Here is a 64,471-nt window from a genome sequence, read left to right as displayed (position 1 = left end):
AATTAATCAACAATTTTACGCTCGTGTATGTAATTCATTTCATTTCTGCTTTCATCAATCGCTAATATAAACAAGTGTTTTTTTCTATTTTTAACTATCTTATATAACATTTCCTTGAATTTACTATTTAGAAATACATTGAACTGCCCGCAATTGTTGATTAATTATTAAAAGTAAATATAATATTAAGAGGAACTAGTAAAGCAATTCACGAATAGATAATTGAAACTTCCGTATCAGGCTTTTTCGGAAACTTAACTTTTATTTTTTAGAAATGGATTACAATGACACAATTATCAATAGCTTACATGATGTGGTGTGGTCCACATGCAGCATCAGAAATGGAAGATCCTCTGAAGAAGTGTCGCCCCTTATGCTAGCGAAACGTTAAGAAGCAACTCCAACCTACGACGGCTTTTAAACCCGAATCATTACAGCATCAGTTCACCTATTGGCAGCGAAAGCCTTTACCAACTGTACTTGGATCCTCACCTACAGGGGGCGGCACGAATAGCCCCTCCACGATGAGAGGGGGAAATGTTGCATTTGTTGTCGTACATTTACGATCAGTTTGGAGGTTCCGACAGGGTTCCGACCATTGACTGTCAAGCCTTCACCTCAATTTTTTCATGTATGTTTTTCATAATTGGACCAATTTAACTCTTTTCAAAGAAAGAAAAGTTGTTTTCGAAAAGGACCTGATACGGAAGTTTTATCACAAATTGATATTCTGTTGTTAGACAGATGACATAATTAAAACATTTTCTTTTAAAATCATTTTAAGGGTATTATAAATATGACAGATGCTAATGAAACTGATACAGAAGTTGAAGAAGAGGAAGAAGAGCAACAACTTACAATTTATAATGTACTACCAGTCGAAGAAGAAATAGAGGAAGAAGAAGAAGAAGAAGAAGACTTACTTAACAAAAACACCGATTCTTTCCGATGTTTGGTACAACTTATAGTATCTCACAGTTCCATATTCAGAGATCCTTATTATGTGTTTCCTCCTCTAAAAGACCCCGAATTAGACAAAGCCATTAACTACGTTCGTAGGTCTTTCGTTGACCATCCTTAAGAAATATTCCAAATTAACCTTTAATGTGTTTTTAGCACCTGATCCAATAGTTGATGATGTGGGTGCGGAAGAATATAAACGTATGTGTAAAGAATTTGGTATAGTGCCGATATCGCGAATTATAAGATCACTTCCTACGAACGTATTAGACCTAAAGGTAAAAGGTCCCTTAAATGTTATTATAATATTTAGTAATAAATAATGTTAATTAGTATTACGGGCTTACTCACAAACAAATAGTAGCGTTAATGGCTGGCATGCAAACAAATAAATACGTTCAAGAATTGACTCTTCAAGATAACTGGTTAAGTCCAGACAGTGTTCAGTATTTAACCAAAGCTTTAGAAATAAATGATACCATCATCTATTTGAATTTACGGGAATGTAGAATTGGCCCGGAAGGTAAATACGAAGAACGACTTTTCTTAAGTTTCATCAATTTATTTTGTAACAGTTAACATTTAAGGAGCCGCTTATCTCGCTGAAGGAATTCCTTATTGTCATTCTCTCAAATATTTGGACCTGGCATTCAATAGTTTAGGAGATGAGGGTCTAATTGCTCTTTCGGAAGCCCTTGTCGATACAAATTCAATAATTCAATTAGACTTAAGTCACAATATGCTCGGCGATGGAGCCGGCGAAATTTTCGAAAATATTTTTAAATTCAATTTATCTATTATGGACTTAAATTTGGCATGGAACAATTTCTATACAGGAGCTTGTGAGAAAGTGCTTATTTACCCACTGTAAATTANAATGGACTGCTGGAAAATAAAATTCTGCAATCTTTAAATTTGGCATGGAACGCGATAAGTTCAGTGGATTGCACTAAACATCTTGCTAAATACGTGAAAAAGTCGCAGTCGTTGCAATTTCTTGATTTAAATAGTAACAGGTTATTATACTTACAAGCAATTTATTAAAATAAAAATAATAACACATAAACACAAGCGTAGATTGACAGGACCACCATTAAAGAAAATACGAATAGCTCTTAGAAGAAGTAAATCCTTGTTAGCCGCAAAATTAGGAAACAATCCAATAAATCCCGATGATGCAGTAACTCTTGGAAAAGCCCTGGCCGACGGAAAAAGTATTAAGTTTCTCGATTTGGAAAACGTGTTTGTCGAAAAATCATTTATACCGGTAAGAATCTTAGTTTGTTTGTATGTAGATAACATAACAACGAGTAAGTATTGTACCGTTTATCGAAAAAGCGAATTTATTTTTATAAGTACACAATTTATTAGATTTGGAATAAGATTAAACTTCAAGATAAATTAATAAATTTCGCAGGAATATACAGTAATTACGTAATTCGTGGTCCAGATGAAATGAAACTTATGTTTCAAAGAGCAATATTCTTATGTTTGAAACCGAAAAAGAAAAAGAAACAAAGAAATTTTGGGTTAGTATTAATTACTTCTTTTTGAGTATAAATATAAATCCTTCTTTAAGTTAATAATAACTTGCATGAACATTTAAAAGGCATGTTGTCCTTTCCCTACCTGATAAAGTTGATATGCCTCGACAAGATTTCGATGTGTTTGCAAAAAAACAAAAAATTAAAATGGTTGACAAGGATTTGATGAACGGAATACTACAAAGATTTGCAGGAAAAAACAAATCGATAAATGCAGTGGCCTTGAAAGAATGTTTTATGAAATATTATCCTGATACAGTTCTCCCACCTCCTAAAAAAAAAGGCAAAAAGAAAAAGGATAAAAAGAAAGGTAAGCACATGATATATAGCGATATTTTCATTAAATCAAATATCTGAGCAACCGTGTCGTATAAAACATTTTACGCGATTAATGATGGATCAAGGTAACATATGATTTGTAAGTGACATATTATTTTTTGAAAACAACTTGGAAAATTATCGAACAAAAAAATTATTCGTGTTTTTTTCGATATAAACGAGCAAATAGGCAGAAATAAAAAGGGTTTATTTATTGAAAACAAGGTGCTGTAAAATCACAACCAGAAAGCGAATTTGAGTCAGAAGAGGAAGAAGAAGATATGGCAGAAACAAACCAAGAAAACCCCGAACAAGTGAAAGGACAAGCTGAAACAGAAGCAGGAGCCGGCATTCAAGCGGCCGAACAAGCTGAAAGTAAACGACAGAGTCTTTCTGCCGAAGGAGAACATGCGCAAACAGAAGCTCCTGCCAGTAACGAAGCTGCAAGTGAAAATGTAGAAGCTGCTCCTGCCGCTGAGAACGAATCCCCTGAAAATCAAGTCAGGTCGTCAAGACCTTCGGAAAGTGCACAGGGCGGTGGAAATCCTCAAACATAAACCAATTAATTATTAAATCGATTTTATCTGCTTAACACAACTTTGTCGGTTATTAAAACAATTTTATAAACATATTTACAAATCATCTGAATATTCACCAATTAATGAAAGAAAAACTTATTTTTTTTATTCTGAATGTAATAAATAAACTTATAATAAAAATTTTTTAGACAGGTATGTATATTTCGTTTCCAAATTTGAATCACCCTATGTAACGGAAATATAAATCGTTATTTCGGATTATGAAACATTTAAATTCCCAATAATACTTATGTATTTAGCACGATTGCTGTGTAATTTGTAATGACCGAGAGAGATGTGGTCATTAGAAGTTTTTTCGTCAGGTTAAAATGCAGAGAAAATAGAAAAAAGCCCGGAAACAGTTTCGCGTTTTTTCTATAAAAAAGAGTTCTATAATTTGTGTAATACTAACGGAAGAAACCAACTTTTGTGTCAATAAATAAATAAATAATTTATTGCAAAAACGCAAACAATCGCAGGTTGTTTAAGGTTGTATCAACATAACAGCTTTTTTTTAAATTACAATCAGTATGTACTTCTTGCCATAAAATATCTATTATCAGGGATTAGTAATGACTTCTCTTCTAATTTAACCTATTGTGTAATATGTAAAGGGACTTGCTAGATACCCATACTTCTGTCTATTATTAACTTGTGAAACAGACTGACGTATATCTATTAAATATCTTTCACATCACTTCACATAATCTTTTGTCTCATCATAAGGTTGTTAGTCCTGAGACTGGTTGGATACGCATCTCCACTCTTTCCTATCCTGAGCTAATCTTCATATTTACCTAAAACTAACACGACCCACATCCTTAACTACCTATTTACGAATAGTAATCTAATCTAGTTCTACCTACATTTTTAAGTATAGTTAACATCGTGTCCCATTTAACATTGTCAAAACCTTCTTTCTAAGTCGTAAGACGTATCCTACCTTCCCTCTTCCAAAATTTTCCATTTAAGATTGATCTTCGTTTTTGTTCCCGTAAACCTAGAATGTCCTCTCGCGTTCCTCTATTTCTTCTAAACCCAAATTAATCTTCCCCTAATAGTTCTTCTGCTCCTTTTCCATCCTCCTCTGTACAATTCTAGTTAAGGTTTTTGACGCATGGGAAGTTAAGCTAATCGATCTAAATGTCTCGCCCTTATCTGTGCCTCTCTCTTTAGGTATCGTTACTACCACGTTCCGTTTATAATCCTCCGAGACTTTCCCCATTTCGTAATTAAATAAAATTTCCGCCTATATTCCATTTATACCTGGTGCGTTATTATTTTTTAAGTTTTTTAATGCAACATCGAACTCTTCTCATTATGGGATAATCTAGTTCATCTATCTCCACACTATCTTTCTTCTCTAATACATCTCCTAACTCATGGTCTACGTATAGGTTCTCTTAAGTATTCTTTCCACCTATCTGCCTTTTCCTCATTTTCTTTCAGAATTACCCGTACCTCGTTTCTTATATAATTACTACTGTATCCTACATCTCTAAAATTCCGTTTTATTATATTATACGCCTCATCGGTTTTACCTACTTCAAACTTTTCTTGAGTGTTGATATACCAAGTGTATTTATGAATTTCTTTGTGTGGAAAGAACGTGTTACATATTCTCAGCTCATATTCACTACATAGATTTATGAGTCTTTCCCCGTTGTTATTAATAGTCTCTTCACCATGCATGCCAATAATTTTATTGTCTCCTTGTTTTCCTACTCGTCCGTTCAGATCTCCGGCTATTATAATTTCGTGACGGTGTGGGATATTGTCTAAAATATTTCTTACGTTTGTTTCAAAATTTTCCTTTCTTTTTAGTCTCAGTGAGGACTGCTATGTCTGTTTTCCGCTGGGTTAATTCCTTCATAATCTCTCTTTGTTTATTTCTTATACCCTGTATGTTCCATATTCCAATATTTAAAGTCCATTTTCGTTGCTGTTTTCGTCTATAGTTTCCGTCCGATATCCGAGGCTTATTGCTGGGTGTTTTAGCAGTGGATATTTTTTACATGGGTCAGGGAGCTAGCCTGACGCCACAATCCTCCTCCTTTTTCCGGGCTTGGGACCGGCAGTGGCTGTGGCAGTGTTGAACCAAACAACAGACTGCGTCCTAATTCAACATAGTCCTAAAAATTAGCTACAATTCTCTTACGATAGTACTCAGGAGAAATAATCACACGTTCACCATCCAATTGTTCAGAAGAGAGACAGCAGTATCCATTCATCGACTTAAACCAGTATACATCATGACAGACTGACAAAAACCGTAACCTACTCCCCTGCCTGTACCTACTAGCAACGACATCCCACAGTCGATAAGAACAACCCGTTCAGTTGGTCGAGTACTTTCCGAAATTTTTTAGAATGGGATAATCGATATTGTCAATCGTTAGGGTGGGGATTCTGTAGAAACACTTAGTAGAATTATCTTCGCTGTCGATCGATCAAATATAAGTCATTATTGCACGAGAACCAAAATACTAAATATGCAAATCACATATAAACCCTAGTCACATTTTTACTTACCTTCAGTTTCGCAAATAGACTTGATTGCCTCTTTTTAGTTAGCTAAGCACAGACACATAGCTTTTGACTAGACCAGTATTGTAGTATGTAGTGTATTCTGTAAATTTAAAGTAAATTTTCTCAGTTTCTAGTCTTTTGCAGAGGACAAATGATATTTGAGTACCTGCTGATCTTCACCGTAGCAGCATATTCAAAACCATTTGCCACTTCCTTTTAACCTGTGAATTTTAATTTCCAAGGTTTCTTTTTATAAATTTCTTTTTTCTTTGAATTTAAATCCAATCCTAATATTTCGGAAGCATTACATTAACTTGAACTGCTACCCTAAGCCTACAAACAAAATCAAGGAAGAGCAACGATTTTCTATCGTGCTTCCTTAGGCACCACCCATCATACAAATTTTATGATTTTTAACCCCCCTCCTTGTCACAGGTGGTCACATTTGTGAATCCCGCCCCATACTGTGATGTCACATATTTTTCTATTTGATATTTAGAAATAATTAAATTAAAATGATTTTCATTAAAAATAATCTTCAATAAAATCAGCAAGTCAAATATTTTAGATAATTGACAAAACAAAACACTCGCCTACGACTTAAACCGACATAAATCTTATTAATGTAGATCGAGTTAGTAGTTTTTGTAAGATTTTTGTTTACAAATAAATTTCGCATTTAACGTGTAAGGTAATTTATTTTTGACATCTTACCTACAACACAGCTAAAGCTAGGGCGAACGCAGAAAATATTTTCGGGGGTGGGAGTTCAAAAAAATATTACATTCAGTACTTATAGTTACTACAACGTTTGCTACATAAAAGAAATCAAAAAATTTTACTGCGGCTACAATGTAAGATTCATCATCATCATAAGGTCATCAGTCCTAAGACTGGTTGGACACGTACCTCCATTCTTTCCTATCCTGAGCTAAACTTCGCATTTCCCTAAAACTAGAACAGCCCACATCCTTAACTATTTGCGAAGCGTAATCTAATCTAGGTCTACCTCTACCCTTCCTAACTCCTGTTTCTGCCTCTAATATGTCTCTGACTAGACCTTCATGCCTGAGAAAGTGTCCTACCAACCTATCTCGCCTATTTTTTATTGTCTTCCATAGAGTCTTCTGTTCTCCTATTCTTTCCAATACCTCCTCATTTCTAACCTTTTCTACCCACGATATCCTCATCATCCGCCTATAACACCATATTTCGAAAGCTTCTAACCTTTTCTTTTCCGCCGCTCCCACTGTCCATGTTTCGCACCCGTACAATGCCGTGCTCCAAACATACACCTTTAACAACCTTTTTCGAATTTCTAAATTAACGGTTCGCGAGCATAGAAGTGACTTCTTTTTATTAAAGCCGACACGACCCTGCGCTATCCTCTGCTTTATATCCCTACTATTCCATCCTCACTTAAGTTTGTAAATAGATAAATACAGACTGATATGAAATGCCTACAGATAAAGTAAGGTAATTGAGGGAAAGAACCAGCTATTAATGAAATGGAAAAAATATTGAACTTAGCAAAATTAAATAACCTTTACAAATATTTTATTTTGCGTCACTTATTTACCACTAGCAGTTTTGCCGGCGTAGTCAGGTCAAAAACTGAAATCTAAAAGTTATTCATAAATGTACAGCAATCTGTTGTATTACTCCTAGTCCCTTCGACTTTCTGGGCCCAGCGTGAAAATGACCTTGTCGCAGGTAACAAATCTAAACACCGAAAAAGTGTCTCAAGTATTTTAATTATTTTGTTAATATTTTTATTTGTTTGTATTTCGTGCTTCTGTTCATTTTTGTATATATTAATTGTTATTTGTTTGTGTTAGTGTTTTATTAGTTAGTATTTTTATTAATATTGTAATGTTCGTGGGTTTAACAAAATTAACTTCTAAGACTGATAACGACAAAAACTATTTATTTACACTAATTATTAAAGAACTTAAAAACACTATTAAATTATTACTAAACTTAGGTTATGAATTATTCTATTTATTTACACTACTGTTGATATATCACTATTCACCGTGCTATTTATTTCACTGCTATCACTGTCAATTTATTTCTGGATTCACTTCTGCAACGGTGAATTTATTTCTTCCTCTCGCCGATCGCCTCTTCCTTTAAATACTCTTTTGTTTACTTTCTGGAACCTTCTGGAAACATTCGGATAGTTTATTTTTTCTTTGAACTCTTTAATTGCTTTCCTAGAACGCAGGTACAACACACACATTTACAAATACGGCACACATGAAGAAAGGCGCCCGCGACTAGTCGGCGAATCGATAAGCCGACATTCCACCTACCCAGGTAAGGGAGAGGGAGACTAAATATAGAGACCTGAATATTGTTGGCTCTTTATAATCATTTCGAGATCTAGTCAGAATTGGCTTAGCTCAGTCATGTATTCCAGATCTAGTTAGAATTGGCCTAGCTTGGCCACCCTTTTCAGATTTAGTCAAAATTGACTTAGCTCAGTCATCGTTTCCAGATTTGATCAGAATTGGCTTAGCCCGGTAATCATTCGAAGATCTAGGCAGAATTGGCTTAGCTCGGTCATCATTTCGAGATCTAGTCAGAATTGGTTTAACTCGGTAATTGTTTCGAGATCTAATTAGAATTGGCTTAGCTCCGATAACGCTGAGGTGTTCAGTTCACCTTTCTTTGTTTTGGACTGGTTATCACTGCCTGGTGCTGATTGGAGTCCTGTAGAGAAAGCCGCGCCGTATATTGGAACCCCTGGATTGATCTGTTGGTGCTCTCCGTGGTCTCCCGAAGCCATTTCAAACGTCGCCGTCTTTCAATAAGGTTGTTTAATTTACTTTATTTTTAGGTTTGCAGATTATAGTAATTTAGGTTGTTTTAATTCTGCATAAATTTATGTAAATTTTTGTAACTATTCTTTTTAGTCATCATCTGACTATACTTCAGATTGAGTTGCACTCAATCTTGGTTTAAACAAGTTGATAGCTTGAGAAGTGTTAACAGTTGTTTAGGACAGACTCCTATTAAATTTGGTATATTTACCAACAAAATTACGCTTGTTGATGCAATCAAAATGGCCTGAAAGTATAGCCAGCAAGAATTTGGTAGAAAAGCTCTCTCGTTTGCATTCTGATTAATCCAGGTGAACGTTTAGCTACCGTATAAATAACGGTGATATCTATTCTTACAGTTGAAGGTATCTGATCTGGGTTTTATTCCGCTTGTTAGCGTTGATGTTTTGAGCATCTCAAGGCTTTGTCTGTGTAACGACATCTATCCTCTATGGTCAAGACGAACATGGAAGAGTTACACAATTTGTGGTAAAATGGTCCTGCCAATTGCGGACTATCTAACGACACCCTATTTGATATTTCAATTTGTTAGTGATATACCTGATTACAAACCTAAATGCTGCTTGTCGGCCACTTTCTCAGCCCTTGTTTTGTGACATATTGTCATTTATTGGTATCTAATGTTTTAAGATATGATCGGATTTTGTTGGGGTTTCCTTAGTCCTTGCAACGAATGTTGGATCATTCTAGTTCCTCACAAAAAAAAATAAAATATATAAATAAAGCTATTATCTGAATTTCTGTTTTCTTTGTTAGCACATATTGCTTGTACGAACTCATAAAAAAATTTTAATAAGTTACCAATATCACAACGTAAGTATAAAAGGCCCTATCACTTGACGATTAATATTACTGTCATTTTCTCCGATTAAATAAATAAACATATTTGAAGGTTTATTGTGTTTTATTTTGTTTACCTGTCCGACACCAGATTTACGAAAAGTTGTTTGTGAATCTTTGGTAACGTCGGTTTTCAACTATTGTAGGTAATATTATTTACTACCCGTGTTTGGATCGTTTTTCAAAAAATATCAGTTATTCAAAACAACTGTATAAGATTTATTTTTAGAATAAGGAAGTTTGACCGTGCCTCTCATCTATATCTGCTTACCAAGTCAATGAAAATGCCTAGCCTTGTAAAATATACCTACCTTGTTTTTTCCATAAAACAATTCATTCAAATAGTCTCTCATATTTAAGGGAAAAATTAATTTTTATTCATAATAAAAATATTCGCAGCAATTTTATTCTGCCCATGCCACGACACTTTATCTCCCTGTTTAATGGATGTTTTTCTTCCAATGCGTGTGTGATGTAGGTACAATGATATTACAATTTCCTCCTCAAATATGTTAAATTTGTTAAAAGAAAGTTAATTTAAAAAATACGTTAAAAATTTATTACTTAATAAGTAACTGTTAGTTTTAACTATTTGTCTTTATTTCGTTTTTTTGTTGATGATGGTGACGTTTATTAGCTAAACTTCGCCATTTATCCTGTTTGTACTGTAAATGTATTTCCAGGACAGTTTAATTATTATTATTACTATAATACCATTGTAGATAGCTGTTTGTATTTATATTTAATTGTTATAATTTTCTCTACTTATCTTTGAAAGTGTACACATTTATCTTTTAAATGACACTACCAGGATAAACTCAATAAATTTATCTATACTATCACATAATAAAATTTAATTTTAATATAATTAACAGCATTGTGAATTTCGCTATTTAAACAATATGCTCTTTATCCTTTTTCTTATTGTATTAAATTTGAAATACTTAGGTAAAGTTAAGATAGCTTATGGGGCTAGTATCTGTTAGTCAACAAATATTAATATTACAATAAGTTCAACGTGACTTTTATTTAAATAGTTGAATAATTTATAATAATTGTTACACTCTACTTAATCAAACATTTACCAGTTGGTTATTTTAGTGAGCTTTATTATAATTGTAAGACAGTCATTAAAAAAAGTAATTCCGTAATTTTTTAATTGTCATTGTTGCGTATTGTTCTGTCAGTACACATTACACGCATCTATTAAAATTTATTATCTTATCGTCTACGTAGAAGGTCAATTAAAAAAAATCAAACATATAATAAATTTAAAAAGAAAATTGTAGATCTTACAATGGCACCACCAAGATAAATATGCTCGTGCGCACGTGTCTCCAATGGACGATTTTATAAATGTAAAGATGACATTTTAAATTTCATTCATCATGTTTTATTTATGAAGGCCACTAAAAGTATATTCAAAACGGAGCATACGGCTTACTGCAAGTTAAAAATTTCGAGCGTTGTTTTTGGTTTTTTTCCGAAACGTCAAAAGGCTGACCAGATCAACAAGTGATGTAAATGTTTCTATTTTAAAAAGTAGAAGAAAAAAACTAGAAATATATCACTTGAAAAATCCCTTAGCATGCAGTCAGGACTAAAGTAGTTTGCAGGAAATGAAATTAAAGAGAATGTGGTCAATTCTTCGGGAGCTACGTTCTGCAAAAAAGGTTGCGTCGTTCTTCAGAATATTACCATCGAACCGGCAATGCTGTGCTTTACTCTTCCCTGTATCGTGGCCAGTCAGAGAAAGAAAAACCATTTCTGTTAGACTTTTTCAATTTCAAACACTTTGTGGATACACTACAGATGGCTTTTAAGAAAAAAGGGAGAAACAAGAAAAGAAGAATGTTTGTTATAATGGTTCTTGTAATGGTTATTGTTGGACCAATGCATGGTAACGATACATAAAACTAGATGCCTAGAAACAATAACGTCATAGGAGAAATGGGACTAATGTATCTTTTCGTGAGGTACAGATTTCGCTAGAATGATATTGACTACAGTCTTTTCTCTACATTTACTTTTATTTTACACATGCTAGGTAAAATAGAAAATAGTTAACATTATTCATTTTCGGTGTTTGCACAGTTAGTTAATTTTCTCGTTTTATTTTAGGTACTGCTTTCAGTCTGGCATTTTTTACGAAATTCTTGAAAGTCGACGATACAGTTTTGGTTATAGTTTCTGTTATCAGCAAAATCTTGTAATGTTTTGTATTCGCTTTTGCTCCGAATTCGACCATATTTTACTTGGGAAAGCAAAAAAGTAACAACTTATCTAAAATATATTTGACACATAATAACTAACAGGTGCTGTAGTCGCAATTTTTATTGGGACATCTTTTATTGTAATGAGATCCGTAATGTCGAAATTAGTTTTGCCTGATTAATTGGGTAGGTAACTAATTAGTACTCAATTTAATTAAAACAATAATTTGATTTATAATATTTTATTTAGCATGTCATCATTATTATTATTATTTTTCAAATAATAATCGTTTTCCACAATTTAATTAAATGTATTGTAATGGCATTTTGCATTTACGTTCATATACAAAAATGTTTGATATTATATAAAATTGTGTGGTTTTATGAAACCACGGTGCAAGTGTAACTTTTCGGTTTGTAGCAGGCATTTAACTGTAAATTTTCGGAAAATTATTCGATTTAAAGTATTAAAATTAAAATCGCGTTCTTAATTTTATCTTAATGATTGGAAAATAGAAATTATAATGGAAAATCAAAAGTAGAGAAAATATTCAACTATAAATTTTAATTTCAATCTTTGTATGAGAGTACGGAATACATAATAAATACAATCATTCAGATAATAGACGCATGTTAAAAACTGAGAACAATATTTATTTAAATCATTGAATCATTTTGAACTTCCGTTATTCTATCAATAATTTCATCTTCGAATTGAGTTCCACAGTCTATAAATGTCATGCACTTGCAGGAATGAGTGAGAATATAAATGCCACATGGTTAGTTAATGCTAGCATGGGCGCCGCCTTATTGGCCTTGGCTGCTCTGCCGAACGCCGTTCAGTTTTACTCCTACTCCGCGGCAGGCTGTAATGCGACGAAAAAATTTGAGACGATATAATAAAAGTTTCACTTTAAAAAACAATCGCAGGTAATATTAATACGAGTATAAATTTAAAATAATAAAAATGCCAATTTATTAAACAAGGATAAACCATATCAAATTATATATGATATAAATACGTGCATACTGTTCAGGAAATATCATAAAATAGCCCGTATACGCGTCGTTGAATTTAAAAATATGAATATTTCTTTAGTGGTATAGATATTATTTCCTTTCTTTCTTTAGGAAAAATTCACTCATATGGAGTGTGTGAATCTCTAATGGCCTTAATATACGGGCCCGAGTACAATTTAACGTATAAAATTTTAGGGGGTGTCTTAACAGTCCCTGCCGTCGCAATCTTTTTGCAAGCTGAATTTTACGAATTGTAACTATTTTTTCTTGTGTTTATTTGTTGTTTTAGCTGACTTTATTTAGAACATAAACGAGTCGAAAAAGAAGCGATTAAAATAAAAGAACAAGAAGCTTTACTAACGAAAAATAATACGGTAGTAAATCCAGCAAATTAGCAATAGTTTGTTTATTTTTGTTTTCACTATTTTTATACATTTACAAAGCAATTATGTTTTTAATATGATATACTCATCATCATCATCATCATAGGGTCATTAGTGTGAAAACTGGTTAATCAAACATCGCCGTTCCTTATCCTTGCCCAAACTTGATAACTTTTCTAAAAACTAGAACATTTCATAATCCCTAACCATTTGCAAACAGTAATCTAATATAGGTCTACCTCTGTTCTTATTTACTCCTGTTTCTGGTTTTAGTATGTCTTTAACTAGCCCTTTATGTCTTATTCCTGACATCTTAACCTTCCTTTCCCTTATTGACTTCTTTAGCTCCCTCTATTCTCCTACTGTTTCTAATACCTCCTCATTTTTAACCTTTTCTCTCCACGGTATTTTCATCATCCTTCTATAGTACTATATCTCAATCGATTCCACTGCACTCTCTGTTTACGTTTCTCACCCGTACATTGCTGTACCCAAACACTTTTAACAATTTTTTTTTATTTTCCAAATTAACTGCTCGCGAGCACACAACGGTTTTCTTTTTGTAAAAAAGGACTCAACCTTTCGATATTTTTTCTTCAGTGCCTCTACCATGCTCCAAGGTTTCTATCACAGTAGTTAGGCAACCTTCGCTTTATTGCAAAACCCCAATTTTCATCCTTTTCGTTGTTCAATTTTACTCTTTCCATACCTACTCTGACGTAGCTATCAGATGTAGATTGTCCGCCATACTTTACTCTCCACCATGAGCTCTCTTTGCTGCCACTGCCATTGTTGTGTCGCAATTATTATTATTATTTTCTGAAGAAAAAAGTAGGGATGGAGTCCTATAGCGACAGGAGAAAGCAAATTATAGCACAGAAAGCGGGAAATTCCGAAGAAATTCCAAATCACGGACGACAGCAGCAGCTAGTTAACGGCACCTGTCCTAGAGTGCTAGATGTTAGTAGTGGAGCACCACCTAATGATGGCAAAGGGCCGAAGGCTAAAGTATCTACAGATGAAGTATCGCAAAAATGGTTAACATGAGATTATTGTCAGGAACGAAGATTGCCTATCTAGTAAACTACCAACAGGATAGAAATTATCTTCTAATGTACTTCTTATGACACTTTCGCTCGTTAGATATTCGCTATTAGTAGTTAGATCTTCGTTCCCCTCATGTTGCAGGTGGGTGTTTTTTGTATTGTTATCGTCATTTTTGTTATTGCCTTTAGACTTGGAACCCCTGAAATTTGTTAGTTTAAATGGAACATCCTGTATTTTATATTACACTTTTGAATTTCTCTAATAATTCTACATAAGTTTTGATAAGCATTAATTATGCCAAAATTCAACCATTTTTATAGAGCATGTACTACCTATCGACTTTTTTAAAGTTTTTTACAAATTTCCCCTTTAAAATCCACAACACTGATATTCCGTTTCAAGATATTTTGGTAAGTTAGCCATGAAGATAACACCTGAATAAAAAAAAGAAAATAGTGCTTTGACGCTGTCAGTCTGCAAGATTCGTGTATGGTATTTCTACTTTCAATGAATTTTTCTAAAGATGAATTAGTAGTGATGACTTACTGTTCTTCATATTTTTTTTTCAATTATTATTTCCATGGCTAATTATCAAAATTTTTTAAAAAGTAAGTGTTAAAGATTTTAAAGGGTGCATTTGTAATAGGAAAATGGTCGATAAGTATTACAGATAGGCATAAAACATGCTTTATAAAAAAGAAAGCTTATTTAAGCAAAAAATATGGGGTATTCCATTCAAGAAAAATGAGATATAGCGTCTTACGCTTTTGTATACTGTATTGTAAATACCCTGTGTAGCGTAATGATAAAATGACACAACTAGTGAATGTTGGTGGTGCGGATTTACAAATGGTTACAGACTCCCCCTCTAATCTTTGGGGTCGTCTCAGAGCAACGGTTAGCTGATAGTCTCCTTTGGGCGGCCTCTCTTTCTCCTCGGAAACTGTGAGACTACAGGAACTTCACATTCGCCTTCTGAAGTGTGGTACACCCCAACGATCTTGGTGGGCGCCTCCTTGAAAGCTACCTCGAAGGTGGTGAGTCCGCGTTGATTTAGGATAACATAGAGACCATCCCTACGAGGGGCCAATTTAGAGCAATGGCTAACTGGGCTTTCAGGTTCCATCGTTCCACCGGATTGGCGGCTGGATGGTATAACGGCGTTAGGTCTTGGACTATTCCCAGAAAGTAAGCTAGCTGCTGCATAACTCCGCTAATGAACTAATGAACACTAATCATCCTTTGCGAGATACTATAGCGTAAGATTATCTCGTTTAAAAGGATGGTGGCGTAGGCTTCGGCGGTGTCAGCAACTAAAGGGAATACTTCTGTCCATCGACTTGCGATGTCCTCTACAATTAAGATCCATCGATTCTCGCGGCGAGATTTTGGTAACAGGCCAAAGAGGTCTACGGCGATGAAACGTTGTTTCAGCACTGGTGTCTGGAGTAGTCTGGCGAGTTTGAGATTCGAAGTCTTGTATATCTGACACTGGATGCAGTCCTTAAGGTGGTTGACAATATCCCTCCTCGTCCCGATCCAAAAATATCGGGAAGCAATACGGTGCCAGTTCCACTCCACACCACAATATCCAGCGGTGGGGACATCGTGATATTGCTTCAGAATTTCCAATAGAAAACACCCTAGGGCCCCGCGGACGAGGTATCGACTTATTTCGGTATCATCACTACGACAGAACGCATTAGGTATCTTCTTTTGTCGGGATCTTGCATCTGCTCGTTCCTGATGGTCGACGGAGTGCGTGCTGGAAAATTTACACTGACTGTGCTCACAGGGATATTCTCCTCATCCTCACACGGAGGTCTTAATAACCCGTCGGCGATGACGTTCGCCTTCCCTGGTCCGTACTTGATGGTTAGATTGTGAGGTTGTAGTTGAACGCCCACCAGGCTAATCTTCCGAAATGGGTCCTCAGGCTCATCATTCATTTCAATGGTTGGTGATCGGTCACAATTACTACTGATGACTCTTTAGTATATCCGTGATGGCGTAGTTCTTTTCCGCGGGCGCTAGTAAGCGCCTTGCGTATTCGATTGGACGCTCTTCAGGTCCCTCGCCCTGCAACGAGGCTGCTCCAAGGGCGTAGAGGCTGGTGTCACTGCGCAGTGTGAACGGCTGGGAAAGATTAACCTACCGTAATATCGGAGACGTTGTCAGGCGTGTTTTGAGAGTCGTGGAAGCGGTCTGTTGCTCATCTCTCCAGTTTCATATGGCGTCCTTCTTGCTTAATCGAGAAAGGAGCCAGGAAATCTCCGCGAAACCCTTTATGAAGCGACGATACCAGGAGCAGATCTGCAGAAAACTTTGGAGCTGCTATAGGTTTCCCGGAGGCGGCCGGCTTCGGATGGCTGAAACCGTTTTTGGGTCAGTTTGGATGCCCTGGGGTGTAAGAATATGTCCCATGTATTTGATTTCAGGACAGCCAAACCGGCATTTTGGTCTATTCAACCGAAGGTTGAATCTTCGCATTCTGTGAAAAACTCGCGTCAAGTCCTCCAGATGACGACGGTACATAGGGGACAATACGTTCAGGTCGTCCAAGTAAACTAGGAGTTGTATGCTTCCCAACCCACTACTAAACATATTCATCAAGTGCAAGAACGTGGCGGGGGCGTTCTTCAATCCGAAAAGCATCCGTTTAAAGGAAACGATTAAAGTCCCAAAAGGCGTGACGAAGGCGGTTTTTGGTTGATCATCGGGGGCGACGGCGATCTGCCAGTACCCAGCTTTTAGATCCATTGAGGACATAAAAGCGTTCGTGTGGTGCGCTGCAAGAGGTCATCAATCCTCGGTAGCGGGAAGAAATCGGTTTGAGTGATTCGGTTTAGGCCCCGGTAATGAATACATACTCTGGCGTTCCCGTAGGGTTTCGGCACCATCACTACAGGTGCGGCCCAAGGTGATTCACTCTCTTCAATGATTCCAATCTTCAGCATAATCTCGATCTCGGTGCACAGGCGAGTGGCTTTGCCGGGAGTCAAACGGTAAGGTGGAACTGCGTATGGCGGGTGGTCACCGGTTCTGATATGATGAGTGATCTGACGCAGAAAGATCGGCCTGGTGCTGGAGTAGTTCATTTAAATCGGGGCGCTCATCCGGTTTTAATAGCGGTGCTTTGTCGTTCAGAGCGATTTCGACAGTGGATATTCGTAATATTTTTCGCGGTGAGGTGGGGAAGAGATGCCTGTTTACAGGCAAATAATCTTGGTAATCGTGGACATATACTTGGGCGTCTCATAGGATGAAGTTTATCCTACGCGAGTTGGGCGAGTCCCTGCTCATTGGGGAAGTATCCATGGTCACAAGATCCCAGGCTTCCTTTGATTCTCCCTTGTGTGGCGTCAACGGTAATGGGGTGATGACTTGCGGCACCTAAAATGGATCTATCCACTCCAGGGGGTCGTCCTCGCTTAGTGGAGACATCAATGGTGGGTACTGGTATTCCATCCTTATTCATCCTTATTCGAGCAAGCTCGATTTCTTCGATAACTTCCGGTACAGCACACTTCTGACTTTGGGCGGGAGCGAAAGTTTCGATGCGTCGACAGTCTAGTCCACTAGTCTAGATTTTCTCAGCAGAATGTATGTTGTGGAAGGGCCTAGTTTGGGCACGTTCTCCATTGTAGCCCCAGGTTCCTAGCGGTAATTTAAGTACCAATCCTCCGTCGGTCATGATATCCACGCCTAGCAACGTCTGGTTTAGCGCTCCGGGTAGGATGATAAAGGTTGTCCATCAGCGAATACAATCGAGGCGGAACAGCATCTAAAGATCGATCCAGTCGTAGGATCTCCCGCAACTGGTGGCTGGCAATGCTGACCATTGCCCTCGTGTCTAAAAAGGCTATGCAATGCGAACAGTGGGCCTGGCAAGTGATTGTAGCGGAGTCTGCGTTTCGGCAGCGTTTAGAGCGCAGAAGTCCAGTCTGGCAGCAGCTGGTTTGGATGGGTTGCAGTCGGGGCATTTACTACGAATGACCTCAGGTCGTATGCATCCATACCATGCAAATTCTCAGATAGGCGGTGTGTTGGTCGATTCCCGGGCTTCCTGAGCGACTTGTTTCTAGTATTCGGTAAGTTTGTGTTCGAACCAACGGCAGAATCGACAGCTTACGCTTCCTGGAGGTTTCTTTTCTTCCGTGCCCTAGTGATTTCTCGGGTTGCTTTCCGATTTTGCGTGACGATCCTGGAAGGACGTTTCCAGAAGGCGAGCGTGTTTAAAAAGATCATCGAATCTTTGGAGGCTGTCACGGGGAATAGGGCTCGTTTTTGACAAACGAATAGGTCAGTGGGTATAGTTTTTTCCTAGGACGTCTGGAATATTTCAAAATATAACTGATTATCCGGTTTCTTTGATGCGAAGGCTCCTTCTAGTAATTTAACTGTTTTGTTCCACGTAGTGGCTTGCGATTTTGCTCCTTCATAAATGACACAACTACTAAGAATACATTAACTAAACTTTATTGATAATCAATATTTTTTTGGTGTTTTTAATTTTAACGTGGTAATCTATTGGTAAGCAGATAACAATGAAAACTTAATCTAAATCTCTAACTAAACGTGCAGCAAATAAACAGTCCAACTTGACCCAAGAGGGACAGGTATCAGTTATACAAACTAAATCAAAAGAACCGTTTTGGAAGGAATAATTTAACAGTCAAAAAAGGGTCTATCCCTAACTACTCAATGTTTTTAATCTTCACAATTTTTTTTTTAACGCACTGGTCAAGGGTTTCGATCTCGGAAAGCTTCTGGAAGGAGAGTTCTTTGTCTATTTTTCCTGCTCTAGTGTTTCATCAACTGGAAAGCTGCTAGAAGACCTGGAGGTAGAGTTCTCTCTCTGTCTATTCTGAGAGCGGGAAGCTCCTTTTATTCGCCCTCGTCTAGGTAGGGGTAGCTCAGCGCGGTACTGTCAGGGATAGTGGTATAGTGGGATAGTAGTTGTGACGCTCCTAATCGTTTTAATCTTTCTAATCCTTCCTGTGAGCTGAGGAGGCTTTCGGAAGTACAGAGGTCTTGAAGCGCCTCCATTTTCATAGACACGGATGCGTTACAGATCACTGCAGAAGCAGCCATGATCGGTGAGCACCTAGGTCAGATGAAGTGACGAAGCCGTCACTTCTGTTAACCAGATATCAATTTCTCTGATGGCACGATGGATCCAGTGACCTTTATCGGCCAAATTCTTCTGCCACAATTCAATGGATGTCCTTGTCCCTCTTCCGTGGTTGTACTCTTTGTTGTTATCGCCTTCTTCTGCTACCCGTTGTTTCCTGCGGTACGCTTCGAGTCTCTTAACTGCCAGGGTGTCCACAGGGAGTACCTACCACGACCGAGAGAGCTATATCTGACAGGTTACGATATGTGCGGGCCACTCTCAATGCGGTCTTTCTGTAGATTCACCCATAACTAAGGTTTAGGCTCAAATCGGAGTTCTACATAGGATTACGAAGCCTATCACTGAGGCGAGAAGGGATCGTCGCGATTGCTACGGTTCTGCAATATTCGACAAGATGCTCGGCAGTGCTCACGTTTACCTCCCTCTAGCCTGCATCCAAAAGATGTTCCTTGAACAAAGGCTGCGCATCTAGAGTTACCCTCAAGTATATGATAATGTCCCTCCATCAAGAAGTTTGCGTAGCGCTTCCGTCTTGTTGCTAGGTGATTTCTTAACCAATCGGCGGTTATATTTGTTGAGATATCGCACCTATTCCATACTTCCCTCAACGACGGCCAGTGTCACGTCGACCGCAAAAGTCACCATCGAAACTCCGCCTGGCAGCTGAAATCTTACCAGGCCATCGTAGACAATGTTCAAGAGCAGAGGTCTTAGAACCGAACCCTGCGGCACACCTCCCGTAATGTTATTAGGATGCATGCCGTCATCAGTGTCGTAATGCGGGATCCGGTCCATCAGGCAACTCGCGATGACTCTTTAAAGGTACAGCGACACCTTGAAGTTTTTGAGTGACATGATATTATCCCGTCTGACCGAATTGAAAGCATTTCGTGCGATATCCAGCATATATAGTAATCGATAAGACGATGACATTATTAACAATGAGACATTTAGTGTTGGTGCGTAAAGCCAAGGACGAGGGTTTTTTTATCAATAGTATTATTTGTAATAGTAAAAATTAGTTAAAAAAATTAATTCATTTTAATGTACTAAAATGTAAAGTTTTGCTTTTATTGCTTTAATATTAAAAAACGGACGTGTGATAAATTTGTATCATTTCCACTAACTTTAGTATTATAACGTTTTTAAGTTAGCTTGCTTCATGCTTTAAGGTAAAGGAGTCGTAACGGAAACAGTAACAGATAATAGTTTTTCATCAATTATTTCAAGAGATGACAGGATTTAGTGAGAAATTTACCATAATTTAGTCTTAATTCTGTAATTGACGTGGTATCATTAGCAATCACAATTTTATTTCTTCTTCGCGTGAGTGGCGTGAGTTTTTGCTGCGAAGACTTTCTCTCGATCCGGCGGATCTTTTGACAATGTTTTCTACTCCTTTTAAAATGTAGTTAATAATGGTTGTCTAGACAAACAAAAGGAACTTGCAAATATAACAAATTAACTAGTGTTGATGGAATACAGTTAATCGACTCGGCAAAAATTAATCCCAACGGCTTCGATTTCAAGTTATTACAAAATCATACTACTGATGATGGTAATATGGTAGGACTCGAGCAACACACTGTTGATTTTTAATCATTTTATTAATCATTTGTTGCAACAGACCTCTGCTTCCGCTTCCGTAATTACGGAAGTTCCGCATACATACTACATCCGTTTCTACTTGTGGTTCGGTATTTTTATAATGGAAGTTTATCGGAAATTAACAAAATCTTATTTCTCATCTTTTTGTAAATCAATATATAGGAACAAAAAAACAAGTCGTAAAAATTTATTGCTTTTATATGTTGGCTGAACTTGGCCGTTTTCAAAACACAAGGTTGCATATACAGGTACCTGTGACAGTTTTCAACAGCCCCTCTGCAACATTGTGAACGTATTATTATTAACCGTTTATGTTTATGGAGTATTAGCTTTATATTCGGCAAAATCTTGTTAATAATAATATTGTCCCTGTGCAAATAACTTTATTATAGTTTAGGGCCTAAATCTATTCCCTAGTATTTCATATGTTCATATTTTCCAAATTTTATTGTCTTATTAGTTTCCTATTTTAAACTAAAAGCGTCCCCTTTAGCAAATTCTAATAATTTCACTTCGAAAATACTGGTACAGTTACAGCGTTTATTTATTTTGTACAGTGTTTGATCAGTGGCGTAAATTTTAAGTTAAAAGTGCAATTTTGAAGCCAAAACGAAGTTAAGTTCGCCGCAATTCCAAAATCTCAGCTTTCGAGTTTCTTTATCGAACTTGGAGATGATTCGGCAGTTTCTTCTAAAGATTCTGACGAATCCGTTTCTCCACACAGTAGCCGAACCCTTCCCTGTTTGCTATAGGTCCATTTAACAGTTTCGTACTCCAATGCACGAGCCAATGCATCAGCTAGCGTCTTAGGTCTGTCAAGGCGTATTCGTTGTTGAGTGCCACTGTCCCGAAGTCCATCAGTTAATGCCTCCACTGCCAACCTTTCCATCAATTCTTCTGGAATATTAGGATAGGCCAGTCGGGACAGTCTCGCAATATCGGCCTCGAATTCTTGTAGGGATTCCGTTGGTTTCTGCTGACGGGTTTTCAGTTGGATGTGACACACTGCTGTTAAATGAGCCTCGCCGTAGCGCAACTCTAGCCGTTTTACCAACTGTTCATAATCCGCCAATTCTTCCGGAGAAAGGGTGTTCACAATGTCACATAAATTTCCACGAGCAACGGTCAATGACGTGGCTTTTTCTTCAGGCGCCCAGTTATTCGCCTTAGCAGCGGCCTTGAATTGCTTGTGGTATGTGGTCCATGAGGACTTTCCGTCAAACGTTGGTGGTTTTACTCGTGTTCTCAACTCTATACCGCTTCCTTCGCTGATTTGGCTGGCTTCGTTGAGTGTACTAGATGCGCCAACATCCCCTTCGATTGGTTTTGTCTTTCCATTAAAAATCAATTCTTCCAGCACTTTTATTTTCTCTTCTGTTTCTTGAATATTTTTATTAAATTTTTCTTCCCATTAATTCTCCAAACTTCTACTGTTTTCTTCCAATTCACGTTTCAGGCTTTTACTATTTTCTTCCAATTTTCTTCCAATTTATTTTCCAAACTTTTACCGTTTTCTTCCAATTCAAGTTTCAAACTTTTACTGTGTTCTTCCAATTCACGTTTCAAACTTTTACTATTTTCTTCCAATTTATTTTCCAAACTTTTAGTGTTTTCTTCCAATTTATTTTCCAAACTTTTACTGTTTTCTTCCAATTTATTTTCCAAACTTACTATTTTCTTCCAATTCATTTTCCAAACCTTTACTGTTTTCTTCCAATTTATTTTCCAAACTTTTACTATTTTCTTCCAATTCACGTTCCAGGATTTGCGACAATTCGTCTTCGAAAAGGAACGTTTCAGGATCATGGCTATCCTTCAACGGTTCCGCGAGCCGCCACTGAAGTTCCGATTTTTTACCGCTTGTCGCATCATCCCGTTCTTCCAATTCTCTTCTTAGCTCGGCTACTTTTAATTCGTACAACTTCTTTGCCATTGTAATGTCTTTTACTCAACCCCACACCTGACACCAGTTGTAATGTTCGTGGGTTTAACAAATTAACTTTTAAGAAGAAAACAATTTATTTACACTAATTATTATTGGACTTGAAAACACTATTAAATTATTACTAAACTTAGGTAATTATTCTATTTATTTACACTACTGTTACTATTCACTGTTCTATTTATTTCACTTCTATCACTGTAAATTTATTCCTTGATTCACTTCTGCGACGGTCAATTTATTTCTACTCCACTTCGGCGATCGTCTCTTCCTTTAAATACTCCCTTGCTTCCTTTTGGGAACATCTTCAAGCCGTCCGGAAAAGTTTCGTTTTCTTCGAACTGTTTAATTGCTTTCCCGGAACGCAGGTACGACACACACGTTTACAGATACGGCGCACATGAAGAAAGGCGCCCGCGGCTAGTCGGCGAATCGATAAACACGTTCGTGCTCGCTACAGTACTATAATTTCAATTATCAATTTATTTCTAAGGAGGTCCGGAGTCATTTCTTTGCATGATCCTTCGAGACCTAAAATAAAAGGCTCAAAACGAGATGGTAATCCTCCGACTAAGAAAGTAACAATTAGTTTATCATGAACTGGCACGCCAGCATTTACAATATGAGTCACGAGGTCCATGATACGGTTACTATATTCGTTCATTGATGCAAAATTCGCTGCTTTCGTTATATATAATTGACATATCACTCTACGAACGTATGCCTATTCGTTATTTGTAAACTCACTGTGGATTTTATCCCAAATCTGCTTCGCCGGATCGTTCTTTGTAAAGAGATTCTCTAATGACGGGGCTAGTGACCAAATAAGTTTTGCTCTCGCGCATCTAAATTTATCTGCATCCGTCGTGATGCTTCCACCATCCGGCACCTCGATTGCTCGTATTTGAGGGCGGCCGTTATGTATATTTCCCACTCAGTGAGATTTTCTAGGCCTCTTAATTTGCCTCCTTGCAGGCCTCCCGTTCCACTCAGTGCGAAAACTTAGAGAATGTGTCACATATAATGAAAAAATTCTGCTCATTTAATTGGTAAAAATCTATGTGAATTCCCAGAAATGGTACTGGCGTTTTTGGCCATGGCGATGTGCTTGTATGATGTTGAAAGTTTGGAGCAAGCCTCGCATTGCTTGCAGAATGTTTCTATGTCGGAATTCATTTGAGGCCACCATACAGTTGAACGCGCTAGTAGTTTTGTACGTACTATACCTAAATGTCCTTCATGTAACAATCTCATTATTTTTGCTTGTAGGGACAAAGGAACCACAACTCTGTTACTAAACATTAGACATTTGTCTTCTATAGATAACCGATCTTTCACTTTATGAAAGGGTTCTATTTCTTGGTCCTCGTTGGCTACCCAATTCTGTTTTTTAGTGGTAGTGAATTATATTGCTGATTCAATTTGTTTCCATGTGGTTGACATTGGGTGCCTTTATGTGAACTTGGTTTTTATTTCGTCCTGTATGGTGTTGATATGGAATATCTTCGGTAATAAAAGAGAATCAACCAATTTGTTCTCAGTTGATTGAGCAGATGAAGACACATGTTGCCTTGATTTCTGGGACCTTGATAGTACATCACAAAAATGAACTTTATTTTTGTTTCTGCATACCTTTGAAGTGCGCCCCATTTTATTACATGGTTGGCACTGCCAATTTTTTGCAATGCAGAAATTTGGGTTATGCAGGCGGCCACATCCATAACCAGCATTAGGTTGTTACTTACTTGTATTGGCATTTTGTTTTGATTGTAGTTGAGTTAGTTTGTGTTGACTGCCTATGTAGTGCTTGATTTGTTTGTTATCTACAGTATATTGACTGTGGTTGGATTGTCGATTAAGATGGTACTGCATGAAGGGACGGTTTCCTGGAGGGATTTGACCTCTTCTATTTGTAAAGCTGTTTCTGACTGGAAGAGCCCTGGCTAATAGACAAGATTGTATTTGGATGACCTCGTTTTGCAAAATAATCTGTTTTGTCATTTCCCAGTTAAGATTTGGAGTGCTGAAGAGTTTTCTCCTTGTATCATTACACTTGATGTCAACAAGTCTGTCCCTTAATGTATCATCAAGGTGAGCCCCATACTCACATGGAATTTCAAGTTTCGTCAATGCATCTGTGAAATCTGTGGCAGACTGATCGTCTCTTTGGACTCTCTGATTCAGGTTACACCTACACGTTGCTAATAAACTTCTAGGTTGTTCTACCTGTCTTTTTATAATTTTTATTAGCTGCGACAATGACTTTGCACGTGGTTTCAGTAGTAGACAGCTTGTGTGCAAGGTTTGATACGTTTTGTGACCTATATAGGTCAAAAATAGCACCCTATTCTGGTTGTGTAACGTCTACTTAGCCCTCCACATGTGGTATTTCAACTTCGATGCTATTGATGAAACAAAATTCATCAGAGTTCCAACCAACTAAAATGCGACGAAAATGGACGAAAATAGCTTAAAAACGTTGTTGATTGTTGATTGTTGCATCCATTTCCGGTGTCCACCATTTTGTATGACTAACTGTTGGTTCTTTGTTCCGATGCGACAAGTTTTTTTTTCTTTTGTTCTATCTTTACGAGTACTCCCTTACTTAAATTTAAGTTTAAAAAAAGATTGAAATATATATATATATATATATATACACGCACGATACTAATGTTTCTATACTTTAAAAGGCGCCGACATTCGATTTTCTTTTGTAAAGTGCACACGCGGTTCGTCAAAATCGTTGTTGCCAAACTATTATGTCTGACTAGCACCCAATCACACCAATCGTAACTAACGAATTAACACTTGTTGTTTATACACTTCATTTAAACAATATAGAATATTTACAAATATGGATGACTAACAGTAACATGGGTACAACTGACGACACGACACATCACAACGATAACAATATGAGACTACTTACCTCCTAGACTAGGTAAATAGATGTAAAACTCGAGATTTTTGGACGATAGTAGTGACATCTAAGTTTACCCCACATTAGTAGACGATACTTGGAATATATATATATATAAATGGTATTGGCAAAGAAAACTTCGAATTTCACTGCCATCTATACATAAAACTATGAAGGGTAACCTAAGGCGCGCATTTCAAAATTACACTGAATTTTATTTTTTTTTGTTTTAAATGGAAATTGAAGAAAAAAAAATAAAATTAACAAATTTAATAACAAAGTACAAATGCAGTAATAAATACAATTAGCACAATATACGAGTAAATAGCAAACATCAATTAATTAAAACATAGATAATAATACAGGTATATTTGTATGAACAAAGAAATTGTTCTTTACCTAATTTAGTACTGCTTCCTGCTTCTACAGGGGGTGCTAACGATTCAGAAACTGCAGAAATACTAGCTTCTGTATTGTCCATTGTGAGTGTACTTTCTATAACAAATAATTATATATGTTTTGGATATTTGAAACTGTTATCTGCATAACTACCTGCAGTTGAAACAATTCTTCTTTTCCCGTCATATGTTTTCACTGGATGCAGTACTTTTTCATCTTTTAATGGGGCAATTCCGTCTGCTTCTATTCCTCTATTAGAAGAAGTTCTACAAAACATTTTTTTTTAGAACTTAAGTTTCACAACAACAAATTACAATACCTGCCACTTTCGTTGGAACCGCTGTTACTTCAGGAAAATGGAAAGCGGCTTCTTCACCTTTAACTCCTGCAGGAACTGTATAATCTAGGTAGAACATTTCAAATTAATTTGACCCCGTAATAGTGTAGACTGTACATCACGGTTTTTCTGTGTTGGGCAGAAAACATCCTTTCTTTACTTATTGTAAAGCATGATTGAAGTACTTAATATATTACTTACTTTCAGGATAGGTAAAAGTACTTTTCACAAAAATTTTAAAATATTACAAGTTGTGAAACTACTCACTATCGCTCAATAACGCCACAACTACTGGGGAATTCCTCCGATAATCGCAACCGCCGTCGCATCATCTGTTGTCGTTTCAGTAAAATGTATGTCGCCTAGTATGTCGGTAATGTCGATTTTGGTAATTTAAAAAATTTAAAAACTTACGTGGGGTAAACTTAGGTGTCGCTCGCGCTCGACATTTCATACCCTGACTTACCTAGACTACATACTCGTACTCTTGCTCCTTATTAGTTCCCGATTACTACCTAACTGATTAGATAGCGCCACTTTCCACGACCAATACTCGTATGGTTGTAGATAGTACTTACAAATAACATAGATACAAAATGTATGCTTAACCGAATTTTTATAATCTAGCTTACTCTATGAATGTAACATATACGCTATGCTATGCATACATCGACGTTTATTAATGGACATGCCTTAGCGGTCAGAATTGTGGTACAACAAAAGAAAGAGATGGAACAAAGTTTCGGACAATATCCATCTCTCTTACGATAGTGCGTATGCGTGTCATGATAGAGATAGCACTAGTCTGAAACCATACGCCATCTCCCTCACTTTTCAAGACAAGAAATTATTACCACATACGGCTAAGGCACGTCCATTAATATATGTCTATGTATGCATATACATTATCTATGGAATATACCAGTAAATAACAGGATGTTGTACTGATTTTGAAAGCTTCCTTTAATTTTGTAGGTTAGAAATATTTTAAATTTTTCAGTTTCAATTTTTTTAGTTTATTCTAAATTCAGATTATTTGCATCTATAGGCGAAAGTATTATTTTAAAATAGAAGCAAATAGATATAAAGGGATTTTTGGTGTTATACTTACGGTTGTATGTATGTACATTAGATTAATTCTATTAAAAAATATTACTTTTTATGATGTACATGATAAGATATTTTTTATCGCAGTGTAGATATAAAATAAAAGTGATTCTAAATCCTTTTTTATGAAAGTTGAATCCAATTGTATCCAATAAAAACTTAAAATGCCATCGGAAATTATACTTATAACGGGTTTTGGTCCATTTAAAGATCACAAAGTAAATGCTAGTTGGGAAGCTGTAAAGGAATTGAGAACTATTGCAGAATTGAAACATTTGATTATTCATGAAATCGCAGTAGAATATAATCATGTTGATGTTGTAGTACCCATGTTATGGAAAAAGTATGACCCAAAGGTAAATCACAATTCGTTTCCTTTCACAATCTAAACATTAAGTTTTATCAGCTTGTGATACATGTAGGGGTATCAAGTATAGCCAATAAAATTACATTAGAAACTTGCGCATTTAGAAATGGTTATAATCGTTTGGACTGTAAAGGTAATACATTAAAGAATGGTGAATGTGCAAATGAAAAAGGCACTGATGTGATATTTACTGAGCTGAATACTCAAGAAATATGTAACGCAATAAATAACCAAGGAAAATTAAAATCTTGTGTATCAAAAAATGCAGGACGGTATGTAACTTTTCTCTCATTGTTGTATATAATTATATATATATTGTATTGTAACTAACACTGTTTCAGATATTTGTGTGAATACACTTTTTACAAGTCTCTTACTATAGATAAAGAAAGAACTTTGTTTGTGCACGTACCGCCACTGAATTCCCCTTATAATGAAAGGGAGCTAGCAGAGGGTCTTTTATTGATTCTTCAAAAAGCACTAGAACAACTTGAAACTAAAGATAATGAAGTGTAAATCTCAGCATTTTAACTAATCATTAATTAACACTGAATTTATTGTAGGTATTAAAAAATAATATTGTTAATAAAATGAAATTTTTGTATCTCTATTAAAACATTTATTTTTGTCTGACGTGGTATTTTATTACAAAACAAGCAAAATAATTATTCCAGTCTTCTTACAAGATTGTTTCTAACAATTAAAAAAAAATACTATCAACATACTTGAATCAAAAATAAATACAATGAAATTATATTTAAAAATATCTAAAAAGAAAATAAAACATCAGTTAGTAGATTTTACCCACGGCTTCGCTCGTGCTGATGTCCTAAATACGTGTAAATATGACTAATTTTTCTATCCTTCGGGAATAGTATTTTTTTCTGGATAAAAGGTACCCTATGATTATCGATTGAGTACTTAAGGCCTGAAATCGACCACATTGAACAAATTTTATTATCCCTCGGGAACAATATTTTTTTCTGGATAAAAGGTACCCTATGTCCTTTTTTGTACCCCTAACAATGTATCTACAAAATTTGACAGATTGTGTAGTTAAGGCGTGAAATATACCACATAAAGCTAATTTATTTTATCCCACGGGAACAATACTGTTTCTGGTTAAAAGACACTATGTGCTTTTCTGTACCCCTAACAGAGCTTCATAATGATCGGTTGAGTAGTGAAGGCATGAAAACCGACAAACAAACAAACTCACATTTGCTTTTATATTAGTTAGGAAGTACAAAAATATAAAAGTGAATAAACCATATTTTTCTATAATAAACCAAAACAAAACAAAAAGAAAGCCAAATTTATACCACCTACTTCTTACATATTTCAGCTCTTTCTAGTTTTCAAAATCTTTCTTAATAGGATCAGACTCCACATTCGACTATTATTTCCTCGCATTCATCTAAATCTTTACTTTTATTACATCTCTCCAGCAGATGCATCAAAGTTTCATCACCACTTTCACGTTTTTATATATCCTTTCCTATTACTATCCCACACTCCCATTAAATCACGAAATAAGGAGTTATGAAGTGACAAAGTGTGTGATATAATAGTGAACGAGTAATTAATTAATAATAATAATAGCGTTAATTAAAACGAAATTAAATAGTTAAACAAATTAGTTGGCAGTGAGACAGGAGCGACATTTGCTATCAAAAGTACGTTAAAAGAAGATTGAAGAATTTTAAAAAATTCCATCGGCTATATTCGTGTTCCATCCAAGCGTGACGGCTACATTCCCTACTCTTCTGACATATATACATATACAAGTGGATATAACCTAATAAGATTGAGTAGTTATAATTATTGTTGAAATACATATAATGAAATTATTTATTTAGTTATATAAAATGAAACAGTTACCCTTTGGGTAATATGATTGTGAGATAATTCTGACTTATACTGTGAGTACAATTTTACTGAAAAATTTTCTTGGCACTGTATTCTGAAATAATAAGAAAAAAATGGAGGAAATACTTGATGACTTCGAAAATTTCAAAATATCTGCCCTGTCGAAATGTAAAAAGGTAACTCCATATGTTAAAAATGTTACAATTGGCCCAAATAAAGTAATACAAAAAAATACAAAAACAATTACAAGTAAATGCCCGTTTTCAAAATTACCTGATATTTTACCTACTACATCCAATGTACCTCAAAATTTACATTTTATTAAAATTGCTAACGATCTGGAACTGCACAGAAGAGAGGACGTGCAGAGTGCTATCAATAAACGTTTACATACTTTTATGGAACACAATGAAAGACAAAAAATTAATACTGAAGCAGAATGGCAACTTCGTAAAAAGGACTTGTTAAATAAATTGGAACAAGAAGAAACTGGAATAATGAAAATTTTAGAAGAAAATGAGCAAGAAGATAATATAAAACATCAAGCCTTAATTAAATACTACCAGTCATTAGCAGAAAAGAGAAAACAAAATGAAGAAAAAATCAAAATAAATGAAGAGAAACAAAATAAAAGGGCAGATATAATAAATAAAGTAGTGAAAAATCAGATTGAATTTAGAGAAATATATCAAGAAATAACTGCAATGATTTGTAATAATAAAGCACCAAGTAACCTACGATGTAATTTTGAAGACATTCGACAATGTTTACAAACTTTACCAAACTTAATGAATGAAATAGTTGTGCGTTGTCAGAATGGAATTATCAGCGAAAATGATGCTGTAAAATCAGGAGAATGTATTTCACAAATTAAAAACCTGAAGAATATTATTTCAAGAAGAACTGAAGTAATTGAGAACAAAAAAAAAATAGAACTGAAAAAACAGACTGAAGAAAAAACTGCAGTGACTGATAAAAAACCCACGCCTAATACTATCTCTCTAGACAGTGATACACATAAGAAGAATATTGAAAGAGATTTTATTGCCCAAAAATTCATTAGTAAAACTTCGTTAAGGTATTATAATGAACTTGAAAGTTTTATTAAAAATTACCCCTCTTCATTTAGAAATCTCTTGGAAAATAACTCTTTAAAGCAATTTAGATTTGACTGTAAAAAAGCAGTAAATATTCCCGTGAATGCTATATCAGCAATAAATGCGCAACATTTATTGGACAAATATAACAGATTATGCAACTTACTCTTGGGAAACAAAGTTGTTGTTGGAGGAACAGAAGTAATTGCTTCTAAGCATCCAGAAGGGATTGCCTTTTGTATGGATCTCTTGGCTAAGAAATTTGTTCTGCAAGGGGATCTAATGATATCTAGTAATCCAGAAGCAGCTTTTTGCTATGCAACAATAATACTTTCATTATGGAACCAATTTCCAGAATTTGGAAAGTTATTTTTGTTACATCTTCACAAAGAATGTATTTATTTAATTCCATTTTATCCTCCACGACTTGCAGACCAAACTGACGAAGACTACTATAAAAGTCTTGGCTACAATTATATTGATGGAGTTGTAGAAAAACAGGACAAATTTTTAAAAAGAATGATGGGCATTATGAGATTATATGCTGCAATTGTCATTTCAAAACCAAAAAGTGATCAGAAAATTAGTCCTCACAATATAGCTTATGGTTGGAGATGGTTTTCTGCTTTTTTAAATTTGGAACCACAAATTGACATAACTGCTACCATGATCCACATCTTTCTCGAAGTAGCTGGATCTACATTGCAACAAGTGTATGGAAAGCAATTTTATAAATTAATGAATTTCCTTTCCAAAGTTTACATGCCAATGCTAAAAAAATATGACTCTGGAGGGCCTTTTACCAGGCTTGAGGTTCTATTGCATGATTATCAGAGGACAGGACAACTTGAAAAACCAAAAGGTTTATTGCCAACAAATTTTTGGTAGTTTATTAGTGTGATTGTACCTATAAGAATTTGTTTTTAAAGTATTTTGTCAATTAATTTGTAAAAAATTGTATATATCTGCAAATAATGTATTGCTTCCTCTATGTGACTAAAAAATGTAATATTTGCATTTTAATATATATACTTAAATAAAATTAAATATTTATTCATTTTAAATGTGCATCTTTTGATAGGAAAGTTATTTTAATATACATAAACATTATTTTAAGTAACTTAATAAATTTGGTTTATATCAGACTTAATAATCAATGTATTGCTTTTATCATTTTGTAGTTCTAGTACAATTTTTGGAACAATCCACTTATCATCAATTTTATTTGCCCAAAAATTGACTACACCTTTTTGTTTTGATCCCTTTACTGGCACCTGAAAATGAGCATCAGTTTGTGTTACATAATTATTGCCATCATCAATGTTTATATTTCCTGTCCTGATAGGCTCCCCTAAAAGTTCCACAGCAGCTGGGTTTTTTCTTACTACATTAAGTACTTCCTTTATGGTTTCTGTATTAGCTAAATTGTTGCTAATTTTCCATCTGGTAAGGAGCCCCATAGATACAGTAGCCACCCCTCCGATCGAAGCAATTTTCATCAGAGTTACGGTACTAATTTTCATATTACATTAACTTTTCGTTCGTTTTTGTTTAATTAATATGTACTAATTCAATTCTAGCATCTGATCTGTTATCTATGCATCTGATCGTCTTTACCACAAGAAAATTACCATAGATAATAGATATACGAAAGGTAAATGAAAATTACTGAACAATGAGCTGACATGAGCTGACAATTAACCCATGATTTAATCAAAGGCAATTCATGTTGCAAAGTCCCGCTCTATGGTTCTATAGTGAGTAAGTATATCTATGGTTTCTGTCTTAGACCCCTTTACCTTTACTGTAGTTTACCTTTACTCTACTTTACCTACCCTTTGTATATCTATTATCTACGGCCTTTAACATGCCTTTAACACTGGGCCATGAGTTAGAGGATATATTAGAAAACGAAGATAGTGTGATATGGAGATAGATGAACTAGGTTATCCCATAACGAGAGAAGAGTTCGATGTAGCACTAAAAAACTTAAAAAATATAATAATACAATAAAATATAAAATGGAATACAAGCGGAAATTTTATTTAATTTAGTCACATTTATGAAACGGGGAAAGTCCCGGAGGATTATAAACGGAACGTGGTAGTAACGATACCTAAAGATAAAAGCGCGGATAGGTGCGAGACATTTAGAACAATTAGCTTAACTTCTCATACGTCAAAAACCTTAACTAGAATTGTACAAAGAAAGATGGAAGAAAGGGCGGAAAAACTATTAAGGGAAGATTAATTAGGGTTTAGAAAAAACAGAGGAATGCGACAGGCCATTCTAGCTACCGGAAACAATAGAGAAAACAATAGAAAAGGGAAAGGGTGAGTACATAGGATTTGTAGATTTACAAAAAGCTTTTGACAGTGTTAAATGGGACAAGACGTTAAATATAATTAAAAATGTTGGGATGAGTTACAGAGATAAAAGAGTGATACTTAGTTTGTATAAAGAGCAACAGCCTGCTAGGACTGCAACGTAGAAAAGTAAATTTTAGGAAGGGAGTAGTAGTATGCACAATGCCACCGTTACTTTTTAATCTATACTTTGACGACGTGATCAACATCATTAAACCTAGTCACAACCTAGTACAACTGTAGGGGAAGATATACAGGGGCAAAATATTAGTATGCTTAGATTTGCAGATTATATAGGAGTATTAGCTGCTAGCAAAGAGGAGTTAGAGATAACTTTAATTAAAACGGAAGCGGTATTGACAAAGCAGTATTGTATGAAAATAAATAAAATTAAAATTAAAATACTGATATGGAAGGGAAGAAAACGTAGTGAAAGAGCGAATATAAAGATAGGAGACGAAAAATTAGAAGAAGTGGCCGATTTTAGGTATCTAGGAAGTGAGATAAGTCAGAACGGAAGGAGTACTAGGATATAAATATAAAGCAGAGGATAGCGCAGGCTCGAGTCGTCTTCGATAAAAAGAAGTTACTTCTATGCTCCCTGTATGTTTGGAGCGCGGCGCTGTACTGGTGCGATACATGGACAGTAGGCGTGGCGGAAAAGAAAAGGTTGAAATGTGGTGTTACCGGCAAATGATGAGGATACCGTGGATAGAGAAGGTTAGAAATGAATAGGTATTGTTATGAATAGGAGAAAAGAGGACTCTATAGGAGTTAATAAGAAATAGGCGGGATAGGTTGGTAGAACACCTCAGGCATGACGGTGTAGCCAGAGACATATTAGAGGCAGAAACAGGAGTTAAGAGGAGTAGAGGTAGAATTAAATTAGATTACTGTTCGCAAATAATTAAGGATGTGGGATGTTCTAGTTTTAGGGAATGAATGTCCAACCAGTCTTAGGACTGACGATGATGATGACGTTTTGATATCTATTGTTCTATCTCTGTTATATGTTATTACTACTTGCACAAATTTGCTGTGATTTGCCCGTTTGGCGTTTGCGCGTCTATTCCAGTTAGTATGGAGTAGTATAAATGTATAGAGTTCACTGCTTGTCTATATTTCACTGTTTTAACTATTATCTATGGCTTTAACCATGTTAACCTCTGAAAATACCGCTTTTTGATTTGCATTGTTTTTGTATTTAGTAATAACATTTTTAGAAGAAATATTCCAATATGTTATAATGTCTGGAAAAGAAGTAGTTACTCTGCAATTCGGGCATTATTCCAATTTTGTAGGAGCACATTTGTGGAATTTAAATGATCTAAGTTTTGACTACAGTTCAAATCAACCTTCTAAAATTAATCATGATGTGTTGTATCGAGAAGGTTTAACCAATGATGTATAGTAAAACGTTTTAACACAAAAAAAAATCAATTCAATTGCTACTTAATTAATTTTAAGGGACACACTACTTTTACACCTCGTGCATTACTTGTGGACTTAAAAGGAAGTTTAAAATATTTATCTAAAGATGGATCTCTCTACAGTGAAAGGCCGGCTCCAGAAAAGGTTGATATTCATTGGGATAAGAGCCGTATAGAAATTAAAAAAGATTTTGAACAGTCAGGATCTAAATTTATTCAAGAAATAGAAAAAGGGAATGGCAATAAAGTGTTAAATAAAAAACAAAATTTGGAGCAAACTGTTAATGTTTGGTCTGACTTTTTGTATACAAGATATCATCCAAGAACTGTGAATATCATAAATGAGTATAAACATGAGGATGTCAATAAGGAATTTGATGTATATCCTTTAGGTGTTAATTTATGGAATAATTCAGAATTTTCTGAAGAATTTTCTGATAAAATTAGAAATTATATTGAAGAATGTGATAATTTTCAAGTAAATATGTTTACATATAATTATGTATATAAATAAATCATGTTAATTAACATTTCAGGGTTTTCATGTCATATTAGATGCAGTTGATGCATTTTCTGGTTTATCTACTTCTTGTATAGAGCATGTTCGTGATGAATATGAAAAGAAATCCGTAATGGCAATTCCACTTATACCTTCCTATTATAAAGATTACAATATCACAAGCACAGATCAAAATTACAAGTCAATAACTAAGGACTCTGTTCGAGTTCTAAATATAGCTTTATGCTTTAATGATCTTGCAGAAAATGCTTCAATTTTTGTTCCTCTATGCACTGGATTGACAGGATGGAGACAGCCTGGAGAAAGCATACCTTTCAATAATTTGCATTATGATGTAAGGCCCCAATAATATATTAGTATTAGTTTTATTAATTCGTTTATTTACAGTCTAGACTTTGGTACCATTCAAGTGCAATTTTAGCATCAGCAATAGACACTTTTACTCTAAAACATCGTCTAAGATCTTACAATTTCTCTTTAAATGATCTTTGTGCAGATTTATCATCCTTTGGTCGTCGTGCTGTGGCATCCAGCTTATGTTTGCCGTTTTCTTTTAATAAGGATGCCACATTACTAGAGTGTTTGGACAATTGGGATGGCCCTTTGTCTAAAAGCATCACACCTAATTGCAAAATTGGTAACTTACTTAGGTGACTGACGGGAACAGTACTCAGTTATTTTTTTACTAAAATTTGAAATTTAACACTAAACTGCTATAACATGCCCTCTAAAACTAACGTCATATGTGAAAGATAACGTCGGGAAGGTTGTGTCCATCTTGAATGCAGTTTTCTAACTTTTCGCCGAAAATCGTTCATTACCCGGATTACCACCTTACCATCGATTGAATCCACTTCTCTGATTGCCTGTTTCGGTTCTGCCTTCCTGATAACATACTTTGAATCACTAACATCTTACATAGACACACGAGCAGTGTGTGGGGTGGCACTAATGGCCATTGTTGTTTGGTTCCTTATAATTCCTTTTCTCGAATTTCTGAACAACCGCACTCCCCCCCCCCCATTCTGAGCGAACATACTGTGTGCACTTCTGAATAAGCATTTGAAATATTATAGAAGTCGATTTATTTGAATGAAAAATAATCGATTGCAATTTCTGGAAATTTTGAGTGGTTGCGAAATCATTACCGTTGCTGTTTAAGCTGAGGCCGAGGGAGGAGTGGTTTCGAATTGTAAAGTACACACATTTTCTCTAGCCCCTCTCCCTATATTGACTCATCCACTCTTATCCTCATCCTGCTGCTACATATTGGAAAGAATATACGTGAACGTTTAGAATATACAGTATATGTATAAAAATTGGTTTCATTTGTTTTATTGCTACAATCATACTAATCATGAATTTAATGATCACAATATTAATTATAAAAATTAATAGACATTAAGGAAACATAAATAAATGTCTATGATGCCTAAACATAAATTTCAAGCGATTGATCGAGTGTACCAAGTGGAGTGATTGTTCGATTTATAATATTTCAGTAGAGTGACGATTTTTCGATTGCCGGAATCAATCGATTATGTTCATCTTTGTTGAGTGGCATCCAATGCCCAGGTCAATGACCGGTGGTTTTCTTTTCTACTTCTATAGGCTGACAATAACTACTACCCGCGCGACAAACGTCAGGTTCCCGTCGGTCACATTACATTCATAAATATGGCTTGCTTTTGCAAAACCTTTTTTTTGTGTAGGCTCAAATAGAATGATGCAATATTGGTTTCTAAGAGGCATTGCAGAAAATAGACTGAAGCATTCCCAAAATCAGCAAAACCTTCCTGCATTCAAGTGCAATACAGTACAAGAAATGTTAACTTATTATATGGCATGTACTACATATGCTTCAGCAAATAACGTCACAGTTGTAGATAAAGCTTTGACAGTGAAGACTCCTTATCCAGATATTTTTAATGCTCATGTTGGAATTGATGGAAATATAATCGCAGATATGAGGCCAGAAGATTCGGGTAAGCTTTTCAAATATAACTTGCCGTAACCCGCCCGCTTTTTTGGATGTAAGTCGACATTTACTAAATATAGTCATTAAGAAATTCTCATTGCTCAGCCAGGTTCGATAATTCTTGAGCTCATTCAAAATTTCTATACACTTTTGTGAATGATGAATGTTATTAATTTATATATGCTTTATTGAAACTAAAAGTTATATACACTATTTCTCCTCACCTACAATTTTTAATGTGAAACTTTTATTACATCACCTCAAAATTTTTCGACCATCTATCGCATTACAGCCGGCTGCGGAATAGGGGTAAAAGTGAAAAGCGCTCGGCAGGAGCAGCCAACGCAAATATGGCGGCGCCCACGGCTCGCATGAGTTAACCATGTAGCATTGTAGCATTTTTATTCTCACTCATTCGTGCAAGTACTCCGCGGTATTTGTGTGTTTTAATCGAGAGTTGGATATCTTGTCTACTATGGATTTCCCATAGTCATTTCCATTTTCCAATCATTAAAATAAGATTAAGAACGCGATTTTATAGGGTTGTTCGGAAAGTCATTTCGTTTTTTTTTGTGGAAATGAAAGACAGTTTTCGTATAATAAACAAATACTTTATTAAATTATATATTGACCGTTCTGGTCCAACACCTTTTGCCATCTTTCTGGTAGTAGCATAATTCCACGCTCATAAAATTTTTGGTCTTTGCTGGCAAAAAACTGATCGAGGAGGTTTTTGACCTCCTCATTTGAGGTGAAGGTTTTACCGTCTAAAAAATTTTGGAGTGACCGGAACAAATAATAATCCGATGGTGCCAGGTCTGGAGAATATGGTGGGTGTAGCATTGTATCCCATTCAAGCTGTAAAAGCTTTTGGCGAGTGACCAAACTTGTGTGAGGTCTCGCGTTGTCTTGGTGAAACACTACACCTTTCCTGTTGATTAGTTCTGACCTTTTCTGTTGAAGTGCATCATTCAGTTTGTCCAGCTGATGACAGTAGACTTCCGAATTAATCGTTGTGTTATCCGGTAAAAGCTCAAAAAAAACGATTCCTTTAAAATCCCACCAAACAGACAGCATCACCTTTTTTTGGTGAATATCGGCTTTGGAAATGGTTTGAGCCGGTTCATCTTTTTTGCTCCATGACCTCTTGCGTTTGACGTTGTTGTATACAACCCATTTTTCGTCCCCAGTGATGATGCGCTTCAAAAACGGATCATTTTCGTGACGTTTGAGAAGCGAACCGCAGACATCAATGCGGCGACACAGATTTCTCTCTGTGAGAACATGGGGAACCCATATATCGAGCTTCGAGGATAATCCCAGGCCTTTCAAGTAGTCATAAACTGTTGAATTTGATAAATTTAACCTCAATCCGATCTCACGTGTTGTTATTTGCCGGTTCACATCAACTAATGCCTTTATCGCGTCTTTATCAGCTTCATCCGGCCTTCCCGAACGTGGTGCATCTTCGAAATCAAAATTGCCGGATCGAAATTTAGCGAACCAGTTCTGGCACTGGCGTACTGTCAACACACCTTCTCCATACACATCAGTCAATTTCTTTCTGGCTTGAACAGCATTTTTACCCTTTCTGTAGTAAAACAGTAAGATATGTCGAAAATGCTGCTTATCGCTCTCCATATTTAAAAGGGCACCAACCAAAAACTACTGCGTAGAATTAATTGGAATTTTTCACACGCAAACCTTGCTATATGAGCTCTCAAAGCATATAAAATTATACGGCTTAAATGTGAAGTTGGGTGCAAAAGAATACAATTACATCCTCTGTCGGGAAAAAACGAAATGACTTTCCGAACAACCCTATAACTTTAATAATTTTCTGAAAATTTACAGTTAAATGCCTAAATCCGAAAAGTTTCACTTTCATAAAACCACACATTTTTTTTATGGAAGTAAGTTCATATTAAAAAAAATTGCCCGTTCTAAAATGAGGTTGAATATTTACGCTAAAATATTTCCAGCATGATCTGCAACCGCCTTCAAGATATTGACGCTTATCTCGTCAACGTCACCCGCTTTATCTTGTAAGACACATATAATTTTTTACTTTAGTGATGTCAGTGGAATACAAAAAAATACTAGTTAAGATTAGTAGATGGAGGGTGTTATAGTTATGTTTCTACCATTTTTTTAAACTTTTCTCCAATTTTGCAAAAAAAAAAATATTCATGGCATTTGTTACATCAATGGGATCTTCTATTTTAATACCATTTTTCTTTTTTTTATAATTTTATTTATGGGATTCCACAACTTTTTAGGATCTCTACTGTTGACACCCACAAATTCTGCATGGTAAATATTTTTAACCTTTTTAGGAGTATCATTTGTAGGATCTGTTTCCCATCATATAACATTTCTTCAGTTCTAAAAAATATCATTATACTGTAGTCGTTTAATGACTAGCGAAAATTGTTTTATAAGATCGTTGGACACATTTCTGCATCTCTGTTGAATTGACACTATCGCAGCATTCAATAAAGAGTGAGCCTTGGACTGATTTATTGATATGTTTACATTCTACTTATACAAAATCTACTTGCGTGATTCTTATGGGAATAGGTGAATCAGCAAATTACATTTGTATATGTAAATGTTTTTGACCTAATTGGTCGCACTGTGTCTCGATTTTACTATGCTAGCACAAATGAATCAGTTATAGGTTTTTAATTGTTACACTTGTTATATTGATTTACCGAGTGTTCCCACAAGACCCTTTCAGTGATGAACGATGTTGACTAATCTGTTTGAATGTAACTTGGAAAACGTACTCGACGACCGGAGCTGGTTGTTGTGTGTGCTTGGGTAGGTTGAGGATGTTGTTTATCTTCGAGTTGTAGGGATTGGTTTAAGTTAAGGTATTTCTAAAGTTCCCTGTCGGATTCTTACTCAGAAGAAGGGGCTTGGTAATCAACATGTGTTGGTATCTCAGAAATTCGTGAGTGTGTCGGCAATAATATTATCTTTCCCAGAAATATGCTGAATGTACGTTGAGAACTGCCTAATGAAATTGAGATGCCGTGACTGTCCGCTGGAGCATTTGTCAGGGTTCCGACGGAAAGAAAAGGTAAGGGGCCTGTGATCTGTAAAAATAATGAAGTCATGGACTTGCTTGATTGTGCGATAAATTGCGAGAAGTTCCCGGTTGAATGCGCTGTATTTAGCTTCAGCGTTAGGGAGTTTGGAGGTAAAAAATGCTAGGGGCTTCCAACTTCCATTGTAGAATTGTGACGTAGCGCCCAAGCGATGGTCGGAAGCGTCACAAAAAATTGCTAACGTAGCATCTGGTTGCGGATGATGCAGTAGAGTAGTCTGTGCCAGTTGCTTCTTGATTAAATTGAATGCCTCACCGGCTTTGGGATTCCACTGAAGTGGGGTATTTCCTTTAATTTTCGCCAGTAGAAGTTCATTCAAAGCAGAATGAGTGCTGTAGAAGTTAAGCCTACCCACAAATCGTCGTAATTGTTTTGCAGTACTTGGTTTGGGGAAGTTGACGATTGTTGTCACTCTGTCGAATAAAGGGCGTATTCCATTTGCCGAGACAGAGTAACCTAGAAAAGAGACTTCATTACCAAAATTTCATTTTACTTGATTAAGTAATATGCTGTAGGAATGCGGGCGAGTAAATAAAGTGTGTAAATGCTCTGCTTTGTGTTGTTCAGCATTTTCTGATGCGACCAGTATATCGTCGATGTAAGCGAAACAGAAGTTAAGGCCGTGTAATATTTCGTCAATAAAGCGTTGGATTGTTTGACTGGCGTTGCGTAATCCAAAATTCATATACGGAAATTCGAACAAACCAAACGGTGTTGTAATTGCTGTTTTCGGAATATCTTCTTCTGCAGCAGGAATCTGATTATAGACTCGAATTAGATCGATCGTAGAGAAAATTGTCTTGTTTGCCAATGCATATATGAAATCATCAATATTGCGTACAGGATATCTGTCCGGGATTATTCTCGTGTTGAAAGCCCGGTAATCTCCACATGGACGTCATTCATCATCTTTCTTTGAGACCATCTGTTGTGGCGATGCCCAGGGACTGGAGGCGGGACGTGCGATACCTAGCTATACCAACGTTTCAAATTCTCCCTTGTCTGCAAAGAAACGGTCCGGAGCTAAACGTTGAGGTTTACATACTACCGAGGATAGTATTGATGTAGTGCCTTGTTGAATGTTTAGAAAAGGTGATCTGACCGTTGGGTCGAATTAATGAGGGGATATGCTGAAGTACATCGTGGTATACGGAAGTAGTTGGTTTCGTATCTGTGACGAAAGCGACGGAGGGTTGGCTGCAGTTGGTTAGTTGACCAGAGGTGCTTAGATGGGTGAGTCGATCCAGGAGTCGTTTAGTGCTTAAATCTACCAGCAATTGATAGTGTGCAAGGAAATCAGCACCGATGATTGGTTTCGTGACGTCAGCTATAATGAAACGACATGGAAAACATCTTCGTAGGCCCAAATTGAGAGACAGAATAATAGTACCATAGATCGCTTGGGATGTGTTGGTGTGCCTTGCCCTTGACCATTTACCCTAATATTGTGGTTGAAACGTCGTCGGGGTAGAAAACTGCATGAATTTGAACGGGGTTGGTTCTTTAATTTTGTGTTGTCTCATGTTGTTCAGATCCTACTGAAAGGCATGTACCATCTTAGTTAAAATTTGAATAAGCTCCGAAGTGGAACTGGTCGTAGTATTAGCTGCGGCTATGTTTTGCGTTTGGATTGCTTCCATGATGAAATCAGCTGCCTCTGCTGTTTCATCCAGATCCTTATCGCGCATAGTTGCGATGATGGCTTGAATAATAAGTGGGAGACGACTTGACCAAATGGTTCTCAGTAAATTGTCCAACATAGTGAAATTGCGTGGATTTCCTATCCCCAAAATTTCCTAGCTCGAGAAATTGTTTCATTCATGTTTCTTAGGAGATGCCCAGCCGACGAATGAGTGCTGCTGCCCTGATGGTGGCATGTGGTTCAATCGCCGGGGGTTGACATTGATATCGGGCGCTTTCTCCGCATAACAAGGGTCCAGGTTGCCTAGCACATACCCAAGCTTCGTGGATTCGGATGTAATTCCGCAATGTAGTTCATTAGTGTAGTCGTCGATTGTTCCTTAGTTGGGGTCACCACTGTGGTAGTTTGCTGTTCATTAGTTTTTAGTCGGGGTTACCACTGTAGTCGTTTGATGACTAGCGAAAATTGTTAAATTGACACTATTGTAGCATCCAAAGAAAAGTGAGTCGTGTGTTGGACTGATTTGTTGAAATACGAAATATGTATGTAAATGTCTTTGACCTAGTTGGTCGCACTGTGTCGCGATTTTACCATGCTGACACAATTGAATCACTTATAGTTTTTTAACTGTTACACTTGTTATATTGATATACCGAGTGTTCCCACAATACCTATGGTAATCTAACTTTTTCTAGGATTACACGAATTTCTATTAGTATTTAGCCGCTTTAGCCTTTTGAACAAGGTTTTTAATTCGTTAATCAGGCATTGCGTGATTATTTTTGGGTTCTGCAACTTGTTAATATGGTTCCAAGTATATTTACTCATTAACTGATTTACTTTTCTAAAGTCGATGGCATATCAGATGCTTTTTTAATTTCAAGAAAACCAAAATTAAACTCCACTTTTTATTCTATGTTCAAACATCTTTCATAGTCATTTGCTACATGGTCTACATTATATTTGGTACCACATTTAGCATTGCTAAATGTACGATTAATACATTGTAATGAATCTTTTGTGTGTTTCCCTGTACACTTTACAAGTTTTTGTATCAAGATTATCGATAACTCTGCAGCTCTAATGTCCCACACGATTCTGTTTCAATTCTTACAGCAGTTATTTTCAGTACAACACAGTCACGTACATTTGTACATTACTTGGATACTCCACGGCTAGTTTTATGAACTGCATTTCTGAACGACTCTTCGAGTAGGGTTGCCAGAAAAGTTGATCCAAAAGTCTCACAATCTTGCGGAAAACTATCGGAGAAAACCGTCTAATACTTTTTAATTCAAATATTCTTTTTACATACCTATTTTTTATAGATTATTGGAAAATATTAACAATAAATAAAATACAGCAAGTGATAACCTTATTATATTTTTTTAAAATACATCAACAAAAAGATATAATAATTTTTTATTAGTATTATTACTGGAGTGATCAACAGCTATTGAATACAATACAAAATAATTTTTTTATTAGTTAATTTCAACAACACAGTAAATTAAACCAATCCGTCAACGAGCCAAAGAAACATTTGAACGTCGAGACGTCGATTGTTGACAAAGTAAAATATGTGCATATTTTCTTCACTAGAATTTGAAGGTTACACTAGCATTGCTAGATAATTTGGAGATGAAGTATGAGTAATAATGTCAATGTGATCTGAAGAAACTCATGCGTTTTCAATTTACTCTAATAATAAACGGTTTTTATCTCCTCAAACGCTAAATTAAAGTATGCATAAGTTTTTTGTACGTATTTTCGCTTTATTCTTGACCAATTTAAATAAGATTTTACATAATTGTGAAAATAGAAGGGAGCTGCAAGTTTAGACTTCGCCCCGGGTGACAGAAAGTCACGCTACGCCAATGAGTCTCACATTACTCGCTTTGATCTTATTACTTTTACAGGTTTTTTTTATTATTTGCAGTTGTTCAGTCAGTTCCTGTACTGGCAGGTTTACATTCTGGTTCAGAAATTGGGAACATGTTAGAAAGTCTTCATACGGAAGTAAGCAAAATTAGGTTTCCTCGTTTCCATCGATTCAGGGAAAGCGGTCTCGAAACGGATGCTTACAAAGAGTGCTTGCAAAAGCTCTTTGACCTTAGAGAATGTTACGAAGATAACTACAACTAGTAACAAGAAATCATCGAATATACAAAGTATTTTAAGGATTTTATTTTTCGCCACTATGCATCTCTTTGACTATTATTTGTTTATATTCCTTAATTAATTAATTTTATTCTATTACAAGTAAATGAGATAATAAACATTTTGCATTATAACTCTATTACTTCAGAAGCAGACCTATCTATTTTTTATTTGGTAATTTTGACTAGGTCGTCTGGATATACTATTCCTACGTCTTTTCTCATTTTATCCATTAGCTGTACCAATTTTATACTTTCTACATGGGTCATTTTTGGACATTCAATCATTCCTGAAATAATTATTTACAGCATACCTATATACTTTTATTTAAAATTTCATTCTACTGTTTTTATATTATAGAACAAACAAAATAGTTCAAAACCCCAACGTCAAAACACGACACTGTAGTTGTCCGAAGCACTTTTCGCAAACAAGGTTACCTTCTTCAGGCACTGAAGTGAACTAAACCTAAAAGAGAACTAATCCTAATTTGTACTAATAGTTGTTAAGGTCCATTGAACATGGCTCAATGACAACAAGGTTGGTGTTCAATGGACCATAACAACCACAAAAGTAATTAAACTAGCCTTAATAGCGGAGATCCAGGGATAGGACCGTTGTCATTGATAAGCAAAACTTGTTTATTTTTATAAATGTATAAACTCTCAAAACTATCTAGTAAACAATTATTTCTAACCTCCCTAACTAACTTAAGATTATTAATATTGATATTATGTTCTTCAGTAAGAATATACTGGGCAACACTAGATTTTCCTCTCTACCAAACCGTGCATGAGCTAAATTCTCCTTAAATCTAGTTTTGATTGAGCGTCTAGTTTGTCCAATATATTTTTTACTACAGTCATTACAGCTAATTTCATATATCCCCGACTTTTTTAAGAAAGGAGTTTTATCCTTAGGATTACCAAGGAGAGTTTGAATGGAGTTGCCATTTGAACTGTAAGCAATCCGTAAACAAAGTTTTCGAAAAATACCCTCGAGTCCTCGAGTAAATCTTGGCTCGCATAGTAACAAACTTGGTCTTATTAGTGTCTGTTTGAAAAGTCGTAGATCTTGAAACAAAATTCCTAATTAATTAATTTATCAATAATGTTATAATTGTAACCATTGACTTGTAATTTTCTTAATTGTACAGAGTTCCTTATGATATCTACTTTTACTAGGAGGGAAGCTAAGCAATCTATGTGCAAGGAAATTAAAACTAGCCGTTTTATGTTGAACACAATGATTAGAGTCGTAGGGTATATATGTAGAGGTATTAGTGGGTTTTCTGTAGATGTCCAATTCTAAAGAATTACCGTTTCTTATAACCAACGTATCTAAAAATGGTAACTTGCCATCTTTTTCAATTTCAACAGTAAATTTATTCAAAGAGAAACTTGAATTAAAAACATCAAGAAAGTCTTGAAGACTTCTGGAACTCAAATTGTTTACTGGATAGTTTTGAGAGTTTATACATTTATAACAAGTTTTGCTTAACAATGATAACGGTCCTACCCCTGGATCTCCGCTATTTAGCCTAGTTTAATTACTTTTGTGATTGTTAAGGTCTATTGAACACCAACCTTGTTGTCATTGAGCCATGTTCGCTGAACCTTAACAACTATTAGTATAAATTAGGATTAGTTCCCTTTTCGGTTTAGGTCACTTCAGTCCCTGAAGAAGTTGACCTTGTTACCGAAAAGTGCTTCGGACAACTACAGTGCCGTGTTTTGGCTTTGGGGTTTTGAGCTATTTTGTTTGTTCTCCAACAACCGCCAAAGTTTTTCCAATCTTCATATTTTGTTTTTATATTGTTTTAATTACCTGCTTTTAAACATTTCCAAACTTCTTGTATTTCATAAATATATCCCTTTGAGAATTTGCTCATAAACTGAATTGAAGGATCTACTTCAGGCAAGTCAAAATGTTTAGTACCCATTGGCGTTATTAGCTTTAAAGGACACCAAAACTGGGGAACCTTAAACAATATAGCTTATATAACATACTATTCCCTTTGGGTAACTGAAAAAGAAATTTTGTCATACCACTATTCTTCCTTTTTTGCCTACTATTTCAGCTTCATTAGGCAACAGCAGAGCAGAATGAGAGCTAATATTAGCAATTTTACCTCCTGGAAATGTGATAACAGCAGAGCAGGATTCATCAACACCATATTCATTTGAGTGTCCTACAGCGTTTACTTCTAGAGCATCCAATCCTCTAAACACGAATTGTACAAATTGTATGAGATAAACTCCCAAATCTAAAATAGTTCCTCCACCCAACCGTTTCTCTCTAGAATTTCATATTTTTTTATTATTAGGCCCGCTGATTATTTGTTTCATACCTTATTCTGTCAATGTGTTGTAATGGTTTGCCAAAAGTTGCTGATACATAAAGTATTTCTCCGAGTATTTGTTGATCTAAAAGTGTTCGTAGTTCCTTGTACAAAGGAAAACATCGAGACCAAATTCCTTCCATTAAGAAAAGATTTCTTTCCCTGGCAATTTCGATAAGTTTTCTCGTTTGCTTTTCATTCATTGTCATCGGTTTTTCACAGAGAACGTGCTTACCGTTTTCTAGCATCAATCGCGAAACTTCGAAATGTTGTATATTTAAATTTCCAATATGAACAATTTCTACAATTCAAAATCACTTTATCATTGCTATCACAATGTAATTTATTTTCATGTTTCAAATAATTTACCTACGTTCCTATCTTTAGCCAATTTTTCGTAAGTACCGTAACAAATAGGAATTTTATACTTTTTGGCGAAGGCTCGAGCTCTGGAGAAATCTTGAGCAGCTACAGCTACAATTGTATGCTCTTCGTTTGATAAAGAGTTTAAGCAATTTGTAAATTCGCTGCTACAGTTTCCCGTACTAATTATTCCCCATTTTAATTGCATTTTTATTACGAACTTTTCAAAACAGATGTAACCGTTTATAAAACACTAATAACAAATAAAAGGTTAATTATCTATTTATAAACCCTTTCTGTCANTAGTAAAAGATTATGTTAATAATTATACTTGTATGAAAGTTGCTATTCAAGTAAGTAATTAAACAATCAATTCAGATTAAAACAATCCTCACAGGAATTTGAATTTCGCGCTTAGTATAGAATAGACGCATTGTGTCCATGCGCAGATCTTAATTAATTTATTATTATAAAAAAATATATTAAAAATCGAATAATATGATAAAACTGATGGACGAATTGACTTAAAGATAAAGATTGAAAACATGATAAAAAATTGCTATTTGATCTTAAACGAGGTGCTAAAATGCGAGCATTTTCATTAAAATTAAAAAAAATTGTTAAAAAGAACAATAGAGGATCTAACGAAAGAATTATTGGACCTTAACTGACCTAATGGAGACCTATCGATTAGAGAATTGCTAAATTTGCACCCTGGGGTACCTACCGATCTGACCATTGCCGCCGTTGATATATGGTGGCAATACCCATATATATATATATAAATAAAACCATTCAGAAATGAACAGTGTGTGTGAAGGAAGGAATGAAATCTGGGTCCGTCTGCCTTGGTCTAAGTTTTTCTATAGTTTCCTTGGATCACTTAGGCAAATGCTGGGGTAGTAGTATTCCACAGATAATCTTTCATTCTCTTCTGTCTTCATTTCATCAGTCTCATCTTTCTCACCCTAACCACCCAGTCAACATGAAAAAATTATACATAGTGGTCTTACTATAAAACAGAATAAATCAAAGTAGGGGAAAGCTAAAAAACAAACACTAATTAAATTAGTTAAATCCAAATCCATGAGCAGAATTAATTGTTATTCAAATGTTCTAAAAAACCGAAATATCTATATAGCACTTCCGGTTATACCGGAAGATGACATCAACATCGTTAGTACTTTAAATGGAACTCTTATGATTTTAGTTAGACTTAAATGGTTTCTCTACTTCTATTTACCGTTTTCGAGATATTAATTTTTAAAGTAAATAGTAAATATAAATAATAATCAGAAAAGAAGAGATAAAAGTCCAGAAAGCTACCATAACCTAAAGAATGAATTAAATAGAAGAAAAATAATTACAAGGAAAGAAGGGAAAAAAATAAAAAGTAACCCTAACATTTTTGTCAACTGTGGTAACTTTAAGTAAGGAAACACTAATAGCTGGTAACAACAAATTTCACTAATAGGGGCAGAAAATCACCTTCAAGTGGACAGTGGAGTAGAATCAAATATCATACCTGTTTTACAATTACAAAAATTTAATAGGTATTCTTATAGTCTTACAGCACTTGTGTCGTATGGAAATCTTAAGTTCAAACCTTTTGGTAAAATAGATTTTCAATGTGAACAAAATGATAAAACATATACGATTAAATTCATCATCATCATCATAAGGTCGTCAGTCCAAGACTAGTTGGACACTACATCCCCTTTTCTATCTTGAACTCATATTTCTGCTTGTAATATATCTTTAACTAGCCCTTCTTGCCTAATACTCCCTTATTTCTAGTTAACCTTTTCTATCCACGATGTCATCATTCGCCTATAACCTTTTCTTTTCTGCCGCGCACGTTTCGCACCCGTACAGCTCCGTACTCCAGATATACACATTTAACAATATTTTTCATATTTCTAAATTAACCTTTCGTGAACAGAGAAGTGATTTCTTTTTGTTAAAGGCTATTCGACCTTGGATTATCCTCTGTTTTGTATATCTACTGTTCCCCTTTATACCAGTACTTTTGATTTAATTTTATTTATTTTCATACAATATAGTCAAGTGTCCATACTTGTTTTTTTTTACTTTTTGTCGTATTCTGGGCACTATAACTTTTTGGAACAGGCAAATTTTATGTAATTATAAAATAATCTGTACATGGTCCCATATACAATAAGAGAAAGGGTGAGAAAAATGGAATTAATAATTTATTTATTTACGAAAACGGAGGCACAAAAAGCGCAAATACAAAAGAGTGAATGACGTGTCGAAAGTGCAGCTTTAAAAAAACAAAAATTTGAATGGAAAAAGAATGAATTATTAAATAAATAAAACTATTATGTTTTTTAATGTTTTACTCTATTATAGTTTCACTCTACAAGTGTTTCTGCTTTTTAATTCTTTATCAAGAATACTAGCGGTAAATAATGACTTAAAAGGCCGAAACAATTGTAGACTGAAACTTTAATATAAAAAGTATAATCGTTTTATTTCTCTTATATTACAAAATGTTTCATGATGTACTAACCAGGATATTTGTGAAAATTAGAAGGAGAATTTATTAGAAAAGTGAATGAAAAAGCGAGATAAAACCAGAGAAAAGCTTAAAGTGGAAGTAAAATCGAAAAGTGAAGAGAAAACAAAACTTATTAAACAAGAAGTGGAGGATATGCTAAAAGAAATCGATAAAATAAATTAATATGGTATTAGTGGCAACATCGTGCGATCAAGTCTAAGCTGCATAAGTTTTCTATAAAAGAAAAAGGGAAGACACAAATCAAACAGAAAACCACCAATCAAGCAAGAAACCAGCAACGATACGAACTTTTGAGATACAAACGAATATACAAAAAAAGTGTCCAAAACGGAAACGGGAAATGAGAAATTTATAAAGCTGATAAGAAAAATAAGAGGCGATCTCGAAAGAACTACGAAAAGATTATAATCTTTTCTAATCTAGATAATTATCAAGAATTAAGAAATTAAATTAAAATAGTTAAAGATGAATTCAAACAAAAAAGAAAAAGTTGTAAATAGAAAAAACTTATTCATAAACAGAGTAGGAAAACTAGAAGAGAAAATAGAAAAGATAAAAAAAAATGAAAAAATAAAACTATAACAGGATGAGAAATAGAAGGAACCACCGCTGAATATTTAAAGGAAGAGATAAAGCGAATTATTTATAGTAAGCTTCACACTTAAAAAAATACGTGGTAAGACATAACAGACAGATTACATTCATTCATCAAAAAGTTCGAAGACTGGGAAAATAAAAACCAAATTCTACAGGCAAAAAACAAATTTTTCATGGTCGCAGTAAAAATGGGTGTTAATGGTAGATAAATAGGAAGTAAATTAGAAGAGAAAGTAAGAGAACTATAACAAGAATACAATGACAAAGAATGCGGGGTAAAAATAGTTTTTTGGAATGTCGCGGGTATCAGAAATATAGAGGATGAATGGGAAAAACTATACGAATATGACGTAATAAATTTATAAGAATCTTGGATAGATGAAAAAAATAAAAAATTGAAAATAAATCAACGGACTACAACTTTTTACATGTTGAGGTAAGAAGAGAAGGGAAAAGAGGAAAGCTAAAACGAGGAATGACCACCGCAATTAGGAGATATGTAAATGTGAAAGACGCGAGATAGTGGAAAAAATTCTGGAGGATAGGATGAAAGAATACATAACTAATAATGGGAGGAGATTTTAACTCAAGAACTGCAAATAAGGGTGGGAAAGAAAACGAAATGATCACGCAAGAGAATAGACTATCGAAAGATAAATTAGTAAACACGGGGAAACGTTGCTGAATTGGGTTTAGGATAATGTTTATTCTGAATGGAAATGTAAAAGGAGATAAAGAAGAAGAATTCACATACAGGTAATAGGAAGGAATATATAAAGAATGCAGATGGTACATAACAACGAGTCAGATTATCAAATACTATGCTGAACTAAAAATACAGACAAGGGAAGGAAATAAAAAAGGAGGAAAATATAAAGAGAAAGTTGGTCTGAAAAAGAAATTTTAAACGAACAACTGGAACGAATTATGAAATAAGGTAAATGCATCAGTAGGTAGAAATAAAATAAAAATTGACAAGAGTAACTACATAAAGAAATGGTGAGACAAAGAATCTTACGTAACAAAACTGGAGCTAATGAAAAAAAGAAGAAGAATATATAAAAAAAATGAGAATAGTATATTATAAATGCATGAAAAAATACAAAAAAGTAACAAAATAAAAGAAAGAGCAAGATATTAAAAAAGATTGAATAAAAGCAAGAAAGGATAGAGCGGGAAAATAGTTTTCGGAATTAATGGACAAAGAACAAAAAAAAGAAAGCACAAGTAAAAATATAAAGATGAACGAATGGATTGAGCACTTTGCTAAACAATTTGGAGAAGCAATGATAAAATAGCATTAGAAGAAGTAGAAGAAACAGTTAAAAAGCTAAAAAAGAAAATGACAGCAGAAGAAGATAAAATTAAGAATGAGCATGAATGTATGGAGAACTAGAAATAAATAAGCACACACAAAGAGTAGTAAATTAGATATGGAATACAGATGAAGAACTTCCGGAAGAATGGAAAACAGGAATAATAAAGCCAATTTACAAAAAAGGAGACAAAAATAAGGCAAAAAATTACAGAGGAATAACACTCATGAGCACATGTTATAAAAATCTACTCTGAAATACTTAGAAAAAGATTTAGAAGACAAAAAGGTACTAGGAGAAAACAAAGGTACTATTAACGCAATATGCGTAATCAAAACAGCGTGTGAAGAAGAAATAAAGAAAGAAATAGGTAAAATATTCTTCTTTTTCGCAGACACGAAATGGTCGTTTGATAAATTCAAGAGAGGCATAGTATGAAAATCTTAGAATAATTAGAAATAGACAACAAATTAAGAGAAAGGATAAGAGAAACGTACGACGAAACTTACATTAAGATTGAAGTTAACGAGGATAAATCCAAAAGAAATAGCAATGAAACAGGGAATAATACAAGGATGCCCACTAAGCACTGCACTTTTTAATGTATCATTTACAGACTTATTATTAACAAATTAAGCACAATACAACAAGAGGGAATAATAATTGGTAGAAGAAAAATCTGGTTAATTTCATGCTATTATTATATTAGCGAAGAACGAATAAGGGCTGAAAGAAATGATGCAAAAATTCAATAAATATATAATAGGGAGAAGATAAGTCAAATATTTTAAGGGGAAAATTTAGGAGGAATATAGAAGAAGTTATAATTCCAGTGGGTAGAAAAAATAAAAGAAGTTGCAGAGTTCAACTAGCTAGTACTCTTACTGCAAAAAATAATGGAATAGATGGACATTCTAGACACATAAAAAACTGAGGAAGAAAGCAATAGGAATAATGAGAAAGGTATGGATAATAGTAGAAAGAAGACTTGAAGAGAGTTGGAATATAAGAGAGACATTGGTAGAGAGCGGCGCGGAAATATGGGAGGAGGGTGGAAAGAAAAAAAAGAAATCAAAAGCATTCAAGACAGTTACTAAAATGCTTTCTAAAATTATATAGAAATACACCGAAATATGTACTAAAAAAAGAAACAGAAACAAAAACACTAATGCTGTCCTGATTCAGGTCTAAAAGTCATCCTTAGTTGGCTGGAGTTGGTTCCTAACATTTCGCTAACACAAGTGGCAAACTTCTTCAGAGGTTCTTCCATATCTGATGCTGGATGTGAACTGGCAACTTTTTTTTTTATTTTTTTTCAGTTTGTCCCCGACGAGGGGAAATCTTCAAAAGACACCCCCCGAAAGGGATTGTGTCGGATTCGCCGAAGCGCTTACTGACTAAAATCCCTCCTCAGCAGAAGGTTAACCCGGAGGTTTTACATCCCAAAGAAGGTTCTGTGGAAAAGGTTGGGAACGGGAAGGCTATTAGGTATAGGAAAGGAATAATTTGGGGGGTAAGGTGAATGGAATAGAAAGCGGTGACCCACTTCGGACAAGTTGGATGGGCACTCACGCTAAAAAGCTAAACTGGAAATTAGCAGGAGAGAAGCAGCTCAGAGTTGAAGAAGGTGGCAGGGCCTTCTGAAACGGCCGTTTGCTTTAGAGATGAAGTACGAAAGTGTAGAGATGAACGGGTTTGGGTTACCTGAAACTGAGGTCAGAAGGTTTGCTGCGAATCTGATTCTAGCCTTGGGAAGTGAAGATAAACCAGTTTCATCCAGAATTTGGGCGTTTCTGACGAACTAGGGCTGGTCGGGTGCGAAACAAAGAATCCGCATGTAAGTGCCTTGAAGGAGTTGAAGGCTATTGGGATGGACGAACCCCCAGATGGAAATGGCGTAGGAGCAGATGCTTCTGATGTTTGCGTTAAAAGCATGAGTTTTGATTTGATGAGAGATTGAGGACTTACGGGAGATGAAGGCATCCAGGACTTGGATATGAATTTCTGTCAAAGGTAAGTGACGGGAAAGTTGCATTTGATGGGATTGTTGTTAACGGTAATGGAGGGAGGTTTTCGGGTCTTAAAGGAGAAGAAAATTGTTTCCGACTTGACTTCGTCAATATTGAGTTTCCATCTTCGGTACCAATTTAGGAACAGGGGTAGAAACTTTTTAATTTTTGCAGAGCACTGTGAATGGTTTTGAACGGAGCTTACAAGGGCGATGTCATCGGCATAGAGAGCAGTGAGAATCGAGGGATGGGACGGCATGTTTGCGCAGAACAGGTTGAACAGAAGGGGTGATAGCTTGGAGCCTTGTGGGACACCGGCCGTGACGGTAGTATAAAGCAGAGCCAAAACGAACACGAACGGTTCTGCCAGAGAGGAAAGATCTGATAACCCTGATTGCCCGGCCGGATGTCAAGCAGAATCATGGAAGTGTGACGGCATTTGTTTACTTTATCAGCAGCACCAATTTTTCCTCATTAATTTAATCTGTAGTAACGCTGCAAAAATTCAAAGATGGATATTTAGTAAACTATTTCATTTAATCCATTTCAAATAATTAACGATCCTTTGATCTTTTGATATCAATGAATTACTTTCTTTTTGCTTTTTCGACTTTGAGACTGTATTTAACGAAATTTTTTATTTTTATGCAGCTTATTCTTTTAAGTCAAACAGCATTTTCGGGATGCCACTTGAGTAATTGTTACTTTATGCGATTTAGCACAAATAAAACTGTTGTGTAGGCATATTTTTATTTATGTTTATTCAATCGAATGGATGTTTGTGGTATGGTGATTATGATTTATGGAGGGTAGTGGTACCTTCACCTTCTATAATTTTCATCATATAATAAGTAATTAATAGTAAAAGATTANATTATTTAGCATTCGGGAGGACGCTGGTTCCATTCCGGATCCGTCTGCCTTGGTCCAAGTTTTTCTGTGGTTTCCTGTTTCCTTGGATCACTTAGGCAAATGCTGGGGCAGTAATATTCCACAGATAATCTTTCATTTTCTTCTGTCTTCATTTCATCAGTCTCATCTTTCTCACCCTAACCACCACCCACCCTTTCCCACGATTCCTGAGAGGAGACTGAAGTGGGTCTTCCGCCCTACCTTCCGGCGTAGTCCGGAAGGAGTGCCCGCCCACCAGCATTAGTGGCTGGTGGGAATGAAACACCCAAAAGTTTTTTTAATGAACAGTGTACCGAGCGGCATGGTCTAGAGTTTTAGGTCATTATTTAGCATTCGGGAGGACGCTGGTTCCATTCCGGATCCGTCTGCCTTGGTCCAAGTTTTTCTGTGGTTTCCTGTTTCCTTGGATCACTTAGGCAAATGCTGGGGCAGTAATATTCCACAGATAATCTTTCATTTTCTTCTGTCTTCATTTCATCAGTCTCATCTTTCTCACCCTAACCACCACCCACCCTTTCCCACGATTCCTGAGAGGAGACTGAAGTGGGTCTTCCGCCCTACCTTCCGGCGTAGTCCGGAAGGAGTGCCCGCCCACCAGCATTAGTGGCTGGTGGGAATGAAACACCCAAAAGTTTTTTTAATGAACAGTGTACCGAGCGGCATGGTCTAGAGTTTTAGGTCATTATTTAGCATTCGGGAGGACGCTGGTTCCATTCCGGATCCGTCTGCCTTGGTCCAAGTTTTTCTGTGGTTTCCTGTTTCCTTGGATCACTTAGGCAAATGCTGGGGCAGTAATATTCCACAGATAATCTTTCATTTTCTTCTGTCTTCATTTCATCAGTCTCATCTTTCTCACCCTAACCACCACCCACCCTTTCCCACGATTCCTGAGAGGAGACTGAAGTGGGTCTTCCGCCCTACCTTCCGGCGTAGTCCGGAAGGAGTGCCCGCCCACCAGCATTAGTGGCTGGTGGGAATGAAACACCCAAAAGTTTTCTTTTATGAACAGTGTTATTTGTATGTAGGGGTTTGTATGCGTATGTGTGTATGTAAAACTGTAGTTGGAAGATTGCAAGACAACAGTTGGTTAATGTGTGTGCCACTCCCCCCTCCCAAAGCACAGTGGCCTGCTATTGTTTAATTAGTTGAATAATTTGTAATAATTTCCGTTATACCTGCACACAAATGTATCCTTATATTTTTTCGATCATTCTTGATTTCAATTTAATAAAACATTTACCAGTTAGTTAATTTAGTTATAATTATTTGTAGGACGTTCATTAGCAAAAGTAATGTAGTTTTTTTAATTGTCATCGTTGCGTATTGTTTTTCTGGTATACATTATATGCATATTTTAAAATTTATTATCTTATCGTCTACGTAGAAGGCTAATTAAGAACAAGACAAACATATAATAAATTTTAAAAGAAAAGTCTGGATTTTACAATGGATACTATTAAGATAAATATGTTCGTGTGCATGTGTCTCCAATGGACGAATTTATAAATGTAAAGACGACATTTCTTTTTCAGTTTCATTCATAATCTTTCATTTATGAAGGCCGTTAAAAGTATATTCAAAACGGAGCACATCGCTTACTGCAAGTTGCAAATTTCTAAAGTTGTTTTTGGTCCTTTTTCAAAACGCCATAGGCCCGACTAGATTAACATCAGAAAGTGATGTAAATGTTTCTATTTTAAAAAGTAGAAGAAAAAGATAGAAATATGTCACTTGAAAAATCCCTTAGCATGCAATCAGGACTGGAGTCCTTTGCAGGAAATGAAATTAAAGAGAACGTGGTCAATTCTTCTGGAGATACGTTCTGCAAAAAAGTTTGCGTCGTTCTTAAGAATATTACCATCGAACCGGTAATGCTGTGCTATACTCTTCCCAGTATCATGGCCAGTCTCGCAACTCAAAATTTAAACCTGGAAAAAGCGTGCAGGGTGAATTTGCAATTTGAAGATGATGTTTGTTCAGCGTTGGCAATTAGAAATGCCAGTGGGTACAATGCTACCGAAGAAATTGCAGTTCAAAAATACGTCGCTTCCATGAATGCTTGGAAGAACGTGATTCAAAGCATATTGCCTGCATTGCTTCTTATGTTTTTGGGTTCTTGGAGTGACCGACATAGAAGAAGAAAACCTTGCATGATCCTTCCGATTATTGGAGAACTAATCACTTCGTTGTGTCTCATAGTATGTGTTTTTTTCTTTTATCAGTTACCGATGGAAGTAAATGCTCTTGTCGAATCGATTCCTCCGGCAATATCTGGAGGATGGTTTGCTATGTTCATGGGAATGTTCAGCTACATAAGTAACATTTCTTCGTTGGAAACCCGAACATTGCGAATTGGAGCTGCTAATATTTTTTCTAACGTCAGCATTACAATTGGAACTTCATTGAGTGGAATTTTGTACAAAATTATGGGATTTTATGGTGTTTATAGTTTGGCTGTACTTTTGTATACGATGGGTTTGCTGTATATGGTGTTTTTGGTGAAAGAAGTACCGCGAGACAATTTGGAAAAAAATGAGAGAGAAAAACCATTTTTGTTAGACTTTTTCAATTTCAAACACATTTCGGATACACTACAGGTGGCTTTTAAGAAAGGAGAGAAAAATAGGAAAAAAAGAATTTGTGTAATAATGGTTCTTGTGATGGTTATTATTGGACCAATGCATGGTAACGATTCATAAACCTAACTAATAACAATAACATTATTTCATATAATATTTATAGGAGAAATGGGAGTAATGTATCTTTTCGTGAGGTACAGATTTCGCTAGAATGATATTGACTACAGTCTTTTCTCTACATTTGCTTTTATTTTACACATGCTAGGTAAAATAAAAAATTCTTAACAGTATTAATTTTCAGTGTTTACACAGATAGTTAATTTGCTCGTAATATTTTAGGTACTGCTTTCAGTCTGGCATTTTTTACGAAATTCTTGAAAGTCGACGATACAGTTTTGGTTATAGTTTCTGTTATCAGCAAAATCTTGTAATGTTTTGTATTCGCTTTTGCTCCGAATTCGACCATATTTTACTTGGGAAAGCAAAAAAGTAACAACTTATCTAAAATATATTTGACACATAATAACTAACAGGTGCTGTAGTCGCAATTTTTATTGGGACATCTTTTATTGTAATGAGATCCGTAATGTCGAAATTAGTTTTGCCTGATTAATTGGGTAGGTAACTAATTAGTACTCAATTTAATTAAAACAATAATTTGATTTATAATATTTTATTTAGCATGTCATCATTATTATTATTATTTTTCAAATAATAATCGTTTTCCACAATTTAATTAAATGTATTGTAATGGCATTTTGCATTTACGTTCATATACAAAAATGTTTGATATTATATAAAATTGTGTGGTTTTATGAAACCACGGTGCAAGTGTAACTTTTCGGTTTGTAGCAGGCATTTAACTGTAAATTTTCGGAAAATTATTCGATTTAAAGTATTAAAATTAAAATCGCGTTCTTAATTTTATCTTAATGATTGGAAAATAGAAATTATAATGGAAAATCAAAAGTAGAGAAAATATTCAACTATAAATTTTAATTTCAATCTTTGTATGAGAGTACGGAATACATAATAAATACAANCCTTTCTTTCTTTCTTTAGGAAAAATTAACTCACTATTTGGGGTGTGTGAATCTCTAATGCCCTTAATATATGGGCCTATGTACAGTCTGTCATATAAAACAACTATAGATTGGTTGCCTGGATTTTTCTTTATTTTAGGAGGTGTTTTAACAATCCCTGCCGTCGCAATCTTTTTGTAAGTTGAATTTTATGAATTATTACTATTTTTTCCTGTTTTTGTTTTTACTTTCAGCTGGCTATATTTAGAACATAAACGAGACGAAAAAGAAGCGATTAAAATAAAAGAACAAGAAGCTTTACTAACTAAAAATAATACGACAGTAAATCCGGTAAATGAATAAAAGTTTGTTTATCTTTGTTTTTATTATTTTAATAAATTTACAAAACAATTATGTTTCTAATCTGATACATTTAATATTATCATCATCATCATAGAGTCATAAGTGCGAAGACTGGTTGGACACATACATCCTCTCCTTATCTGGAACCAAGCTTCGTATTTTCCAAACAATAGAATATCCCGCAATCTAGGTTTTCATTTCCCTTATTCACTTCCATTATTCCCTTAGTTCTCCTACTCTTTTCAGTGCCTCCTCATTTTTAACCGTTTCTATTTAAGGTATTTTCATCATTTTCCAATAGCACCACACCTCGAACACTACCAACTATTTTTTTTTCAACCGTATTCTCTGTCTGCATGCTTGCGCGTAGCTCCAAACATACACTTTTAACCATTTTTCTTTCGAACTTCCCAATTAATTGCTCGAGAGCTTTCTTTTTGTCAAAAGTGACTCTTTGATGTTCGTTCTTTTATGTCCCTACTATCCTCTAAGATTTCTACCGCTTTTCCTGTCCTAATTTACCTGACTTCCTTTCCAGGGGATGATATTTATAATCAATAATATTGAAACCACAGATTCCTAGTGGCTTTTTGAACATAAATATTAAAAATCACAATCGTTTTGACGCCCGCTCAGACGAACTACAAATACCTGGTTGCAAGGTGAAGATAATATGAATAATATCGATTGTACAAAAATTCAGTTAGTTATTTGTTTTTATTTAGTTTGAGTGTTTGTTTAAAGTAGTGCTATTAAAGTTCGGTATAAAGGGAAAAGGATTTTATAAAAAGTACGTATCAAAACAAAATTCCGATTTGCAAAATCAAAATCATTATTTACCAGTTTACGTAGATTTTGATATCATTTTAAAGATTTAAAACCAATTGTACTAGGGTCAATTGAAAAGTCCCCGGCCTGACACATAGATGGCGGCACCAGAACTAAATCCATATGATTTTCAGTTAGTCCTAACCTTCAAAAGACGCGTCTATAAATTTGACGGCTGTCGGATCATTAGTTTGTGAATTATAGCATTTTTAGTGAAGCAACTTTTGTTATTGTGAAAAAAATGGATAAAAAGGAATTTCGCGTGTTGATAAAATATTGCTTTTTGAAGGGAAAAAATACAGTTGAAGCAAAAACTTGGCTTGATAACGAATTTCCGGACACTGCCCCAGGAAAATCAACCATCAAGGATTGGTATGCTAAGTTTAGACGTGGTGAAATGAGCACCGAAGACGGTGAACGCAGTGGACGCCCAAAAGAGGCTGTTACGGACGAAAACATTAAAAAAATCCACAAAATGATTTTGAATGACCGTAAATTGAAATTGAATGAAATAGCAGACACTCTACAGATATCAACGGAACGTATACATCACATCATTCACGAATATTTGGGTATGAGAAAGCTCTGTGCAAAGTGGGTGCCGCGCGAGCTCACTTTTGACCAAAAACAACGACGAGTTGATGATTCAGAGCAGTGTTTGAAGATGATCACGCGTAATAAACCCGAGTTTTTGCGTCGATATGTGACAATGGATGAAACATGGCTCCATCATTTCACTCCGAAGTCCAATCGACAGTCATCGGAGTGGACTGCACACGATGAACCCGCTCCAAAGCGTGCAAAAACGCAACAGTCGGCTGGCAAGGTTATGGCGTCTGTATTTTGGGATGCGCGTGGAATAATTTTCATTGACTACCTTGAAAAAGGAAGGACCATCAACAGCGACTATTACATAGCGTTATTGGACCGTTTGAAGGACGAAATCGCCGAGAAACGACCGCATTTGCAGAAAAAGAAAGTCCTGCTTCACCAAGACAATGCACCGTCTCACAAGTCAGTGAAAACGATGGCAAAAATTCATGAATTGGGCTTCGAATTGCTTCCGCATCCACCGTATTCTCCAGATCTGGCCCCCAGCGACTACTTCCTGTTCTCAGATCTCAAAAGAATGCTCGTTGGGAAAAAATTTTCGTCGAATGAAGAGGTGATCGCCGAAACTGAGGCCTATTTTGAAGCAAAGGACAAATCGTACTACAAAAATGGTATCGAAAAGTTGGAGGATCGCTATAATCAGTGTATCACCCTTGAAGGGAATTATGTTGAATAAAAAAAACGAATTTTGCAAAAAAAATGTGTTTTACTATTTTAGGCCGGGGACTTTTCAATTGACCTGTTACTAGTCCAATGCTATGACACTGAAAAGTAATTGTTACATGTATGCAGGCAACCCAACATACACAGTGGCAAAACCAGGCTTCTAGACGGCATACTCTAGATCATTCTAGAACTCGACCAGTTTCTATAAATAGTTGTCGCGATATCGAGTGTACAGTACGAGTAAGTATTAGTACTAGAACGAGTTCGAGGCAATACAAAGCGAAGAAGAAGGAGCGAAGAAGTGACAAAGTGTTCATATAGTGGTGAATTGATAACTAATTAATATTAGAAGTGTTAATTAGACAACAAATTGTTAAATAAAAATAGTTAAAGTGCTGAAGGTGTTTAAATAGGTGACATTTGGTGTCAGATGTGGGGTTAAAGAAGACCTAAGAGGATTGGAGGAGAATTTTGAAGAATTCCATCGAATATTCCAGAGCGTTCATCGGTCGAGTTTCCATTGACTGCGAGAAACCTTAACATGTCAAGTATCGTTGGAAAGCTCTTGAAAAAAGAAGAACAAACGTCATCAAAGAGTTCCTTCGAAGTTTCTAGAAGTTTCCACTGATCGTGATTTACTCAGGCAAACCATAGATCATCGGAAAACTTTTACTAAAATTGAAAATCATTATCGAACATTCTAGGAGAAATCAAAATATTTTATGCCTGTTATAACCAGAGCTACATAAGCAAAAATGGAAGAATAAATAAAGGCATTGATAGCAATGATGACAGAAATAAAGTAGACATGAAAATTGGACAAGAAGAAATGAAAGAAGAATTAAAAGCAGCTCAAGAAGAAATGAAACAAAAAATGGAAGCAGTACAGGAAGCAATAAATATGGGATTGAAGAAAAAGATAAATGCTATTAGAAATGAATTGGAAAAGAAGATAGAAGAAAGGGAAATTATTATGAAAAAAAGATAAGAGAAAGGAAAATCATAATGGAAAAGAAAATTGAAGAAATGAAAGAAGAAATTGAAAGGCTAAAAAAAACCTTCTACTGCGAGAGCTAATAATCCCGTTGCAAGGCCATCAAAAATTACACCTCCAACTTTTGATGGAAGGATTTCGTGGTGTGTTTACCTAAAGCAGCGGCAGAGGCAAATTTCTGGATTGGTTCAGAGAAGGCAACAGCACTAATAATTACTTTACGAGAAAAGGCGCGGGATATACTCCAAGGAATGCACGAGTGCCAACGCCATCGTGTCAACCGCCTAAAAATGAGGTACTATGATAAACATCTACAATGGGTACATCAGATGCAACCGAAAAGCCGTAACCAAACAAATACCGAGACTCTTCAACAATTTGAGTCCGATGTGGAGCGCCTCGTGAGATTAGTTTACCCCTCTGCTCTCAAAATTGGTAGACCAACTGGCGGTACAAACATATAACGATGGAGTCAGGGACGTCGAACTACAACAAGTCCTAAGATTATCACGCTACAAGAGTCCATGTGAAGTACTATCACACGCTCTAGAGTTTGAAGCGGCGAAGCAAGGTTCCAAAGGCCATATACGTGTACGAAAAGCAGAAACCGATGATAACCTAATTACAAAAGAAGGTATCATGTCGGTCATCAGCGTAATTTGGTTATTTTGCTCGGGATTGCAACAACTACAGTGGTTGTCCGAAGTGTTGGAATTACTGTCAAATAGGGCATATAAGTCGAGAGTGCCCCTCAAACAAAACACGGCAGTTAAAAAAATTAAAATCGGCCAACTTTATAGGGTGCAAGTTGGCTCACCCTCATCAAGCCCCCGAAGAAGTCATCTTTTCTGACTGACAAGACTGGACGGCTCTAATTCATTATTTATATAAGGCTCTATAAATCAGCATAATTTTAGAATGATTGTTATCGATACAGGGCTATCCAACACCATTGTTCGCCATGATATAGTTTCGGAATGGCGAATTCGACCTTTGGCCAGAAGACTGATTTTGACTACAGCTACCAGGGAGATTTTACCAAGCCATAGAGAATGCAACGTCGAAATTAGAATTGGAAATGCGATCTTATACAGTTGGGTATTGGTGGCCGACATGGTAGATGATGCCGTCATTGGATTGGACCTTCTTCAAGAACATGGAATAGACTTAAATAAGAGCACTACTACAATACACATCGGTGGAGACGAGATAGTAATGTCAAATCCTAAGATGAAGCTTGCTGCCTACAAAGTGATCATAGAGAAGAAGATCGAGTACTGCCGAGTAGCTTCGAAAGTATTGTAAGAGTCAGAATAGATGACTACAACGGCTGATTGATGGTGTTAGTCGAATCGGATAATCAAGACTTGACATAGAAAGCACCATTGGTGGGATGTACGCTCGTAAGAAGTGGAACAATATCGATACCTGTTAGAATAGCCAATTTGAAAGACTTCGAGCAAAGATCTGCAAAGGCACATAGTTGGGTGTATTTGAACTGCTAGCTGAAATCCACCACTGTGACTGGGAAGAAGAACCCAAGAAGAAATCGACATCACTTCCTTCAACTTTATCAGAATTGGTAAAGCGGTCAAGTAACCATCTCAACAAGCACCAAGTCAAACAATTGGAAGAACTTTTTGACCGTTTTCAACACGTCTGTCAGATCAAAACTTTGATAGGATCAACTTAACATACTACAGCATTGACACTGGAACAGCAGGGCGCATTAAACAACCACCTATGAGAGTTCCATGGGCGAAGTAAGAGGAAATCAGTAATCCTATAAAAGACATGCACTATGCAAAGAGTAATAGAACCATTTCAAAGTTCTTGGACTTCCCCTATAGTGCTGGTACGCAAGAAGGATGGTTTGACGAGAGTATGAACTACAGGAAGTCGAATGACATAACGTTGAAGAAAGGCTACCCATTGCCCCGAATCGACGACATAGTAGACAGCTAGCTGGAGCTAAATGGTTCTCTATTCCTGATTTAAAAAGTAGATACTGGCAAGTGGATATGCATCCGCAGGATAAGGAGAAGACTGCCTTTACAACTGAAAATTGTCTATGACAGTTCAACGTGATGTCTTTTGGATTGTGCGATACATTTGAAAAACTCATGGACACTGTATTACAAGGATTAAACTGGAAAATCTGTTTGGTTTACGACATCGTCATAATAGGAAGAACTTTCGACGATCACCTCCGACACTGGAGTGAAGTCTTAAAGAAAATGTCTGCCGCAAGATTGAAGCTACCATATCATCATCTTCATCTTCGCACACCATCGCGAAGTAAATTTTCAGAACTTGAGCATCAACTAATTCTCTCTTTCGAGTATTAGACTAGCTTCTTCTCCGGGAAGACCATCACAGGTCCCAATAGTACTCCTGGTACTCGTAGACTTCACTGTAGGGTTTGTATGTGCAACCCAACGCCAGTGTCGCTCACACTTGACGATTACCGAATATTAGTGGACCCTTCGACTTCCTCGATATTTATTCCCCACACGTCCTAAGAAGATTGCTTTGAACAGATAAATTAAAACTTTATTTAAATAAGTATGTACGCTGGTAGCAACCATAATAAAACGTAATTTACCGGAAATATGACGATTGCGGAATCCATACGTAAGGTGTCCCTTTTCTTCCCGTGAACGTTTTCTATGTTATCATTTGGTTGGCCATAGGGAGTGGGTACCTGCCCCAGTTTTGGTTTGTAAAACTGGAAAAGAAAATTAGTCCCATTTATATTGTTTTTTGACCTATTCGTTCTCACGTTTCGCTTTTTGAAGAAAGTATTTATTGGTTTAAAATATCGTTTGGACCTGATGTATACTTCATCATCATCATCATCATAGGGTCGTCAGTCCTAAGATTGGTTGGACACGTACTTCCACTTTTTCTTATCCTGAGCTAAACTTCGCATTTCCCTAAAACTAGAACAGCCCACATCCTTAACTATTTGCGAACAGTAATCTAATCTAGGTCTACCTCTACCCCTCCTAACTCCTGTTTCTGCCTCTAATATGTCTCTGACTAGACCTTCATGCC

General features: G+C 35.7%; 7 protein-coding genes and 1 long non-coding RNA gene across 10 annotated transcripts in view; 5 read left to right on the top strand and 3 right to left on the bottom strand.

Annotated features, from left to right (window-relative positions):
- The window catches only part of LOC108742040, a 12,489-nt gene extending 12,057 nt beyond the window's left edge, over positions 1 to 432 (bottom strand). For both annotated transcript variants that reach the window (XM_018477047.2, XM_025975642.1), the window contains exon 1: positions 309 to 432. In XM_018477047.2, the coding sequence (XP_018332549.1) occupies positions 309 to 336 (28 nt within the window). In that variant the 5' untranslated portion in view covers positions 337 to 432. The remainder of the gene's footprint in view (positions 1 to 308) is intronic.
- Positions 433 to 581: 149 nt separating this feature from the next.
- Positions 582 to 3,554, top strand: LOC108742042 (leucine-rich repeat-containing protein 74A-like). The gene is made up of 8 exons (XM_025975643.1): positions 582 to 1,055; positions 1,117 to 1,238; positions 1,294 to 1,483; positions 1,548 to 1,790; positions 1,823 to 1,976; positions 2,038 to 2,227; positions 2,332 to 2,489; positions 2,570 to 3,554. Exons 1-8 carry the CDS (start codon positions 797 to 799, stop codon positions 2,859 to 2,861), a joined length of 1,608 nt encoding a protein of 535 aa, XP_025831428.1. The 5' UTR covers positions 582 to 796; the 3' UTR covers positions 2,862 to 3,554.
- Positions 3,555 to 26,370: 22,816 nt separating this feature from the next.
- Positions 26,371 to 27,456, bottom strand: LOC112904759. Its single transcript, XR_003231332.1, has 4 exons — positions 26,823 to 27,456; positions 26,604 to 26,750; positions 26,438 to 26,550; positions 26,371 to 26,380 (listed from the first exon to the last, which is right to left on the bottom strand). It is a non-coding gene; the product is annotated as an uncharacterized LOC112904759 (long non-coding RNA).
- Positions 27,457 to 27,573: 117 nt separating this feature from the next.
- Positions 27,574 to 28,688, top strand: LOC108742031 (pyroglutamyl-peptidase 1). 2 transcript variants are annotated; one of them, XM_018477034.2, is made up of 4 exons: positions 27,574 to 27,740; positions 27,861 to 28,084; positions 28,135 to 28,367; positions 28,437 to 28,688. In XM_018477034.2, the coding sequence occupies exons 2-4, from the start codon at positions 27,893 to 27,895 to the stop codon at positions 28,609 to 28,611; spliced, it is 600 nt and encodes a 199-aa protein (XP_018332536.1). In that variant the 5' UTR covers positions 27,574 to 27,740; positions 27,861 to 27,892; the 3' UTR covers positions 28,612 to 28,688. The 2 variants fall into 2 exon arrangements, with proteins under 2 accessions (XP_018332536.1, XP_018332535.1); XM_018477033.2 differs by having other exon boundaries at positions 27,816 to 28,084; positions 28,437 to 28,687.
- A 682-nt stretch (positions 28,689 to 29,370) lies between these two features.
- LOC108742043 (nucleoporin GLE1) lies at positions 29,371 to 32,093 on the top strand. The gene has a single exon (XM_018477051.2). It carries the CDS (start codon positions 30,078 to 30,080, stop codon positions 31,947 to 31,949), a length of 1,872 nt encoding a protein of 623 aa, XP_018332553.1. The 5' UTR covers positions 29,371 to 30,077; the 3' UTR covers positions 31,950 to 32,093.
- Positions 32,094 to 34,479: 2,386 nt separating this feature from the next.
- LOC108742035 (protein misato-like) lies at positions 34,480 to 44,404 on the top strand. The gene is made up of 6 exons (XM_025975640.1): positions 34,480 to 34,832; positions 34,895 to 35,335; positions 35,394 to 35,711; positions 35,765 to 36,014; positions 37,090 to 37,362; positions 44,050 to 44,404. Exons 1-6 carry the CDS (start codon positions 34,674 to 34,676, stop codon positions 44,253 to 44,255), a joined length of 1,647 nt encoding a protein of 548 aa, XP_025831425.1. The 5' UTR covers positions 34,480 to 34,673; the 3' UTR covers positions 44,256 to 44,404.
- On the bottom strand, positions 44,276 to 47,270 carry LOC108742036 (trans-1,2-dihydrobenzene-1,2-diol dehydrogenase-like). Its single transcript, XM_018477040.2, has 5 exons — positions 46,981 to 47,270; positions 46,621 to 46,912; positions 46,319 to 46,568; positions 46,098 to 46,251; positions 44,276 to 44,559 (listed from the first exon to the last, which is right to left on the bottom strand). The coding sequence occupies exons 1-5, from the start codon at positions 47,180 to 47,182 to the stop codon at positions 44,438 to 44,440; spliced, it is 1,020 nt and encodes a 339-aa protein (XP_018332542.2). The 5' UTR covers positions 47,183 to 47,270; the 3' UTR covers positions 44,276 to 44,437.
- An 8,571-nt stretch (positions 47,271 to 55,841) lies between these two features.
- On the top strand, positions 55,842 to 58,362 carry LOC108742030 (solute carrier family 46 member 3-like). The gene is given in 6 exon segments (XM_025975639.1): positions 55,842 to 57,035; positions 57,093 to 57,194; positions 57,269 to 57,418; positions 57,463 to 57,546; positions 57,992 to 58,148; positions 58,206 to 58,362. Coding segments are annotated over 6 exon segments (1,563 nt in total). The 5' UTR covers positions 55,842 to 56,074; the 3' UTR covers positions 58,315 to 58,362.
- Positions 58,363 to 64,471: the final 6,109 nt, after the last annotated feature.

This window comes from Agrilus planipennis, unplaced genomic scaffold, assembly GCF_000699045.2.
Source record: "Agrilus planipennis isolate EAB-ADULT unplaced genomic scaffold, Apla_2.0 scaffold184, whole genome shotgun sequence".
Taxonomy (NCBI): Eukaryota; Metazoa; Arthropoda; class Insecta; order Coleoptera; family Buprestidae; genus Agrilus; species Agrilus planipennis.
This window is presented reverse-complemented; position numbering and strand designations above follow the sequence as displayed.

What these genes read in the sequence shown, in the direction of transcription:
- LOC108742031 (XM_018477034.2), top strand. Translation starts at nt 27,893, where the DNA reads ATGCCATCGGAAATTATACTTATAACGGGTTTTGGTCCATTTAAAGAT. An exon ending in GGAAAAAGTATGACCCAAAG is followed by an intron (nt 28,085 to 28,134) that starts GTAAATCACAAT and finishes AAGTTTTATCAG; the next exon opens with CTTGTGATACATGTAGGGGT. An exon ending in GTATCAAAAAATGCAGGACG is followed by an intron (nt 28,368 to 28,436) that starts GTATGTAACTTT and finishes ACACTGTTTCAG; the next exon opens with ATATTTGTGTGAATACACTT.
- LOC108742043 (XM_018477051.2), top strand. Translation starts at nt 30,078, where the DNA reads ATGGAGGAAATACTTGATGACTTCGAAAATTTCAAAATATCTGCCCTG.
- LOC108742035 (XM_025975640.1), top strand. Translation starts at nt 34,674, where the DNA reads ATGTCTGGAAAAGAAGTAGTTACTCTGCAATTCGGGCATTATTCCAAT. An exon ending in GAGAAGGTTTAACCAATGAT is followed by an intron (nt 34,833 to 34,894) that starts GTATAGTAAAAC and finishes ATTAATTTTAAG; the next exon opens with GGACACACTACTTTTACACC. An exon ending in CACACCTAATTGCAAAATTG is followed by an intron (nt 36,015 to 37,089) that starts GTAACTTACTTA and finishes TTTTTTGTGTAG; the next exon opens with GCTCAAATAGAATGATGCAA.
- LOC108742036 (XM_018477040.2), bottom strand. Translation starts at nt 47,182, where the DNA reads ATGCAATTAAAATGGGGAATAATTAGTACGGGAAACTGTAGCAGCGAA. An exon ending in GGCTAAAGATAGGAACGTAG is followed by an intron (nt 46,913 to 46,980) that starts GTAAATTATTTG and finishes TTTGAATTGTAG; the next exon opens with AAATTGTTCATATTGGAAAT. An exon ending in CAACACATTGACAGAATAAG is followed by an intron (nt 46,569 to 46,620) that starts GTATGAAACAAA and finishes ATGAAATTCTAG; the next exon opens with AGAGAAACGGTTGGGTGGAG.